At 47.2% G+C, this 71,325-nt stretch overlaps 5 protein-coding genes, 2 long non-coding RNA genes and 1 other non-coding gene across 11 annotated transcripts in view; 3 read left to right on the plus strand and 5 right to left on the minus strand.

Moving 5' to 3' along the window:
• Window positions 1-1,302: 1,302 nt before the first annotated feature.
• LOC135823794 (uncharacterized) lies at window positions 1,303-9,316 on the minus strand. Its single transcript, XM_065336635.1, has 3 exons — window positions 8,851-9,316; window positions 2,716-6,306; window positions 1,303-2,238 (listed from the first exon to the last, which is right to left on the minus strand). Exons 2-3 carry the CDS (start codon window positions 6,294-6,296, stop codon window positions 2,004-2,006), a joined length of 3,816 nt encoding a protein of 1,271 aa, XP_065192707.1. The 5' UTR covers window positions 6,297-6,306; window positions 8,851-9,316; the 3' UTR covers window positions 1,303-2,003.
• Window positions 9,317-11,223: 1,907 nt separating this feature from the next.
• Window positions 11,224-12,438, minus strand: LOC135823587 (E3 ubiquitin-protein ligase TRIM56-like). Its single transcript, XM_065336431.1, has one exon. The coding sequence runs from the start codon at window positions 12,436-12,438 to the stop codon at window positions 11,224-11,226; it is 1,215 nt and encodes a 404-aa protein (XP_065192503.1).
• Window positions 12,439-15,570: 3,132 nt separating this feature from the next.
• LOC135823085 (uncharacterized) lies at window positions 15,571-16,703 on the minus strand. The gene is made up of 2 exons (XR_010554605.1): window positions 16,455-16,703; window positions 15,571-16,377 (listed from the first exon to the last, which is right to left on the minus strand). It is a non-coding gene; the product is annotated as an uncharacterized LOC135823085 (long non-coding RNA).
• Window positions 16,704-17,606: 903 nt separating this feature from the next.
• Window positions 17,607-18,952, plus strand: LOC135823082 (uncharacterized). Its single transcript, XR_010554604.1, has 2 exons — window positions 17,607-17,920; window positions 18,115-18,952. It is a non-coding gene; the product is annotated as an uncharacterized LOC135823082 (long non-coding RNA).
• Window positions 18,953-20,888: 1,936 nt separating this feature from the next.
• Window positions 20,889-41,140, minus strand: LOC135823796 (uncharacterized). The gene is made up of 2 exons (XM_065336637.1): window positions 41,108-41,140; window positions 20,889-24,282 (listed from the first exon to the last, which is right to left on the minus strand). The coding sequence occupies exon 2, from the start codon at window positions 23,765-23,767 to the stop codon at window positions 22,418-22,420; it is 1,350 nt and encodes a 449-aa protein (XP_065192709.1). The 5' UTR covers window positions 23,768-24,282; window positions 41,108-41,140; the 3' UTR covers window positions 20,889-22,417.
• Window positions 41,141-42,073: 933 nt separating this feature from the next.
• Window positions 42,074-48,514, minus strand: LOC135823588 (uncharacterized). The gene has a single exon (XM_065336432.1). It carries the CDS (start codon window positions 48,512-48,514, stop codon window positions 42,074-42,076), a length of 6,441 nt encoding a protein of 2,146 aa, XP_065192504.1.
• A 10,845-nt stretch (window positions 48,515-59,359) lies between these two features.
• The window catches only part of LOC135823797 (uncharacterized), a 36,162-nt gene continuing 24,196 nt past the window's right edge, over window positions 59,360-71,325 (plus strand). The window contains exons 1-7 of one of the 4 annotated variants that reach the window (XM_065336638.1): window positions 59,360-59,595; window positions 62,014-62,204; window positions 65,382-65,478; window positions 68,942-69,055; window positions 69,930-69,976; window positions 70,171-70,335; window positions 70,793-71,155. In XM_065336638.1, coding sequence (XP_065192710.1) covers window positions 59,463-59,595; window positions 62,014-62,204; window positions 65,382-65,478; window positions 68,942-69,055; window positions 69,930-69,976; window positions 70,171-70,335; window positions 70,793-71,155 — 1,110 coding nt within the window. In that variant the 5' untranslated portion in view covers window positions 59,360-59,462. Of the gene's footprint in view, window positions 59,596-62,013; window positions 62,205-65,381; window positions 65,486-68,941; window positions 69,056-69,929; window positions 69,977-70,170; window positions 70,336-70,792; window positions 71,156-71,325 lie in introns of those variants that run through there. The other 3 variants (XM_065336640.1, XM_065336641.1, XM_065336639.1) reach the window with 3 other exon arrangements.
• Trnam-cau (transfer RNA methionine (anticodon CAU)) lies at window positions 67,230-67,301 on the plus strand. Its single transcript has one exon. It is a non-coding gene; the product is annotated as a tRNA-Met (tRNA).

A 71,325-nucleotide genomic window follows, 5' to 3' on the forward strand; every position in this document is an offset into this window, starting at 1 on the left:
GAGACGAAAACTCAAAATTTGACCCGTTTATGGCCAATAGCTAGGATATCATCTTTTTCTGAATGGACTGGAGCCTGTCACCACTGGTCACGTGCACGTCAGCGCCTCGCCCAGGAGTCGCCCTACTCGCCCCCCCCCCCCTCCCCCGGATCGCATGCAGCCCCGATCTGGTCCTTCAACGTGGAGGCATGGTCGGATGGTCCTCCTACCTGGACCAAGGGCGTGGTCATTATTCAATACAGTCGAGTTGCCACTGTGTCAATCAGGGAGTAGTATTGTACTACTCCCTGGTGTCAATCATGGTGGATTAGTTGGAAGGATAAATAGGATGGCCGCTGCTCCTCTTTCTTGTCCATCAGGGAGAATGACCACCCTTGGCAATTTCACCCTCGATAAAGCAAGAATGATTTTCTAGATTATACCTGTGCCATGATCAATCACATTCAAGGACTCTGTCTGGCATACTCTGTCTACGGTATTACTACATAGTATTTTAACCTTCTCTCAGCAGCATTGGTCAACCACACACATAATTATACCGGCACAGGATTAAAGCCCTTTCCTTTCCCCTCTTTCAATTAATTTTCACTCATGATTCGCAGACAGATAGATAGTCTTGATTTTTGAACTGTGACTCTCCACTCTGCCGTGGCGCCGCACCGTGGGAGTGCCTCACGAGCATAACGGCAAGCACGCAGAGCCTAGACGGAGAGACAGAGACAGAGACTCGGAGAGAGAGAGAGCACAGAGGGACCCATGCATACCGCTGAGTCCCCCCAGCTAGGCCGGTTGATCTTCTGTGACCTGCATGTACACCCCGTGACCGGTCCGAGGCAGTCAAATCATTCCCTTGCCTCAGAACTATACTCGCCAAAATAATCTGGCCAACCCTGCACATGGTAGTCAACTAGGATTGGCCGGAATTTGGGCGAGTAGAAAATAGGGAAGCTGGGGGGGGGGGGGGCATTGTGCACTCTATTCCAATCAGTTAGGTCACCGGCTTCCCGCAGTTCAGAAGACAGTTGTGCTGAGTTTGAACATAAATTCTGATAGAAACTTAGAGAAAATACTGTAATGTAGATTTGATTTTTGCAATATTCAATCTGTAGTATGAAGCTACTTAAAAAAAGGTAGGAAATTGATAAAATTTTCATAAAATTCAATTCAAGGAGAAGAATCAAGGATAGAATCAAGTAATTAGTTGCATGAAATACACGCAAGGCACAGCTGGTCTTCTGCGTCCACATACATATTATGTATGTGGACGCAGAAGACCAGCTAGCACACAGGAGACTGAAAACATCATTGTCTATAAGACAGTACACTCAACTCTCGGCGCAAGTGCCCGTCACATGGTGCCGAAAAACCTGAAACGTGCAGGGCATATAATTATAAATGGAGGCTACCAAGCCTGCGGTGAAACATGACTTTGTGGCTGGGCCGAGGAAACTAGATACATGTAGCTGAAGCCGCCCATTATACTAGATTCCAACCATTTACCATAAATCATCTCCAACTGGTTTCCCCGACCAGTTGCCGAGGGGACAGGATATGCGAGTGGATGTATTCGTATTAAAGCCAGCAATGAACAAATTTAGCAGGCGCATGGAATGGGTGATGTGAAGACATCCTAGTGTAAATCCATACATTCACCAATCAAGGTTTGTCAGTAGTCGGAGGCGGACCAGCAAAATAAGCTAAAGAACTGTGTGTATCGCTGGCCTACAAAGCAAACAAATGACTCGCCAAAAGTTAATGAAAGTGACCAGAACAATAATAATATTTTGTCCTAATCCACGCATACCTTTGCATTGCGAGAAGGATTCTCACCTGGCCAGGAGCGTGCTATTGGAAATGAAATCAACGACGGAAAAACCCTGTTTGCATGAGCTTGTATCCGCATGGGTCAATCCAGGGAGTAGTAAAATATCTGCTCCCTGGTTCTGTCCAACTTTGTACAGTATTGCCCAAAAAAGGTATTACAAGTACGTACATCAGCTGGTTTACCAGCTTGTCAACTGTTTATCAAGCTGACCGACGATCTCTTTGAAATCGGGACGGGTTGCCGCGTTGGCGCTCCAGCACCGACGCATCAGATCGTCATAATCGGAGGGGACGTCGGCCGGCACCGTGGGCCGTTCGCCGGAGAGAACGGCGTCACAGATCATGTAGCCAAACGTGTATCTGTCCTTGAACGGCGACTGGCGTGTATAGGCCTCCGAGAGCACGATGCCAAAACTACAGCGTTGCAGCAACAACAATACAGAAAGAGAACGTGATGTGATCAAGTAAAACTGAGGTCAAGTGACAAAATGACAAGTCATGATCACCGATCATTTTCTGCTTTTTATTGGGTAGAGATCGAAGCAAACCCCTCTAACCACAAAATTTGAGAAAATCAGATCTTCAGCTCAGTGTAATCAAAAGGCATAGGGGCACCACCAGGCCAAAAATCACATTAAAAAATCTGACTTGAACCATTTCAAACCTGGAAATCCAAAAAGGGATGTAGATACAAACCTGATATAATACGAATCCTTTTCGGCCTCGATAAGAAAAGTAGTGAAATGGTTTAAGCAGGTTTTGCATTCCGGCTATTCAAATCTACCAGGAAGTGCAGCATTCAAGCCACATGGCCTCAAGAAGGCTGGGACTGTAGCAGAGATACAAGTCAACACGCCTACAATAGAGTGCAGCAATGAAGGCCAGCAGTACCTGTAAACATCCGTGTCCGTGCCGTAGACTTGGCATTGAATCATCTCCGGTGATTGGTATGGCAACGTGCCAATCTGAAAAGTGACATCATCACAGTTTGCCAGCAGCGGACTGCCGGCGCTATACGTCGACATCTCCTTAGTGGTGCTGTCCTCACGCACCGACTCCTTGCGAGCTTTGTCCAGGTACGAGAGTAGCCGGGCAGTTCCGAAGTCTGCCACCTTCACAACCCACCGCTCGCTTACCAGCAGATTGGCACACTTCAGGTCACGGTGTATAATAGATGGTGAAGAGCCATGCAGGTAGGCCATGCCTTTGGCCGCATCCAACATGAAGCGAAGACGATCCATGTGGCTCACGGCCACCGAGCTGTCAGCAAGGATAGATTTCAACGAGCCCCGCTTGACGTATTCCATTGCCAGGAAAGGTTCGTCCTTCGGGTCCGTGCCCACGCCGAGGAAGAGCACAATGTTTGGATGTCGGTGGGTCTTCATCAGCTCCACTTCTCTCTGGAACTCCTTGATTGACGCTTCGTCATGCAGGAAGTGACTGTGCAGCTTCTTTATGACTATCAATGTATCGTTCAGCTCGGCCAGCCATACTTCACCGAAGCCACCGCGCCCGACTACGTGTCGAGGCTGTATTTGGCTCCACTCGATTCTCCAGGCAGCCATTAGGTCGGAGATGCGCTTGGTCGAGGCGCGCAGCTCGCGGCTCAATTCCTTTGCTCTGGTTTGCCTCTTTCGGAAAAGGTATAAAGACAAAACGATGACCAGCATGGACACGTGCACTGCAAGAACAGTGGCAACAATAATGTACGGCGCCCGGCAGTTGTCGCTTGGGTCGTATCCAAAGTCGCAGAAGCACGATGGCCGGCCGTCGAAGAGACGACAGGTTCCGTGATGGTGGCAGAAGTCATCCACGCACGGGTTGCAGTCATACAGCGAGGTGCTGGAGCGTTTCAGCGTTGTCGTGGCATTCGGGCACAGGTTGCACGTACGACCGTCGTTTCCCCATGTGCCTTGTGGGCAAGGAGTGCATACGTCGGTTTGCTTGTTTCGCAGAAAGCCGGAGCGACACAGCCCGCTTTCAAGAAACACAATTGGTGGCCGGCTGATTTGTTGCCCAAACTCCCAGCTCTCTGACTGGGCTGCCATGAGAATATACCCATTCTTGACTGGGACAATGTTGATGCCGCTGCTACTAGCATGCACGAAGAAATCTCCTATTTGCTCAATTAGGAACTGGCCACGAGAATCAATTCTGAAATCAATCAACTGCGCTTCCTGCGAACCACCAGAAGAATTATGGCCGCCAAACAGCAGGAGCGAATTGGCGCTGTACTGGAAAAGAACATGACCGATACGACCACTAACTTGATTCGTGGGTGTGTTCACTTCGTTCAACGTGTACGTGGCTGCTGCAGGGTTGACGGACATCGTGAAGAACGCGTTGGACAGGTCAAATACTACCAACACTGCCGAATGGGTACCGCCGAACACCAGGTGTCTGCCCTGCACCGTCGTGACGCTTGGCGAGGATAGAGGTGACATGCTGTGACCAGTACTGGCATTGAGCTGCTGCCAGGAACCTTGACATTGTCCAACACTGCCACTGAACGAGAATAGCCACACGTCCTTCAAGTTATGGAATTCAAAGAGACTGGCTCCGGGTGCTACTCCGCCAAATATCACAAATGAAGACGCGTTCACTGCAAAGCCTGCATGATTGAAGCGACCAGCAGGTACGTCCTTCCCCAGATACCAGCCTTTTCTCCATGTACGGTCGCAAGCGTTGAAACACCATAGCGTTGAGAGACCCTCCAGAGGCGGCTCGAGAGTGTCAAGAATTGAGCGGAACTTCATTCCCCCGTGCACAACTGTCATGCAGCTAGTGTCCGCGTCCGGTAGTGTAAGAGAGAACCTCCCGCCAAGCAGTCCACCCTCGCTATCCGTGGGACTCTTGGACATGAAATAACGCCTGTACGGCAGTCGGACACCAGGTGTTTCTCCGTCAAACACTGGCAGGCCATTGCCAGCCCCGTAGAATGGTATCTCGGTGACTGTAGAGAGGGAGTATGGGTCCAGGGTGGAATCCCAAACCGACCCACCAAGCAGGACACTCGATTGCGTGCTCCCCTGTGTGGTGGCCGTGATGAAGGGCGGCTGAAACATGATCTTGGTCCGCGCAAACACTATGGCAAGTGCGGGATAGAACTGGGCTGCGTTGTGTATGACGGGGTGGAATATACCTTCGGACAGTCCCCGCGACGTATTGAGATTTAGCACGAAGAGATAAGGCGATACATCAGTGACGAGCTGCACTACCCCGGTTCCGGCCACCAGGTGGGACGTGGTGACTGCAAGCTCGGTACCGTGGACGTTTCTGTACGTCCACTCGGCGCTGCTGCTGCTGCTGCCTGCAAATGGCCTCGTGTAGACGGAGTAGGAGATCACGGACGTCATGGTGTGCTGGGACTCCTGGATGACAACGGCCAGCGTGCTGTCACTGCGGTCAAACACCGACAGCGTTCCTGCAACAGTCCAGTTGCCGCAGTCCCTGGGAAACCTGCCTCCACTCCTCCACAGCCGCTCCGTCAGGCTGAACAGCATCACCTCGCATTCGGCCGTGCTTGGAAGTATGAGCGGCAGGTTGCTGACAACCTCCTGTCCGGCGAACCATATCAACTGCTCATTCAGTTCATCATAGTACAGACTTGCATACTGCCTGTTGGGCAATTCCGAATTTTCTGCAATTACTACTTCACTCCCCACTGCGGACGTCGCTCCATTCGAGAAGTCTACTTGCCACATGCTCTGAAGCCCGGTGATATTGCCAGTGAGTCCAAACAGACTGAACTCGACACCTTGTGAATCTTGTCCTGATCTGCTGGTGGGACGAACTGCTACAACGGATGCACTGCTCAGGGACAGGCCGGGATAAAACGACATGTCGGCATGAAACAACTCTCCATCTCGCCACACGTACACTGCTTCCGTACCATTGTCCTGCCACAGGCCCAGGATCACCAGCTCTCGGCCCAACGGCGAAACCACCGCGCTCTGAATAAGTCCGGCTTCGTCGGGCGGCAGAGCGCAAGGAGGCTTCACATCGGCACAGCTGACATTCCTCTGAATCCATGTCGTGAAGCCCACAAGTGAAGGGTCCGGCGCCGAAGGATATAATTGAATTGTCAAGTTGGTCTCGGTGTACGGCATGTTCTTCACGCGGCCAGAGACAGTGATTAGAGGTATTACGGTGGCCTCTCGCTCGAAGATGTCCAGCATGGGAAGACTTACGGTCATCATCCGCGATGGTTTAAGGTTCTTCCGCTCGAAACGCAACTGGTTGCTGTCGATGTCGATGTCGATGATTCCAGACAGGTCTGGCGGGAACGGTACAAGGTTGACTGGCCGCAGGGGGTTGTCGATGGTTCTGTCCTCTCTCACACTCACATGGCTGCTACCAGCTGAATACTCAGTTGACACAAGCAACAAACCAGCCGTCATCATAACAAACAGCCGGCATCGTGACTTGGTGTACCTCCTTGGCGAATAGCCCGGCATCATTTTAGCAGGCATTCCCAGCGATCTGTGGTGTTGCAAAGAGAAAACCAAGAGAAAAGAAAAAGAATAGAGGGGAGTTCCGACATTCCACTTCAACAACACTAGCTGGTCAAAGAAGAATGTGGAGTTTACAGGTGTTCCATCGATAGTGACTCTACTTTCTAGTGCCTGTTATGGAGAATTTCAATTTTAGACTGCAACAATTGCACGTGTTTGCATACAGGGCGGATCAAGAACCGCCTTTCCGCTTCTATGGGACGCCACCACCGCATGATCAGACGATAGATGTGGCTCATATGTTTCGTTTTGAGCAGGGAGTTGTAAAATACCGGTATTTTACGACTCCCCGGTTTTGAGTGCCCAACCACTGCTTTGTGGCGTCACCGCTTTTCCACTTCATACAACACTTTTCAAATGATGACGTAATCGCACAACCTCTATTGAATACACTTGTGGCTGGGAAAATTCACGGTTCTCGTGAAACTTGGCTAGAGACCGAGCTTTCTGTATCCGTGGGAACGTCACCACCCTTCACGGATCAAGGCGCAGATGCAGCTCCTAAAGGAGTGGGAGGTGAGTACCGTATTTCCCCGGATATAAGTCGCACCCGTTTTTACAGTTTTAAAACTCTTCAGGGCCAACAAAGGGGGTGCGACCTATAATCGAGCATGATCACTACTGAAGTGAATATATCAAAACGATAATGACACATGGACCTGGAAATGGGGATGCGACTTACAATCGAGTGCGACCTAAAATCGGGGAAATACGGTAGATCATTCACTGCATCCATGCACGAGGCCATGAGTACATCCCCCCCCCCCCCCTCTCCAGAGTGTGCAACTCCGACACACCCTGCTATCCCGGTGTTCAAGTTGACATCATTTTTATGATGCAATCATCTTCGAACGAGTGGTTTACGATCTTTTGTACGGGGTGTCAACACACCGGTGCTTCCTTGTACCTATACAAAATCAAACCGGAGTTTGTCCGCTACAGGTCCAGGATACGTCTCATGATACGCGTACAATAAGCATTGTGTCATAAAAAATGATGTCAACTTGATATTGTATCCGGACATCACCTATACTAGTGGAATTGCACCCTCTTGTGGGATTATGTACTCTTGATGTGGCTGAAAGTGAGCATGCAATCCGAAATGATTATAATTATTAGGCCACCCAGAATTAATTCGTTGTTTTTTTCACCCGACCGCAATTTTTTTATTTTTTTAGTGCATGCATATGAGCATGACTAGACTATGTACACACGTACACGCGACCCAAAATATTTTATAATAACAATTAGCAGTCCAGACATCGACCTCAGAAGCAGCCAATTGACAGGATGCAGCACTTGGTGACGACGTTGTCTTCTATCTCCGATTCGCAATCGGTCCTGAAACAGCATCACTCCATCAGCTCCGCCACTGCGTCGCTCATTGACAGACGTTTTCAAGGACTTCGGTGAGAGCTGCTCGTCAGACTCATTTGCCAGCGAGGCCAAGATCTGGTCCTCGAGGGGACCTGGATCTGATGGGACAATGGCTACGCTGGATCGACTACAGTCAGATTTGATCGACGAGCTTGACGGAGAAAAGCTATTCGATATGCACATTTGTACATGTATGCACATGCCCGCAACTAAAATAAAAAATAAAATAAAAAAATAAACCCGACCGACCGACCCTGGTACGGATGAGTGAAGTGACCCGAAATAACGAATTAATTCTAGGTGGCCTTATCTGAGTGCATTTTTGTGCTTAGCATTTCATTTTGAGAACTTGATAGTTTGCAAGTGTTGTATAGACAGGTGATGTGCTCGTATCCATGCTCTAAACAAACCCGATCATACAGAATCTGATGAATACTACAGAGGTGACAAGTCTGCACTGATCATCAGCTCTCAGCGGCTTCCATTATTCATTTCAACGGCCGTACGTTACATCTACAATGTACTTCATGTTTGTGGCAATTTAAAAAAAACTTCGTAGTCGAATTACTCGGTATAACTAGTGCCTAGTGTGAAACTGTGTGTAACCGGTTCATTTCAATGAATCTTCAAGATGAATCATTATTCATTTCTTTCTTGCCACAAAGGTTTGGCTGTGCTAGGCAGGGTTTATATTGCTCGGCCTGTCTCCTGATCAGTGCTGCCAGAGCCAGTTTATCAACGGGGTGGAGTGTTGAGGAGTATTGTTGGCTGTGCTGCCATCACATACCCAACAGTGCTGGCTACAAATTATTGACGGCATGTGCATAACAATCAGGCTTCCTCCGCAATAGGCGTTGGTTAGAAAAGAATATGAATTGAATTTCACAAATGGATCATTATTTTGTGTACATTTCAAGCCCCGAAGTACAATCAATCATGTCATGTCAGTGTTCATGTCCGTGGATTTTCGGATATTCATTCATTGCCGGCCATTAGTCTGGAACAACTCAGGAACTGTGGTGAGTGCGCTTTTCAAGTAAACTGAAAAAATCTTGCCTAAGCAGATTGTATCCGTGACGCATTGATTCAGTAATGACTGATGCTTCATCGTTCAGTAGGAGTGAGGTTGGCTTACCGTTTTCCTCAGAGGCAATGCCGATTCACCAATTTTATAGTGGTACAGTGCTGGATGACAAGAAGCTTGTTCATCAGTTACCGTCAGTGCTCGCTGAGCCAAGCTCATGTTCTCTCAGGACTTCAGCTGGGTAGCAACTCCTGTCAGGCACAGGTAGATCTACTACTACTAGGTCTACTAGGTAGCGGCGCGGGACTCTTGTTCTCGGACTCAGCGCTAGGTCACACTAGTGCTCCTGCGACAGGACGGTAGACCCTATCGAAGTGGTTTGGTAGACCTACGCTTTCTGGAAACCTACTACACGTAATTATACGTAGAATCTACCTACCTGGAGCAGACTGACAAAACACTGAGCTCCATTCTCTGCCACGACTGGCACGAGGCATACCACATGTAATATTGATACTAACCTAAAAATACGTGATAGTAGTGATAGATCTTACAGACTCAGGCTTTGTCTTGACTTCAGTCTGTCTAGTATAGGACTGAGTAGGAAACGAGTTACACGGCGCTGGGATGGGTCCGGGTCAAAAGTTCAAAATGCGAGATGAGATCGAACGTGTATAGCAGCGATGACAAGAAGAACTCTCGTTACTGCGAACTGTTTGAAATGCCACTGGTCCCTTGGCGTTCGTTCTAAAGAGGTTTGACCGTAATTATTTTGCTCATGAATGATGATCGTATATGAGAGCATACACATAGTCATTGAAATGTGCATGACGTCATTCATTCAACCACATTGCACTCATTTGCCCATCCAGTGTAAACTATTATTTTATCAGTGCTATATTCTCCCTATATTCGACTATTGCGATACCGCTTGGTGTGGCCTTTCTGACACAACTCTGAACCAATTAGAAGTCCACCATAGATTTATACTTAAAATTCTTTACAACAAGGATCGATGTTTTCCTTCGGATGCCCTTTATCGACTTGCACACACTTCTCCTCTCTCCGTTCGTCATAAGCACCATCTCTGTACACTGGTTCATAAAATATTTCTTCATAAAACCCCTTCACACATGATGAAGTACAATTGGTTTTCGACAAGCTCAACCCGTAACGCGCTCATCCTGCCTCTTGTTAAGTCAGCCCAGTATCTAAAGTCCCCTTTGTTTTCCGGCTACTCTCATTGGTTATCATTACCATACGGTCTGAAAACTTGTTCTTCTATTGGTCAGTTTAAAGATCTACTATCACAACTGAACTAGACGCAATAATTATCATCGAAGACCATTCTCGAATACCTGGGTGATGCACGAATTTTGATAGTGCTCACTTCCGCTAATCGTTTTTCTTTGTAATTTTCCATTCATTTTCTGCTCTAATTCATATTTGCTTTGTTTTCCTAGCTTACTATTGCCGTGGCTGGCTGAACGCCCTTGTCTCAGGGGATTCTGTCCCTGCATTAGCTATGCTTGTCACATGCTATGAGATTGTGTCTAATAATAATAATAATTCCGTTATTCAAGGAAGTCTGAGCGGCGAGTGAGCGCATTGTCCAGATGTACGTTATTGCAGTACAGCAATAAAACTCTAAAGAAACATCACACCCGGTACCATTGAGCTCGAGCACTGTAGAACCGTTGAGAAATTCCACTATGCTATGTGAACCAAGCTTGCAAGAACACCGCGACGATGGTCCAGTCCGGGAAACAGGGACACCGGAGGCCTGAAGTGACTTTTTGGGATCCCGACCTTATACTTGAAAATATACATGTAGCCCTAGTGTGATACATGTGGTCTCATGGATACTCCGGCCAGAAATAGCACATCGAAAGGCTAAGACTTGCTTGGTGTATGATAGAAGGTTTAGAAGGCGGCAGCAGGGAGGGGGAGAGGTGAAGAATGTCATGTTGCAAAAACACATTGTGCAGTACTTGAAAATCAATGCAGAACGTTCAAGAATCTGCAATTCTGCATTGTAGAACTCAACACACATGAAGATGCTTTTTGTCATTTTCAAAAGAAAAAAAACAGAAAATTAATTGGTGAACAGAAAAAGTACTTTGAGTCGTGTCATAATGCATCCTATAAACCTGTATATCCAGACTGAACAATACTGCACTAGAAGAACACAGGATTACAGTTCATTTCATAACGTAAATGCAATCTGCTACATACATGTATCAAAGGCCAAATACTTGCGTGGCCTCAATTTCATCGCACAGTAAAATGATTTAACGGCACGTATACAAAAGCACACATTTGTGGTTTGTGCAAAAGCACGCATCTGTGTGCTGGGTGAAGGTAGGAATTCTGCAAACCTTGGATGCATGTAGGTCTACATCGCCAGCATCAAACACACATCCAATATTACTTATATCTTCACCAGTCACTTGGTCTGTGAAGTTGATGCACGAAATCTCGCACCTATTGCTCATATTCATTATCTTCACTAGTGTCACTAGCGGTGGATGCCATCTCTTCAGCATGTAGCCTTAGTAGGTCTACATCGCCAGCATCAAACACAGATCCAATCTTACTTATATCTTCACCAGTCACTTGGTCTGTGAGGTTGATGCACGAAAGCTCGCACCAATTGCTCACATTCATTATATCTTCAGTAGTGTGAGTAGCGGTGGATGCCATCTCTTCAGCTTTGCGCATCACCCATGGTGCAACACGCACTGCATCATAGTCTCCATCACAACTGACAGCAATCGACAGAAGCTGATCTAGCACCGTTACGTATTCAGATAGAGCATATCTGTGCTCTTCAATGGGAAGACACATCTGCCATTGAAGCTGATCGACATCATCGAGCAGTTTGGCCTCCTGCTTCTTGAGCAGCTCGATCTTCCTTGCGATTTCGTCGGTTATTTGTTTTGAAAGCTCAGCTGCTTGATCCTTGATACCGTGCTTTGTGGCTTCCAGTGCTTCCAGGTTCTTCGTGACGATTGAACGGCAGTTTCCATGGATGGATTCACTGCACTGCTTCTGCATCTTCTCTCTGCTCTCCTTGCCTGCTTGTTGTATTGAGGTGAGCGCTTCGCTGTGTTCAGTGTGGGCAGAAAACATTAAGCACAAACTGCAGGCTACATCGTCACATTGCCCGCAGTAGTGTGTGACGTGTTGGGTCAGGTGCACTGGACAGTGGCTGCTCCGTACACTGCCAGAACCTGCTGTTGCTGCTGGTGCTGAAGCGACTTCACTGCTTTCATCTCCCCTGCTCGCAAACACAACACGATGAGTTGCATACTTTCTCTTCTTGATGTGGGAAGCAGCATGGTCCTCGCACAGGTCCTGAGAACAGTCTAAGCACACGCTAGTAGCTACGGTGTCTTCTATACAACAATCACACGTGGTTTGTTCATCTTCCACCAAATCTTGCTGCCCAGAATCATTTCCGCTAGCAGCTGCAGCTCCTGCTAACGAAGGTCTGCACGTGGGTAGAGTGTGGAAGTGGCTTTTCCCCTGGCCCGGCGAGGGAGTGATAACTTGGCACAGGGGACACTCGATGCTGTTGTCTTCTGCCCGAATAAGTTGCGACACACAGCCAGCGCAAACAGAATGCAAACACAGGAGGAGTTTGTAGTGCACATTCAATACTAAGCCGCACGAGGAGCACTCTAAACTCGACGCCATGACCGTCAACACCGCTTGGTCCGGCTAGATCCTGGCTTCCTCACGGTCCGAGAAACTACTAAAAAGTCTTTACTTTAATTGCATCAGAACAAGAGCACATCTATAGCTGCAGATCTACTAGTCTATGATTATAATGGTTCAGTGAGTCTTGATGAGAGACAGAGTGATAGCGCGCGAGGGCTTGGCGACATGACCATCAACACGTCTATGCTTGCTTTTTCGATCTTTCGCTCGGAAAGCCTTCGATCGCGTGTGGCATCCCGGGTGACTAAAGAAACTGGAGCACTGTGTCTATGGTGTGAGAGGCCAGGCTCTCCAGTGGCTCACCAACTACTTACTACCTTACTGATCGCCGGCAACGCGTTCGTATCGGCGGCACTGCCACCTCACCCTGGCTTTCAATTCCTGCCGGAGTACCGCAAGGGGTTCAGTCCTCGCGCCCTTGCTATTTCTAGCCTAGACCTGCCATCAGCATGCGCAACTCCGAACTCGAGTCGAGATGCAGCCTCTTTGCTGCTGACGACATCGCTGTCGTTGCCTCACACCTGTCATCCGTCGAGTCTGAAGCTCACCTCCAGGTCGCCGTGAGTCCAGCTGGAAACTGGCTATCCAAGTGGCACTTACTTGGGAATCCAACTAAAATCGTCGTCAACGCATTTGGCACTACCCTCCGCCAAGTCACAGAACACCAACACCTCGGCATCATCATAACAATACAGCACAACATGCGATGGGATCAACATTATCGAGTACGTTCAAACTTCAAACCAAGGCCTCCAAAGAAGTAATTCACCTCCTGGCTAGGGTCCAGCGGACAATGCCGGCATTATAATGGGACTATCCGAGCATTATGAAGAATTAGAAAGGAAAAACGAGCCTTTTTTGAGATTTGAGCGGCGTTTGGACTTTCATAGTGGATAATATCGGGAAATTCCAGCTTTTTGGCAACAATCGGCTTCATTATACACTCATGTCGTGAGGTAGACCTACGTGCAACCCTCCTCGTGTTTATACCCATGTACCCACCGGTAAACCATGGTAAACCAGGTTACTGCATCGTGGATCGCTTTGTGTAGACCACCATGTAGACACGTAACACTTTTTAGCACTTGATGTAGCAATGACTACAAGTACAGCCATGTACATGTCATGTACCCAATGCAGCCTGTAAGGCTGTAGACAGCAAGCTGTTCCGGCCATAAAGCATAAAGCTGAAACAGCTAGAGGCCTCATCAGTACAGCTACGGCCGAGCTACCAGCCATGGTGCAAGCTAAGGGAGGCACCACAGACATTAAGGTGGCTCCTACCCCTCGGGTCCAAATTTTTTTGTTTGAAACGTGGCTACAAACGATTGTACTTTGTACCGTTGGATATCTAGTGTACGGAGACAAATTTTTATCAAGTTCTACCGGCCGGTTTCACTCGAGGGAGGGGCCAAACATAGCATACTCACAATTGCCAATTTAGGCCAAAAAATACCGGAAAACCACTTTTTGGCCGTAGCACCGGTAGTTACCCCTTTTTCTTGATGTCCAACATCAGGACAGTAGTATACTTGCTAAATATCAGCATAAGGTGTAGAAGTGGGTAGAATTCTGCGAGAAGGTGACCTTTTTCTCTTTTCGGAATCATCCCATTTCAGCGCACACGTCCCACATATTAGCCCCGCCCACAGGTATTTGACACTGGACTTGCCCTGTATTCGATGGTTATGCTATCATAACCTAATAATGGTACTGTGTAACAAGTGTGAGCAGGTTCTACCGAAGGTAACTCGTGAAATAAAACTTTGAAGTTTCAAGTGATGCCATATTTCAAGAATCAGCACATTGCACTGGGACATTGTCCAACGCCTTAGAACCCCTGACTCCACCATATGACAGATACGTGTCTTACAATAATTGATTGCAACATCTTCCGAACATAGTAGTAGAGCTTTGGATCAAGTTTTAGCAGTTTCCACCGAAGCTAACTACCAAAATAGTACTTTGAAGTCGCCCACATACTAAATGCCATAGCTGAGCATGTGCATTGAGTGTATGGTCTAAAGGTTTTCACAACTGGCTCCAATGCGGCAGATACGTGTCTTACATTACTTGATTGCAACATCTTCAGAACATAGTAGTAGAGCTTTGGATCAAGTTTTAGCAGTTTCCACTGAAGCTAACTACCAAAATAGAACTTTGAAGTCGCCCACATACTAAATGCCATAGCTGAGCATGTGCATTGAGTGTATGGTCTAAAGGTTTTCACAACTAGCTCCAATGCGGCAGATACGTGTCTTACATTACTTGATTGCAACATCTTCAGAACATAGTAGTAGAGCTTTGGATCAAGTTTAGACAGTTTCTACCGAAGCAAACTACCAAAATAGAACTTTGAAGTCGCCCACATACTAAATGCCATACATGTAGCTGAGCATGTGTATTGAGTGTACATGTATGCTCTAGTGTTTTTCACAACTTTCTCCAACATGAAGCCGATAGTGATGTGGAATTTGTTGACTGCTTTGTCCAAAACATAGTGCTAAAGCAATGCACATTGGGCACTTTCTACTGGTAATGTAATTATTATAATACAGTGTTTGCTGCCAACATAGCAAGACATACTTCTATACTAATTGCGTATTCCACGGGGTATGGTCCAATGGCTTTTCACTTCACATCTAGCCACTGTTCTTCGTGCATTACTTGAATGCTTAGCCGGTCTCCGTGGTAATGAAGCTAAGAACCACACTGGAGAAGTTTCTACTGAAGCTAACTATCAAAAATATAAAATTTCCAAGATGCTACTATTACATCAAGTAGCTGTGTGCAATGCCACTCTGTTGAACACAGTAAGCAAAATCGAGTCACTAAAACCCTATTTGCCAGATACAAGCTGTTGAGACTGATAGCAGCTGTATGATCTGATATGGATGGCGGTTCCACACTGACCAGCACATGTACACGCGCACAGGCAGAAGAACACACAAGTAATACACCTAACGTTACTTCGAAGTACACTGTGTACAACATGTAAATACAAGCGTATATACAAGCATAACTCCTGTTCTCCACAACTGGCAGTCCTGGGCCACTCCAGCTGGTCAGAGTGCAGCAGGCTTGACTTGGAAAGCTACTCACAACTGCCATGGCTGCAACATAAGACTTAGTATTACCAGCGCTTTTACAGTGCTACTTGTATTATATTATTGTCAATCCATTGTGGTGCGGCATGGCACTCGTTTTCAACAACCGAGTTTATGTCATTAGTTGCATATCCAACACCAGCAGAAAAAAAGAGGGGGTGGGGGCAAATTACCACAGTTCAACACTAGTCATACTGAACGGCGTTATGCCATGCCAGGCGCGCACACAAAACGCCCGCGCGAGCGCGCATGCATGTACACACCCGGGTGACACACATTGATGCGACTTTACATAGCCTGCACTGTCGTTCTATGTCATAGGAGTGAGTGCACACACATATATGTACATATAGATTGCCTAATTTTGCATACGTAATAAAATTGTATATGTATACACACATGTGCGTGCACATATAGATAAACTCAACGGCATACGCATGAGTGTGTGCCAGTAGGGCCACATGCCAATTATCGGATTAGTCTGTGAAAGTTGCACGGCACGACAAACTTTCGGACAGTCTAAAGATATGACACAATGAATGTGGAATACCCTCCAGTGTGTAAGACCATTTCATATCTATTTCGCAGCGTTTGTGATTTTCGGAGCGTCCCTGTTGATATTTGATGTCCTCACTTGGTTGATGACACAGTCACAAATTATCAAATTCACCTCCAATGCCATCCAATCTGCGTTCCGCGATACATGTACAGTGAACGGTGTTGAGGAAAGCCATGCAGCAATAAAACAGTCGAGACTCCCAAGCAGAGGATACAATTCTCGCAACAGCGTATTGAAGTACGAATTGTTCTAAACAATTTTCAAGACACAATTACAAAAATTGAAGTGCGTCTTGAAACGTGTTTGAAGTGCTTCGATGTATTTACCTTCGATCTCCCTGAATCGATCCATCCACAGCTACCTGACGAATTTGCTAGTCAGTGCGGGAGATGATCGAGCAAGTTATAATTATTTGAAGGTCGCGAGATGTCAGTGGCACTGGCAGGAAATCTACACAAGCGTGTTCTGAAATAATTTTCTAATACTCAGGCATGATTCAAGAGCGGACTTTGATTTCTCCCTTCTTATGGTACGAGCACCAGTCGACATTGCATTCTTGGAAAACCTTCTTCTGCGAGTGCTGCCTTCCCCTTTCAGAGAAAGAACGAGTGAAGAGGGACACTAGCAGCAGGTTCTAGCTAGGTCGCCAGAATTGCAGAAAAGCGAGAAGACGTTTCCTACAACGATTGATCGCACAAAAATCATCGCTACCGAAAAATTTACTGAAAATCTACACTTTTCAAACGATGCGCGCGCAGAGGGTGTGAGCCACCTTAAAAGATAGCTCGTCGCTCTAGGCTAGCGCCAGAGTGCTCAAACTACAAAAGTAGCGGGCACTGCGTGATGCAGCAGCACTACAACAAGCGGTCACCTGACCTGGTCACCGTGCCTGCAGGGTACAACTTACTAGCCTGTTTGACCTTTTTTGGGTGCACTCCTGTCACTCGAGTTGAACCTTGGTGTGAAATTTGTCGCCTGCTGGCGTGGTGACCAGGTGATTTGGGCACCCAGGAGCACGTGACCGCATGTTCAACCATGTTCGATTGGGAATAAAGGAGGAACGCTGCATCGCAGCCTTTTCGGACCAAAACCAGTCGACTCAGCGGCCAAAAGACTACAACATATGGGCCAATCGCGGTCATCCGTGCTTTTATAAGAACGAAATGGCGCTTTTAGTGAGATTTTGCATACAAATCCCCATCTAGTAGGGCGCAGTCACCCAGTTTCGGTGGAAGTGCGCGAGTTCGATTGGGATTCAAGTAGGAAGGGAGCGTCTCAGCTTTCTCGGACCAAGACCATTCGACTCAGCACCCGGAAGACTACAACTGGTGAAATTTTAATTTTTGCCTTAAGGTGGCTCACACCCTCTGCGCGCGCATCGTTTGAAAAGTGTAGATTTTCAGTAAAATTTTCGGTAGCGATGATTTTTGTGCAATCAATCGTTGTAGGAAACGTCTTCTCGATTTTCTGCAATTCTGGCGACCTAGCTAGAACCTGCTGCTAGTGTCCCTCTTCACTCGTTCTTTCTATGAAAGGGGAAGGCAGCACTCGCAGAAGATTTTCCAAGAATGCAATATCGACTGGTGCTCGTACTATAAGAAGGGAGAAATCAAAGTCCGCTCTTGAATCACGCCTGAGTCTTGGAAAATTATTTCAGAATACGCTTGTGTAGATTTCCTGCCAGTGCCACTGACATCTCGCGACCTTCAAATATAACTTGCTCGATCATCTCCCGCACTGACTGGTAAATTCGTCGGGTAGCTGTGGATGGATCGATTCAGGGAGATCGAAGGTAAATACATCGAAGCACTTCAAACACGTTTCAAGACGCACTTCAAATTTTGTAATTGTGTCTTGAAAATTGTTTACAACAATTCGTACTTCAATACACTGTTGAATTGTATCCTCTGCTTGGGAGTCTCGACTGTTTTATTGCTGCATGGCTTTCCTCAACACCGTTCACTGTACATGTATCGCGGAACGCAGATTGGATGGCATTGGAGGTGAATTTGATAATTTGTGACTGTGTCATCAACCAAGTGAGGACATCAAATATCAACAGGGACGCTCCGAAAATCACAAACGCTGCGAAATAGGTATGAAATGGTCTTACACACTGGTGGGTATTCCACATTCATTGTGTCATATCTTTAGACTGTCCGAAAGTTTGTCGTGCCGTGCAACTTTCACAGACTAATCCGATAATTGGCATGTGGCCCGATCGGCACACACTCATGCGTATGCCGCTGAGTCTATCTCTATGTGCACGCACATGTGTGTATACTCACACAATTTTATTACGTATGCAAAATTAGGCAATCTACATGTACATATATATATGTGTGTGCACTCACTCCTATGACATAGAACGACAATGCAGGCTATGTAAAGTCGCACGAATGTGTGTTACCCGGGTGTGTACATGCATGCGCACTCGCGCGGCCGTTTTGTGTGCGCGCCTGGCATGGCATAACGCCGTTCAATATGACTAGTGTTGAACCGTGGTAATTTGCCCCACCCCTTCTTTTTTCTATTGGCGTTGGATATGCAACTAATGACATAAACTTGGTTGTTGAAAACGAGTGCCATGCACCACAATGGATTCACAATAATATAATACAAGTAGCGCTGTAAAAGCGCTGGTAATACTCATGTTGCAGCCATGGCAGTTGTGATTAGCTTTCCAAGTCAAGCCTGCTGCAGAAATTATTGCACTCTGACCAGCTGGAGTGGCCCAGGACTGCAGGTTGTGGAGAACAGGAGTGATGCTTGTATATACGCTTGTATTTACATGATGGACTTCGAAGTAACGTTAGGTGTATTACTTGTATGTTCTTCTGCCTGTGCACGTGTACATGTGCTGGTCAGTGTGGAACCGCCATCCATATCAGATCATACAGCTTAGCTGCTATCAGTCTCAACAGCTTATATCTGGCAAATAGGGTTTTAGTGACTCAATTTTGCTTCCTGTGTTCAACAGAGTGGCATTGCACACAGCTACTTTATGTAATAGTAGCATCTTGGAAATTTTATATTTTTGATAGTTAGCTTCAGTAGAAACTTCTCCAGTGTGGCTCTTAGCTTCATTACCACGGAGACTAAGCATTCAAGAAATGCACGAAGAACAGTGGCTAGATGCGAAGTGAAAAGCCATTGGACCGTACCCAATGGAATACGCATTTAGTATAGCAGTATTGCTTGCTATGTTGGCAGCAAACACTGTATAAAAATAATTGCATTACCAGTAGAAAGTGCCCAATGTGCATTGCCTCAGCACTGTGTTTTGGACAAAGCAGTCAAACAATTCCACATCAGTATTGGCTTCATGTTGGAGAAAGTTGTGAAAAACACTAGAGCATACATGTACACTCAATACACATGCTCAGCTACATGTATGGCATTTAGTATGTGGGCGACTTCAAAGTTCTATTTTGGTAGTTAGCTTCGGTAGAAACTGTCTAAACTTGATCCAAAGCTCTACTACTATGTTCTGAAGATGTTGCAATCAAGTAATGTAAGACACGTATCTGCCGCATTGGAGCTAGTTGTGAAAACCTTTAGACCATACACACAATGCACATGCTCAGCTATGGCATTTAGTATGTGGGCGACTTCAAAGTTTTATTTCGGCAGTTAGCTTCGGTGGAAACTGCTAAAACTTGATCCAAAGCTCTACTACTATGTTCTGAAGATGTTGCAATCAAGTAATGTAAGACACGTATCTGCCGAATTGGAGCTAGTTGTGAAAACCTTTAGACCATACACACAATGCACATGCTCAGCTATTGCATTTAGTATGTGGGCGACTTCAAAGTTCTATTTCGGTAGTTAGCTTCGGTGGAAACTGCTAAAACTTGATCCAAAGCTCTACTACTATGTTCTGAAGATGTTGCAATCAAGTTATGTAAGACACGTATCTGCCGCATTGGAGCTAGTTGTGAAAACCTTTAGACCATACACACAATGCACATGCTCAGCTATGGCATTTAGTATGTGGGCGACTTCAAAGTTCTATTTCGGTAGTTAGCTTCGGTGGAAACTGCTAAAACTTTATCCAAAGCTCTACTACTATGTTCTGAAGATGTTACAATCAATTATTGCAAGATACGTATCTGTCATATGGTGGAGTCAGGGGTTCTAAGGCGTTGGACAATGTCCCAGTGCAATGTGCTGATTCTTGAAAGTATGGCATCACTTGACACTTCAACGTTTTATTTCAAGAGTTACCTTCGGTAGAACCTGCTCAGACTTGCTACACAGTGCCATTATTAGGTTATGATAGCATAACCATCGAATACAGGGCAAGTCCAGTGTCAAATACTTGTGGGCGGGGCTAATATGTGGGACGTGTGCGCTGAAATGGGATGATTCCGAAAAGAGAAAAAGGTCACCTTCTAGCAGAATTCTACCCACTTCTAAAGCTTATGCTGGTATTTAGCAAGTATACTACTGTCCTGATGTTGGACATCAAGAAAAATGGGGTAACTACGAGTGCTACGGCCAAAAAAGTGATTTTCCGGTGTTTTTTGGCCTAAATTGGCAATTGTGAGTATGCTATGTTTGGCCCCTCCCCCGAGTGAAACCGGCCGGTAGAACTTGATAAAATGTTGTCTCCGTACACTAGATATCCTGCGGAACAAAGTACAATCGTTTGTAGCCACGTTTCAAACAAAACAAAATTGGACCCGAGGGGTAGGAGCCACCTTAACTCCCCCTTTAACAAGGTAGCCATCAACTCTTGAACTATCAGTATCATCAAAATTATTTTCAACTGATGTTACCTCATAGTCTCATATAATCACCATTATTAATTGCATCTCTCTTATTGGCCAACGGCCACCATGAGAAATAATGATAACAATAAGGTTGAGAAGGCGGCAGCGGGGGGTTAGAGGTGAAGAATGTCATGTTGCTAAAACACAATGTGCAGTACTTAAAAATCAATGCAGAAAGCTCAAGAATCTGCAATTCTGCATTGTAGAACTCAACACACATGTAGATGCTTTTTGTCATTTTCAAAAGAAGAAAAAACAGAAAATTAATTGGTGAACAGAAAAAAGTACTTTGAGTCGTGTCATAATGCGTCCTATAAACTTGTATATCCAGACTGAACAATACTGCACTAGAAGAACACAGGATTACAGTTCATTTCAGAACGGTAAATGCAATCTGCTACATACATGTATCACAGGCAAAATACTTGCGTGCCTTCAAAACACAGTAAAATAATTCAGCACGTATTTAAAAGCACACATTTGTGGTTTGTGTAAAAGCATGCATATGTGTGCTGGGTGAAGGTGGGAACCCGCAATGTTGACATTACGTTCCGTACGTGAAGTTGAGGAATCTGACCTTCACATCTTCACCACACGTAGCATTAGGCTGACACAATCAGAAAGAGTCCGCTTAGTCTATACTCGCATTCAAGCTGGGAGTAGAGTGAATGATGTGTTGGCATAGTACAGGCCAGCTTGGATTCTGACCTTCTCCGGTATGCCCGTCCATCGAAGTTCCCACGATTCTCCAGCTTGTTTGCACTGAATTGTGAAGACGCGCGCATCGCAATCGATTATCATGGTGAATTCCACTTCGTTCTTCCACGATGGTCCAGTCCGAAATAGCCCTAGTGTGATACACTGATGTAGTCTCATTGATACTCGGGGGACGCAAATTAACACTCCAGAAATAGCACATCGAAAGGCTAAGACTTGCTCAGTGTATGATAGAAGGTTGAGAAGGCGACAGCAGGGGGGGGGGGTAGAGGTGAAGAACGTCATGTTGCAAAAACACAATGTGCAGTACTTAAAAATCAATGCAGAAAGCTCAAGAATCTGCAATTCTGCATTGTAGAACTCAACACACATGTACAGTTGATGCTTTCTGTCATTTTCAAAAGAAAAAAAAATAGAAAACTTAATTGGTGAATAGAACAAAAGTACTTTAAGCCGTGTCGTAATGCGTCCTATAAACCTGTATATCCAGACTGAACAATACTGCACTAGAAGAACACAGGATTACAGTTCATTTCATAACGTAAATGCAATCTGCTACATACATGTATCACAGCATGGCTTCAAAACACAGTAAAATAATTTAACAGCACGTATTTAAAAGCACACAGTTGTGGTTTGTGTAAAAGCACGCATATGTGTGCTGGGTGAAGGTGGGAACCCGCAATGTTGACATTACGTTCCTTGCGTGAAGTTGAGGAATCTGACCTTCAGATCTTCACTACACGTAGCAATATGTTGACACAATCAGAAAGAGTCCGCTCAGTCTATACTCGCATTCAAGCTGGGAGTAGAGTGAATGATGTATTGGCATAGTACAGGCCAGCTTGGATTCTCACCTTGTCCGGTATTCCCGTCCATCGATGTTGCCACGATTCTCCAGCTTGTTTGCACTGCATTGTGAACACACGCGCATCGCAATCAATTACCATGTTGAATTCCACTTCGTTTTTCCAATTCCTGGCCTTGGCATTGGCCGCAGAGCCGTAGAGATTTCCATTGGAGCCTACTCCATGGAGACTTTTAACCTTCCCCACCAGTTGATCAGTGTCACTGTTTGCAATGATGCCACATAGCGGAAACACACCCGTGTGGAACCCTGCTCGTTCACTCTTAAACGCGAGTCGTGCCTGGAAAACTCCTGACTGCAGCAGGGTAGAGTATGCGCTCCTTTGCGTTTTGGTTTCCTTTGGACATGTGAGCACCGTGTGGTTGGCAGTGAGCTGTAGACTGGGTTCGCATTTCTGTTGATCGAATCGAATGGCAGGATGAACTGATAGAGGTTTTCTCTGATCTAGACCGAACTCATCAAACTTTGCGCTGACAGAGTACACTCCTGGTGTTTCCACTTGGCACTGCCACACACCTGGACCAGTTGGCTCAGCTGATATGGCTGCTGAGGCAGGTACAGATTGACCACAGGCAGAGATAGGCGCAGCAGCGGCATCTAGGTCCTCCGGCCCAGCAAGGTCGATGGATACCCTCTGGTAGAGTGACGATGAATCTGCAGCAATGTCTCCCTTGCTCCTGTCGACAAGTATCACTGATACTGGGAATTGTAGCCCAGCACTAACAGCTTCTGGACTGTAAACCTTGGATGCATGTAGGTCTACTCCACCAGCATCAAACACAGATCCAATCTTACTTATTTCCTCATCAGTCACGTGGTCTGTGAGGTTGATGCACATAAGCTCACACCTATTACTCGCATTCGTGACAACTTCAGTAGCAGTCGATTCGATTTCTGCAGTCTTGCGCATCACCCATGGTGCAACACGGACTGCATCGTAATCTCCATCACAACTGACAGCAATCAACTGAAGCCGATCTAGTATCATCAAGTATTCAGACAGAGCAGATCTGTGCTTTTCGATGGGAAGACACTTCTGCCATTGGAGTCGATCGACATCCTCGAGCAGGTTGGCCTCCTGTTGCTTGAGCAGCTCGATTTTCCTTGCGATTTCGTCAGTTATTTGTTTTGAAAGTTCAGCTGCTTGATCTTTGATGCCATTTGCTGTGGCTTCCAGTGCTTCCAGGTTCTTTGTGACGATTGCACGGCAGTTTCCATGGATGGATTCACTGCACTGCTTCTGCATCTTCTCTCTGCTCTCCTTGCCTGCTTGTTGCATTGAGGTGAGCACTTCGCTGTGTTCAGTGTGTGCAGACAACTTCAAGCACAAACTGCAGGCTACATCGTCACATTGCCGGCAGTAGTGTGTGACGTGTTGGGTCAGGTGCACTGGACAGTGGCTGCTCCGTACACCAGGTACACTGCCAGAACCTGCTGTAGCTGCTGGTGCTGAAACGACTTCACCGCTTTCATCTCTCCTGCTCGCAAGCACAACACGATGAGTTGCATACTTTCTCTTCTTGATGTGGGAAGCAGCATGGTCCTCACACAGGTCTTGCGAACAGTCTAAGCACACGCTACTAGCTACGGTGTCTTCTGTACAACAATCACACGTGGTTTGCTCACCTTCCACCAAATCTTGCTGCCCAGAATCATTTCGGCCGGCAGCAGCAGCAGCAGCTCCTGCTATCGAAGGTCTGCACGTGGGTAGAGTGTGGAGGTGGCTTCTTCCCGGCCCCGGTGAGGGAGTGATAACTTGGCACTGGACATCGGGGCACTTGATGCTGTTGTCTCCTGGCCGAATAAGTTGCGACACACAGCCAGCGCAAACAGAATGCAAACACAGGAGGAGTTTGTAGCGCTCATTCAATACTGAGTGACACGAGGAGCACTCTGAACTCGACGCCATGAGTGCCAACACTGCAACAGCTTGGTCCAAGACTTTAGTGCATCAGAATTCAGAGCAAGAGACGAGTAGATGATCTACTCGTACTACTAACTACTTATTTTTAAAGGGGAAGTATACCCTAAAATCAAATTTTCACCAGTTGTAGTCTTCGGGGTGCTGAGTCGAATGGTCTTGGTCCGAGGAAGCTGAGACGCTCCCTTCCTACTTGAATCCCAATCGAACTCGCGCACTTCCACCGAAACTGGGTGACTGCGCCCTACTAGATGGGGATTTGTATGCAAAATGTCACTAAAAGCGCCATTTCGTTCTTATAAAAGCACGGATGACCGCGATTGGCCCATATGTTGTAGTCTTTTGGACGCTGAGTCGACTGGTTTTGGTCCGAAAAGGCTGCGATGCAGCGTTCCTCCTTTATTCCCAATCGAACATGGTTGAAGAAGCGGTCACGTGCTCCTGCGTACACCAGTCACCTGGTCACCGTGCCTGCAGGGTACAACTTACTAGCGTGTTTGACCTTTTTTGGGTGCAGTCCTGTCACTCGAGTTGAACTCGAGTTGAACCTTGGTGTGAAAGTTGTCGCCTGCTGGCGCGGTGACCAGGTGATTTGGGCACCCAGGAGCACGTGACCACTTGTTCAACCATGTTCGATTGGGAATAAAGGAGGAACGCCGCATCGCAGCCTTTTCGGACCAAAACCAGTCGACTCAGCATCCAAAAGACTACAACATATGGGCCAATCGCGGTCATCCGTGAGTAGTAAGTGCGGGGCAGGTTCTGGCACACTTTTTGACCTTTGACCTTTGGGCCAAATAAGGCACAGTGTGTCGGTCGTGCTGGGTCTGGCCCCGGGACCCCCAGAGTTTGACCTTTGACCCCTGGCATGCCATAAATGTCATCCTTAAGGTTCTTTTCGCCATAGGTGGCGAACGTGACTTGTGCACGCTCGGTGCATTCGCACCGGGGAGTAGTAAAATACGTACTATTCCCTGATTTGCACATCGTAGATGTGCATTGCATGCAGTGAATGACATATTGCGCATGCGTGCATACGCACGCGGAGCGTGTGACCTTCAGAGGTCCTATGCGTGTGGAAAAGACGCAGTGCAACACGAGGTGTACTAGTACACGTGTCATTATACTACTCCATGATTCGCACTTCGTAGATGTGCAGCAAACAAGTTCACGTTCCGTGCATTCGTTTTATTTGCACATCGTAGATGTGCACTGATTGACAAGTTGCCCATACAGAGCATACCTAATCGGCTTTTCGATCGAGAATGTTCAAATTCGGCCATATTATGAGCTCCAAGATCAGAATTCGGCTCAACATAGTACTTGAAGTCACCGCTCCCATTACGTCAAGTACATTTACATACACCCTGTTGAAGCACTGAAGCATCGGTTTTCGGGGAATTCAACATGCGAATTTTTGAAAATTCGGCGAAAAGATGGGTAATTTCTTCAAAACCACTGTTTTCCGGCGAATTTTTCGCCCGGCCGATTAGGGAAATGCCTACTGTCCATGCAGGTCCATTAGATGCAAATTTCTATTTTGATCAGGATACAGTTAGAATCAACCGGCTACGCCCGGAGTATCATGCATTAAAACAATTATTGAAGGGGTGTCACAGTGAAGCAGTGTTGCTACGCACCACAAATCCCCTCTGCACTGCATCGAATCTATACTGGAGAATCCAGAGTGACCAGCAAAGAGTCACAACCCGCGGGTATCCAGTCACACTAAGGCATATCCACCATTCCCCACATATTCACTGTAACAAACACAATACTGTTTACTATAATGCACTTTTATTTAAATGGACTTGGATGAGTCTGTAGAAGAGAACACAATGCACGCACACGCACGCATGCGCGGGCACACACACACACACACACACACACACACACACACATCTAGGTTATAGTGCTATACACGTATCTAGGGTTTAGGAAGCACGAGAATATGTCGAAGCACCCACGCATACCCCTTCATGCAGTGTACTTCAGTAGCCCAACACATTACGGCTGCTCAGGACCATCACAAAACACATTACGACCGCTCAGGACCATCACAAAACACTACACACTGTTACTACACTGCATACACAGTTACTACACTACGCCTGTTACAAGTACTTACAAATAATTTTGAAAACAAATGGCACATCCCGAAGACGGCAGCTAGCTCCAGACCTTCATACATACATCATCATCATCTGTAAAACCAAGCATGAGCGCACACAAACACTATTAGTATCACGAATACGGAAGCAGGGTAAGACAAGAGGATACGAAACAAGTAAGTATCGCTATAACGAGGGGGATAAGTATACATGTAGACAGAGCAGTGCTTACTTACAGGGTCCGGATACGCTCCATGGCGTCCCGGTAGTCGGACTGCAACAGCAGCCCGACTTGCCGGCCCTCCCAGTAACGGGCTCGATGGGCCGCACCCGCCAGGTGTGCGGCCACGGCCTGGCCTCCCACCAGCCTTTCTCCACTGTAAAAACGAAAGAAACCGCAGAAAGCACAGTGTCATAGAGCTCTTTTGTTGGGGGAGAGAGCTAGGAGCACTGCACACTTACCATTTGTCACAATATATTATAAGAAAGAGGCGGCGCTTGACGCACCGCCTCAGGTGCTGAAACAAGGGTATAACTCCTGTCAGTTCCACACCGCAGTGGCAAGTGAACGCCATACTGTAAATGTAATGATACTGAAGTGAAGGTGTGAACCGCAAAGCAAGGCCTTTACCTTCTTCCTGTCGAATTCGCTCCCCAGCTGCATACCGACATCACCCGCTAAAATCCAATCATACCAAGTAATGCAAAGGTCATCAGTTGACCTTTTGGACTTTTCAACTCCTATCCAAAACCACCAAGAGGAAAAAAACCAGGATAATAATAATAATCTTTATTTCAGGATTACCCAAAGGCTAACGCCTATCTGGGGATGAAGAAGACGTCAGTTGTAGAAGCGTTTGTGGAGGAGTTGTTACATTATTCTCAGTAAATAGATATGGCTGATACATTCGGTGTAGACGTGGACGACCGGTCGTGGTCTCTCACCACGGGTCCTTTACTAATAGAAAGGCGGACGCCAATAAGAACTGTTGTGGAGTTGGCAGATCAAAACGCGCAGCAAGAAATTTGGCACGTCGATGGTAGACTCCATCGGGAGGACGGACCAGCTCTTGTTGATAGTAGGGGAGAGTCCGCCTGGTGCTATGGAGGTCGCCTTCATCGCGTTAATGAACCTGCTTGGATAGGACGGGGTAGCATCGAGTACTACCTCAACGGCGTCTAGAGCCGGCGGTCCTGCAGTTATTGTGACGCCACATGCTGTATTCTACGGTGGTTACACCACGGAAGGCTCCACAGGGAGAATGCGCCAGCGGTGATACGCAGGGAAGGTAACAATCGTGTACGGGAGTGGTACCGATACAACCTTCGGCATAGGGAAGATGGACCTGCTTTCATCTCTCAGGAGGAGGAGGGTGTCTATCAGTGGTACCTCAACGGGGTGTATTACGATGACCACCATCAAGACCAGGCAATACACCCCATGGAGCTGCAGTACATCAATGTAGTGCCTACTAAGGTAGACTCGTCAGCAATAAGTCATGAGTCCATTTGTGTGATTTGTCAGGATACCCTGGACCGTCCTCTATCCAAGTTGGAGTGCGGTCATGAATTTCACTTCCACTGCATCAAGGAGTGGATCAGTTCTGCCCCCAGCCCTACTTGCCTAACCTGCCGCTACTCCATGACTGCTGAGGACTTGGTTGAGTTCTTGTAGTAATACATGACACAGCTGCATGTAGGCGACTACGAATGACCAGTCATGTGCTACAGACGGACACGGACACGCCACCCTAAGTAGCCATGAGCGGCTCTTTGGACAAGGGCAACAAAGCACCCCGTGGGCGGCCAAGGTTGACACTAGCCACAAGTCTGCTCGCTCAGTTGAATAAGCTGGGTGTGCCCATGAAGACCATGGAAGACCTTTCCAGGTGCCGGCAACAAGCAGAGGACAAGACAGACTGGAAGAAACTGTGCAGCTCGACACTCGAGGACAAATCAGTATCAGCAGCTACTACACCTTGCTGATGATGCTCACAAGACAGAAGTGGGAAAAACACTGAATTTCTTTATTTAGTGCTCAACTACGCGAAATGTGTTATTATTATTATACATGTTCAACTGTACTCAGTCTGGCTGACTGCCATTCTCTACCACACATTACCGGACACTGTTGTGGTTGTCGTCGTTATCGTCGTCGTCATTGTTGATGTTGTTGTCGTCGTTATCGTCGTTGTTGTTGATTTTGTTGGTGGCTGTTGCTGTCGGTTGTTGTCGGTTGTTGTCGTTTGCTGTTGGTTGTTGTTGGTTGTTGTTGATGTTGTTGTCGGTTGGTGTCGTCGTTATCGTCGTCGTTGTTGATGTTGTTATTAGTTGTTGCTGTCGGTTGTTGGTTGTTATTGGTTGTTGCTGTCGGTTGTTGGTTGTTATTGTTGATTGCTGTGGGTTGTTGTTGGCTGTTGGATGTTGTTGTCGGCTGTTGTCGGTTGTTGTTGGTTATTGTTGGTTGTTGTTGGTTGTTGTTGGGCGTTGTTGGTTGTTGTCGGTTGTTGTCAGGTGTTGTTGGTTGTTGTTGGTTGTTGTTGTCGGTTGTTGTCGGTTGTTGGGTGTTGTTGTCGGTTGTTGGGTGTTGTTGTCGGTTGTTGGGTGTTGTTGTTGGTTGGTGTTGGTTGGTGTTGGTTGTTGTTGGTTGTTGTCGGTTGTTGTCCGTTGTTGTTGGTTGTTGTTGGTTGTTGTTGGCTGTTGTTGGTTGTTGTTTTTGTATGTTTGTTGTTGTCGGTTGTTGGTTGTTGTTGTGTGTTGTTGTTGGTTGTAGTTGGTTGTTGTCAGTTGTTGTTGGTTGTTGGATGTTGTTGTCGGTTGTTGTCGGTTCTTGTTGGTTGTTGTTGGTTGTTGTTGGCTGTTGTTGGTTGTTGTTGGTTGTTGTTGGTTGTTGTTGGTTGTTGTTGTCGGTTGTTGGTTGTTGTCGTTTGTTGTTGTTGTTGTTGTTGTTGGTTGTAGTTGGTTGTTGTCAGTTGTTGTTGGTTGTTGGATGTTGTTGTTGGTTGTTGTCGGTTGTTGTCGGTTGTTGTCGGTTGTTGTTGGTTGTTGTTGGCTGTTGTTGGCTGTTTTTGGTTGTTGTTGGTTGTTGTCGGTTGTTGTCGGTTGTTGTGTTTTAATCGTTATTATGTTCATTATCCAGGAGGATGTTGCTATGATCCAGTACCATTTTTTCGCATATATGAGACAAGTTTGTGTAACGTTAGTGTGACGCGGGGTATGCTGATTGGATGTGAGGTGGTGAGAGTATGCTGATTGGCCGATAACAATTAGTGGAAGGGATAAAGTAATGCGCTGCTTGTGCAGCGTAACCAAACACATGGTCTGAGGGAAACACCCTAGTAAAATAAATAAAATAATAATAACATGAATTGCCACCGGCACTTGAGAGACTCGAGCCCCGCCACCTTGTTCAAATCGGACTTGGTAGCTTCATACTGGAACTTAATCTTCTTCTTTTTGAGGTATGACCGTACAAAACGCGCTTGGATTTTTTCATTTTATTTTTTTATTTTTTATTTTTTTTGTTTTTTATTTTTTTCATTGCAACTTTTTTAGCAGATAGCAACTTTTTTTAGCAGACTCGTGAAACAACGGTGAATCTGGAACGAATAAATGGTCCATGTCAAAGGCATGACGAGTCTCGAAGTCTTCACATTCATGATGGAACCTTGTCATGATTGACGCATTCCTTGATGGTGCGCACATGAAATCACCCTGGCTCATCTTTTCCAACTCCATTCTTTTCACATCCTGCAACCCATACCCTACTAGTATCAGTGGGGATGCTAGAATCAGAAGAGGCAAGGCAGCACTCTTCCGTGGATGTATTACTCGACACAACACCACCCATACTTGTTTTCTAGAAGTTTTGACTATAATGATATATTGCAGCAGGAAGTAGTATACAGTCAAATAGGATAGGATAAGAATGAATGATCAACTGTCTGATAAAGAATGCAGTTCATTAAAGACTTATTGGAAGGTCTCTACCAGCTGATCGTCATGTTGGACGGCGACACTGCATAATGATATGAAGCTCTCAGTTAGCTGTTTCAGTTCCGTGGTAGAAAGTGTCATGTGTGCGTCCAGAGAACGATGAAAACATCTAGGGTCCACGTTGATGCAGACGATTGGAGCAACAGCAAGACGTACCTTCAACGCTTGCTCGTCAATGTCGAGGGAGACTGCCCCGGGGTAGATGAAAACATCTTGTTCCACATCCAGTTCGAACCAGCTGGTCGGGACTAGCTTGCTTTCACCGTTGATGTACACCCGACATTGACCGTAGGACGAACGTGATGGGTAGAAGTTGGTCTTGATCTTCTCCACACGTCCTCTTCGGAGAGTGTCACGGAGCGATGGACAAGTCTTGATCAAGTTCGTAATGATGAACTCAGTGGACTCATTCAGTTCGATGTAAACCTGTCCTTGAGCATCTTTGCGAGCTGTTGCCGTACTACCACAGGCTGGTAGAGCTCCTGAAGGGAAGAACATCTTATAACCAGGCTTGTAGAAGGATCTACCTGATGACTTGTAGGACAGTTGCATGTCCTCCTGAAACCCATCTACCACAATCTCTTTGTGGAGCTTGGTAGGAGCAGGTGACACATAGCGACGCTTAGCCGGTACTGCCTTCGAAGAGAGCACAACTTGAGGAGGGTCAGCAGGAAGAGCGGAATTCTTCCTCACCCGCCGCTCGTATAGGTTATCCATCTTCCAGGAAGCGAAGGGAGAACAACTCATCAGCACTGTATTCGATGAACGAATGACTCGACTACAGGACAACCACCCGTATTTATACAAGGCAGAGACGGAGGCGGGTTGAAGTGATAAAATATGTGTCAGCTAGGTCAACCAATCACCATCAAGCCCGCCAAAAACATTTGACCACTCAGCATTGAGCCCACCAAAAACATTTGACCAACCAGCATCAAACCCGCCAAAAGCATTTTGTCCAATCAGCGGCATGCCCACCAAAATCATATCTCATCTTAAAGATTCCTTACATGATACCGCCACTTTAGTGAACTGATACAGTATGGAAATAAGATCAGAGTCAAACGTGTGCAAGTTCTGAATCACGTGATCAAGTGAATAGGTTTCCCAACAATAGGCATCAATCAATGATACCATAAGAGATGTATCAGATGGAGATAAAATCAGCAAATTCGTACGCAACGTGGACAGTTGAGAAGAAGACACCATCCTGGTCGACTCCATGAGACGCAGTACATATAGGAGTGGAAAATGCTGAGGAAGAGGTTTCATGATTCGACTGAACCTCAACCATGATACATTGCTACGAGGTAAGTAGGAACGCAGTTTACGTAGTACATCCACATTCGTATCGTATACTATGCAGGATAATGCTATAGCATAGTTTATACTCTTGTACAAACAGGATTTTTTCATCGCAAGTATCTGCTCCCGAAGAGTGTGTACGCAAAGCTGATCGGATAAGAGTTCAGTTTTCGAAAGAAAATGCAAAAGATGACGATCCACACCGCTTAACCGCTCATGTACCGCGTAAGGCTTCTTCATCAAACTACATCTCCTATGCACATCATCTTCAGTGAAGTAAATCACCGCCATGACAAGTCCACACGAAGAACACACGTATCTTCCTTCATGTAAAACATGATCAAGATGTTGACACTGTTTTTCCTCCCCGTATTGCTCTTCTTTTTCTTCTTCTTCTTCTTCTTCTTCTTCTTCATCTTCATCCTTCTCATGAAGTCTCCTTTCACGTACATAAGCAGGTAAGATCTTAAATTCAGAATCCATCTTCACTCATCACCAACATCCTCATTATGACACTATATCCAGCATGATATCTACTTTATATAACCAATCCTATCCAGGGTAATTATCAGGTACAACCATGGGGGTAGAGGACCTCATACCCTCTCCGACACGTCGGAGAGGGTATGAGGTCCTCTACCCCCATGGTTGTACCTGATAATTACCCTGGATAGGATTGGTTATATAAAGTAGATATCATGCTGGATATAGTGTCATAATGAGGATGTTGGTGATGAGTGAAGATGGATTCTGAATTTAAGATCTTACCTGCTTATGTACGTGAAAGGAGACTTCATGAGAAGGATGAAGATGAAGAAGAAGAAGAAGAAGAAGAAGAAGAAAAAGAAGAGCAATACGGGGAGGAAAAACAGTGTCAACATCTTGATCATGTTTTACATGAAGGAAGATACGTGTGTTCTTCGTGTGGACTTGTCATGGCGGTGATTTACTTCACTGAAGATGATGTGCATAGGAGATGTAGTTTGATGAAGAAGCCTTACGCGGTACATGAGCGGTTAAGCGGTGTGGATCGTCATCTTTTGCATTTTCTTTCGAAAACTGAACTCTTGTCCGATCAGCTTTGCGTACACACTCTTCGGGAGCAGATACTTGCGATGAAAAAATCCTGTTTGTACAAGAGTATAAACTATGCTATAGCATTATCCTGCATAGTATACGATACGAATGTGGATGTACTACGTAAACTGCGTTCCTACTTACCTCGTAGCAATGTATCATGGTTGAGGTTCAGTCGAATCATGAAACCTCTTCCTCAGCATTTTCCACTCCTATATGTACTGCGTCTCATGGAGTCGACCAGGATGGTGTCTTCTTCTCAACTGTCCACGTTGCGTACGAATTTGCTGATTTTATCTCCATCTGATACATCTCTTATGGTATCATTGATTGATGCCTATTGTTGGGAAACCTATTCACTTGATCACGTGATTCAGAACTTGCACACGTTTGACTCTGATCTTATTTCCATACTGTATCAGTTCACTAAAGTGGCGGTATCATGTAAGGAATCTTTAAGATGAGATATGATTTTGGTGGGCATGCCGCTGATTGGACAAAATGCTTTTGGCGGGTTTGATGCTGGTTGGTCAAATGTTTTTGGTGGGCTCAATGCTGAGTGGTCAAATGTTTTTGGCGGGCTTGATGGTGATTGGTTGACCTAGCTGACACATATTTTATCACTTCAACCCGCCTCCGTCTCTGCCTTGTATAAATACGGGTGGTTGTCCTGTAGTCGAGTCATTCGTTCATCGAATACAGTGCTGATGAGTTGTTCTCCCTTCGCTTCCTGGAAGATGGATAACCTATACGAGCGGCGGGTGAGGAAGAATTCCGCTCTTCCTGCTGACCCTCCTCAAGTTGTGCTCTCTTCGAAGGCAGTACCGGCTAAGCGTCGCTATGTGTCACCTGCTCCTACCAAGCTCCACAAAGAGATTGTGGTAGATGGGTTTCAGGAGGACATGCAACTGTCCTACAAGTCATCAGGTAGATCCTTCTACAAGCCTGGTTATAAGATGTTCTTCCCTTCAGGAGCTCTACCAGCCTGTGGTAGTACGGCAACAGCTCGCAAAGATGCTCAAGGACAGGTTTACATCGAACTGAATGAGTCCACTGAGTTCATCATTACGAACTTGATCAAGACTTGTCCATCGCTCCGTGACACTCTCCGAAGAGGACGTGTGGAGAAGATCAAGACCAACTTCTACCCATCACGTTCGTCCTACGGTCAATGTCGGGTGTACATCAACGGTGAAAGCAAGCTAGTCCCGACCAGCTGGTTCGAACTGGATGTGGAACAAGATGTTTTCATCTACCCCGGGGCAGTCTCCCTCGACATTGACGAGCAAGCGTTGAAGGTACGTCTTGCTGTTGCTCCAATCGTCTGCATCAACGTGGACCCTAGATGTTTTCATCGTTCTCTGGACGCACACATGACACTTTCTACCACGGAACTGAAACAGCTAACTGAGAGCTTCATATCATTATGCAGTGTCGCCGTCCAACATGACGATCAGCTGGTAGAGACCTTCCAATAAGTCTTTAATGAACTGCATTCTTTATCAGACAGTTGATCATTCATTCTTATCCTATCCTATTTGACTGTATACTACTTCCTGCTGCAATATATCATTATAGTCAAAACTTCTAGAAAACAAGTATGGGTGGTGTTGTGTCGAGTAATACATCCACGGAAGAGTGCTGCCTTGCCTCTTCTGATTCTAGCATCCCCACTGATACTAGTAGGGTATGGGTTGCAGGATGTGAAAAGAATGGAGTTGGAAAAGATGAGCCAGGGTGATTTCATGTGCGCACCATCAAGGAATGCGTCAATCATGACAAGGTTCCATCATGAATGTGAAGACTTCGAGACTCGTCATGCCTTTGACATGGACCATTTATTCGTTCCAGATTCACCGTTGTTTCACGAGTCTGCTAAAAAAAGTTGCTATCTGCTAAAAAAGTTGCAATGAAAAAAATAAAAAACAAAAAAAATAAAAAATAAAAAAATAAAATGAAAAAATCCAAGCGCGTTTTGTACGGTCATACCTCAAAAAGAAGAAGATTAAGTTCCAGTATGAAGCTACCAAGTCCGATTTGAACAAGGTGGCGGGGCTCGAGTCTCTCAAGTGCCGGTGGCAATTCATGTTATTATTATTTTATTTATTTTACTAGGGTGTTTCCCTCAGACCATGTGTTTGGTTACGCTGCACAAGCAGCGCATTACTTTATCCCTTCCACTAATTGTTATCGGCCAATCAGCATACTCTCACCACCTCACATCCAATCAGCATACCCCGCGTCACACTAACGTTACACAAACTTGTCTCATATATGCGAAAAAATGGTACTGGATCATAGCAACATCCTCCTGGATAATGAACATAATAACGATTAAAACACAACAACCGACAACAACCGACAACAACCAACAACAACCAAAAACAGCCAACAACAGCCAACAACAACCAACAACAACCGACAACAACCGACAACAACCGACAACAACCAACAACAACATCCAACAACCAACAACAACTGACAACAACCAACTACAACCAACAACAACAACAACAACAACAAACGACAACAACCAACAACCGACAACAACAACCAACAACAACCAACAACAACCAACAACAACCAACAACAGCCAACAACAACCAACAACAACCAACAAGAACCGACAACAACCGACAACAACATCCAACAACCAACAACAACTGACAACAACCAACTACAACCAACAACAACACACAACAACAACCAACAACCGACAACAACAAACATACAAAAACAACAACCAACAACAGCCAACAACAACCAACAACAACCAACAACAACGGACAACAACCGACAACAACCAACAACAACCAACACCAACCAACACCAACCAACAACAACACCCAACAACCGACAACAACACCCAACAACCGACAACAACACCCAACAACCGACAACAACCGACAACAACAACCAACAACAACCAACAACACCTGACAACAACCGACAACAACCAACAACGCCCAACAACAACCAACAACAACCAACAATAACCAACAACAACCGACAACAGCCGACAACAACATCCAACAGCCAACAACAACCCACAGCAATCAACAATAACAACCAACAACCGACAGCAACAACCAATAACAACCAACAACCGACAGCAACAACTAATAACAACATCAACAACGACGACGATAACGACGACACCAACCGACAACAACATCAACAACAACCAACAACAACCAACAGCAAACGACAACAACCGACAACAACCGACAGCAACAGCCACCAACAAAATCAACAACAACGACGATAACGACGACAACAACATCAACAATGACGACGACGATAACGACGACAACCACAACAGTGTCCGGTAATGTGTGGTAGAGAATGGCAGTCAGCCAGACTGAGTACAGTTGAACATGTATAATAATAATAACACATTTCGCGTAGTTGAGCACTAAATAAAGAAATTCAGTGTTTTTCCCACTTCTGTCTTGTGAGCATCATCAGCAAGGTGTAGTAGCTGCTGATACTGATTTGTCCTCGAGTGTCGAGCTGCACAGTTTCTTCCAGTCTGTCTTGTCCTCTGCTTGTTGCCGGCACCTGGAAAGGTCTTCCATGGTCTTCATGGGCACACCCAGCTTATTCAACTGAGCGAGCAGACTTGTGGCTAGTGTCAACCTTGGCCGCCCACGGGGTGCTTTGTTGCCCTTGTCCAAAGAGCCGCTCATGGCTACTTAGGGTGGCGTGTCCGTGTCCGTCTGTAGCACATGACTGGTCATTCGTAGTCGCCTACATGCAGCTGTGTCATGTATTACTACAAGAACTCAACCAAGTCCTCAGCAGTCATGGAGTAGCGGCAGGTTAGGCAAGTAGGGCTGGGGGCAGAACTGATCCACTCCTTGATGCAGTGGAAGTGAAATTCATGACCGCACTCCAACTTGGATAGAGGACGGTCCAGGGTATCCTGACAAATCACACAAATGGACTCATGACTTATTGCTGACGAGTCTACCTTAGTAGGCACTACATTGATGTACTGCAGCTCCATGGGGTGTATTGCCTGGTCTTGATGGTGGTCATCGTAATACACCCCGTTGAGGTACCACTGATAGACACCCTCCTCCTCCTGAGAGATGAAAGCAGGTCCATCTTCCCTATGCCGAAGGTTGTATCGGTACCACTCCCGTACACGATTGTTACCTTCCCTGCGTATCACCGCTGGCGCATTCTCCCTGTGGAGCCTTCCGTGGTGTAACCACCGTAGAATACAGCATGTGGCGTCACAATAACTGCAGGACCGCCGGCTCTAGACGCCGTTGAGGTAGTACTCGATGCTACCCCGTCCTATCCAAGCAGGTTCATTAACGCGATGAAGGCGACCTCCATAGCACCAGGCGGACTCTCCCCTACTATCAACAAGAGCTGGTCCGTCCTCCCGATGGAGTCTACCATCGACGTGCCAAATTTCTTGCTGCGCGTTTTGATCTGCCAACTCCACAACAGTTCTTATTGGCGTCCGCCTTTCTATTAGTAAAGGACCCGTGGTGAGAGACCACGACCGGTCGTCCACGTCTACACCGAATGTATCAGCCATATCTATTTACTGAGAATAATGTAACAACTCCTCCACAAACGCTTCTACAACTGACGTCTTCTTCATCCCCAGATAGGCGTTAGCCTTTGGGTAATCCTGAAATAAAGATTATTATTATTATCCTGGTTTTTTTCCTCTTGGTGGTTTTGGATAGGAGTTGAAAAGTCCAAAAGGTCAACTGATGACCTTTGCATTACTTGGTATGATTGGATTTTAGCGGGTGATGTCGGTATGCAGCTGGGGAGCGAATTCGACAGGAAGAAGGTAAAGGCCTTGCTTTGCGGTTCACACCTTCACTTCAGTATCATTACATTTACAGTATGGCGTTCACTTGCCACTGCGGTGTGGAACTGACAGGAGTTATACCCTTGTTTCAGCACCTGAGGCGGTGCGTCAAGCGCCGCCTCTTTCTTATAATATATTGTGACAAATGGTAAGTGTGCAGTGCTCCTAGCTCTCTCCCCCAACAAAAGAGCTCTATGACACTGTGCTTTCTGCGGTTTCTTTCGTTTTTACAGTGGAGAAAGGCTGGTGGGAGGCCAGGCCGTGGCCGCACACCTGGCGGGTGCGGCCCATCGAGCCCGTTACTGGGAGGGCCGGCAAGTCGGGCTGCTGTTGCAGTCCGACTACCGGGACGCCATGGAGCGTATCCGGACCCTGTAAGTAAGCACTGCTCTGTCTACATGTATACTTATCCCCCTCGTTATAGCGATACTTACTTGTTTCGTATCCTCTTGTCTTACCCTGCTTCCGTATTCGTGATACTAATAGTGTTTGTGTGCGCTCATGCTTGGTTTTACAGATGATGATGATGTATGTATGAAGGTCTGGAGCTAGCTGCCGTCTTCGGGATGTGCCATTTGTTTTCAAAATTATTTGTAAGTACTTGTAACAGGCGTAGTGTAGTAACTGTGTATGCAGTGTAGTAACAGTGTGTAGTGTTTTGTGATGGTCCTGAGCGGTCGTAATGTGTTTTGTGATGGTCCTGAGCAGCCGTAATGTGTTGGGCTACTGAAGTACACTGCATGAAGGGGTATGCGTGGGTGCTTCGACATATTCTCGTGCTTCCTAAACCCTAGATACGTGTATAGCACTATAACCTAGATGTGTGTGTGTGTGTGTGTGTGTGTGTGTGTGTGTGCCCGCGCATGCGTGCGTGTGCGTGCATTGTGTTCTCTTCTACAGACTCATCCAAGTCCATTTAAATAAAAGTGCATTATAGTAAACAGTATTGTGTTTGTTACAGTGAATATGTGGGGAATGGTGGATATGCCTTAGTGTGACTGGATACCCGCGGGTTGTGACTCTTTGCTGGTCACTCTGGATTCTCCAGTATAGATTCGATGCAGTGCAGAGGGGATTTGTGGTGCGTAGCAACACTGCTTCACTGTGACACCCCTTCAATAATTGTTTTAATGCATGATACTCCGGGCGTAGCCGGTTGATTCTAACTGTATCCTGATCAAAATAGAAATTTGCATCTAATGGACCTGCATGGACAGTAGGCATTTCCCTAATCGGCCGGGCGAAAAATTCGCCGGAAAACAGTGGTTTTGAAGAAATTACCCATCTTTTCGCCGAATTTTCAAAAATTCGCATGTTGAATTCCCCGAAAACCGATGCTTCAGTGCTTCAACAGGGTGTATGTAAATGTACTTGACGTAATGGGAGCGGTGACTTCAAGTACTATGTTGAGCCGAATTCTGATCTTGGAGCTCATAATATGGCCGAATTTGAACATTCTCGATCGAAAAGCCGATTAGGTATGCTCTGTATGGGCAACTTGTCAATCAGTGCACATCTACGATGTGCAAATAAAACGAATGCACGGAACGTGAACTTGTTTGCTGCACATCTACGAAGTGCGAATCATGGAGTAGTATAATGACACGTGTACTAGTACACCTCGTGTTGCACTGCGTCTTTTCCACACGCATAGGACCTCTGAAGGTCACACGCTCCGCGTGCGTATGCACGCATGCGCAATATGTCATTCACTGCATGCAATGCACATCTACGATGTGCAAATCAGGGAATAGTACGTATTTTACTACTCCCCGGTGCGAATGCACCGAGCGTGCACAAGTCACGTTCGCCACCTATGGCGAAAAGAACCTTAAGGATGACATTTATGGCATGCCAGGGGTCAAAGGTCAAACTCTGGGGGTCCCGGGGCCAGACCCAGCACGACCGACACACTGTGCCTTATTTGGCCCAAAGGTCAAAGGTCAAAAAGTGTGCCAGAACCTGCCCCGCACTTACTACTTCCGTGCTTTTATAAGAACGAAATGGCGCTTTTAGTGACATTTTGCATACAAATCCCCATCTAGTAGGGCGCAGTCACCCAGTTTCGGTGGAAGTGCGCGAGTTCGATTGGGATTCAAGTAGGAAGGGAGCGTCGCAGCTTCCTCGGACCAAGACCATTCGACTCAGCACCCAGAAGACTACAACTGGTGAAAATTTGATTTTAGGGTATACTTCCCCTTTAAAATGCATTTTATGGTTCAATTCATCATCAATCAAGTCAGGGAGTCGTAAAATACCACTCCCTGGTTCAAGTAACTTTTAAAAATCTTTACTTCAACTAAGTTCAAGAGTCCATATTTATAAACCCAAGAGGAGGGAGTTCAATTCCGGTCACTGAAAAGCGAAAACTGCAGTCACAGCTCGCCTGTACAAAGTGAATGGGCGCCTCGTGACTGCTGTTATTTCGAGATGCAGTTCGAGGCCCGAGTATCTTCTCCCGATCCCTGGATCCCGCGGCCTTTTCGGCCTTGTCGATGCTATTTTTAGGTAGTTGAGGTCATTCATTACATTAGGGAGGTTTAGTCCCACGTAATCCGTGGGTACTTTACGTGTGTGTACCACGTGATACTCAGTGACCCACGTACAGACGTTTTCTGATTCACGACATGCCGTGTATGGAGGCTCACCCACGCAAGTTCTGCCAGAACGTGGGTGAAAATCAGAATGGAGCGCATTGTGCAAGCTGTGAGAGTGCTCAGCTGAAGAAGTTTCCGAAGCACGAAATCAAAATATTGGATGAGCTTCTTAGGCCCGGGTAGCTTCGTCTTTGACCAGGTTTGGGCCTTTCGCTTTATGCTTTTGTTTGTTCCGTGTGACTAAACACAACATTGCAACGTGGGTGCCCTTCATCCACTTTACGTGGATCACCCACGTACGCGTTCCGTTACGTGGGAACTAAACCTCCCTAATAGAATGTTAGGGAGGTTCCGGAGTACGATTTTTCGTGCCAAAATCCGTGGAGGCTCTACGGATTTTTTATACGTCGTTTTCGAGCAGTGAAAAGTTCCGGGGTACGAGTGACTCGTACGGAACTTATGTGTTTGCCGTCATTGCCTAGGTTACGATCGCAAACACGTCACATTCCCGCGCTATGTCTTTTTATTTTGAAAATTTGTACCGAAATCAAAACTTCCCGCGAAAAATCGATGTTTCTCGTACCAAATTTGTACGCGAAAAATCTTTCTGCACCCGATGACGCAAAATCTCCATACGAAACATGGTTCATATGAAAGCCAGTCCACACGGATTCTCCGTGCCGAAAAATCGTATGGAGCACGCCTGGAAAAAATCCGTAGCGCCCATACGGATTTTGGCACGGAAAATCGTACCCCGGAACCTCTCTATTACCTTTCCAATGGTGCCACACATGTAGGCTTGTCCACAATTTAATGTTTTCAATTATTTCTGAATTTTGGTTGGATTTTCGCACTGTGATTTTTTTTTGAATTTTGGCCTCATCAGGATTGAATTTTGGCCGTTTTTGGAGAACGACAGTTGATGATGACGAACCCGGAGCCCAGTTTGCTCTCGATAAAAACTCACACGACAACGTTGATCATTTCTTATTGTCAACTAACTTTGATAACTCATCGCGAAAGCAAAGAAAATGCAAACCTCTCACGGCTGAGGTAAAGAGAACAAGACCCTCTTTCTCTCACGACAACTCCTCCAAGCAGGGAGCAACAGCAATATCAAAAGCAAAGAAAGCGCCGCGCGTACGGCACATGCAGGGCCATATGCGCAACCTACGACAAATTAGCAGCAGCGCTGGTACAACGGAAATGTACAGACGCCGGAAACGTAAAGGTCATGAACCCATGCCGCATGCGACCCCCTGCCGGCGTGGACAGGGTGGCTACAGCTATAAACGGACTCATATCGAGCCAAGAAAGATACGCGACAGATACAACTCAAGCATATAGAAACAAGAAATAATTAGTGCAGCGTAATCTGGCATAATGGCAAATATTGCATAGTAGTGAAGGTGAGTCCTGAACAAGCAGCGTACAAAGCTTGCAACACGGACATGCAATTGTTGCATAGTAGAACAATGCCCGTCACGCACCAAAAGAAGCAGAACTCAGAGCTAAATAGAGGCTCTTCTTATCAATTCTCCCCTTCCTCGATATCTCATATCGAAAGTGTGCCATAACGGAGATCTATGCAATACAAATGGAATCATAGTAGAACTACTACAAATTGTAGTATCACACAGATAACTAAGAATCTAACTCGTGATACACTGAATGGCAATAATGTGTCACTGCGATGACTTCACTTGCATGTGTCGCATACTACAGTTCACAATGTTACTCACTCTGGTGTGGCTTCCAATGGGCACAACCTTGCAATAGGTCGCACAAAGGTCTTCTCACCAACCTTCACCTTCGCTACTCGTACGTGACCGTCTCGGCCTGGATACGTTTCCAGCACTCGTGCCAATGGCCAGTGCCCTCGTGGTGTATCGGGTGACAGAAGTAGCATGACATCACCGACTTGAACTTCACTTTGAGGCTTCTTCCACTTCTGTCTGGCGCTCAGGCTTGGTAGCCACTCCTTGATCCATCTCTCCCAGAAGTGGCGCACCAGTTCTTGTACTCGTCGCCACCGTCGTTGAGGATTGAAGCTCGTGTGGTCGACTGTTGATGGAGCAAACACACCTCCCATCTGGCCGAACAGGAAATGATTGGGTGTGAGTGGCGTCTCATCGAGCGGATGGCTTGACTGATAGGTCAGGGGCCTCGAGTTGATTAGGCTTTCTGCACCAACCAATGCACTTGTCAATTCTTCGTCTGTTGTCTCAGCATTTCCAAGTATGGCGTAGATAGCACGTTTGGCAGCTCGGACCATCACCTCGAACGATCCTCCAAAGTGTGGAGCGGCTGGTGGATTGAACTGCCAATGAATGCCCTGATCGGCGGTCGTCCGTACTATGCAGTCTTGATCCAAAGCATCGTGTAACTCCTGAAGCTCTCTCTGCGCGCCGACAAAGTTGGTTCCATTGTCTGATAACATATGCTGTGGTAGACCACGGCGTCCGACGAATCTGTAGAAGGCATTGAGGAATGAGCTTGTGTCGAGTCCATAGGCAAGCTCCAAATGCACTGCGCGTGTAGCGAGACACGTAAACAGACATAGATAGCGCTTCTGCCTCTTTCTGCCACGCCCTTGGACCGTGGTAAATGGACCGGCAAAATCTACTCCGGTTCTTGCGAAAGCTCGGAAGGATGGTGTGATCCTGGTGCGTGGAAGTGGAGCCATTATCTGATGTGCAGGCTTGGCCTTCAGCAGCTTGCATCTCGGACACTTCCGTTCCATCTCACGAATTGCTTCCCTGGCGGCATTGATCCAGAATCGCGCACTGATATTAGCGAGGATGTGGTTAGTGCCTCCCACATGCTGAGCTAACTCATGATAGTGCCGAATGATGAGCTGGGTGACGGGATGATGACGCGGTAAGATGATTGGGTGCACTGTATCCTCTGGCAGGTACTCTGCATATGCCAGTCTTCCTTGACAGCGCAGTACACCGTTGTCGTCGATCATTGGGTTCATGGGGCTTAATTCGCTTCTTGCCGACACCACTTTTCTCTGGCCGAGCACCTTGATCTCGTCCGAGAAGGCATCATGTTGGGCCATCTTCAAAACCTCGGTCTCTGCATCACTGATCTCTGCTGATGAGAGCGGACCTGTCATTCTGTCGGACTTGATTGTACGACAATTGGTCACGAAGCGTCTCACTAACGCCCTTGCGCGGAGTAGTCGGCTCCATGATCCGAAACGCTCGGGGTCAAGCCGCCATTGCTGCTGTTGCTGGTTGCTAGGACCTGTCGTCTTGTCATTGTCGGCCGCTGTCTGAAACAGGCTTGTAATTGCGTTGGTCTGCTGTTGTTCTTTCTTCTCTTCCTTGCGCATCGTCTCGACATTGACCTTGGTCTCCACCCGCTGTGGCCAAGTTGTAGCATCCTGTAGTAGATATGATGGACCATTCCACCACATGCTGTCATCTACTTGTTGCACTGAACACCCTCGTGATATCTTGTTGGCTGGGTTTTGCTCGGTTGGTACATGATGCCATTGCGCTGGTTCCGAGAACCCTTGTATTTCGCTGACTCGGTTGGCCACGAACGTTTTATACCTCTTGCTTTGGCCACGGATCCAATACAGGACGTTCATGCTATCCGTCCAGAACACCAGGGCTGACTTCAGTAGTGCCAATGCGTTGGCGATCTGCCTAGCCAGCTGTGTCGCAATCACTGCTGCTTGTAACTCCAGGCGCGGGATGCTAGTTGTTGACAGAGGGGCTACTCTCGATTTCGCTGCAATCAATCGTGACGTTACTTCTTCTGTACTGCCCTGCACTCGGTAGTAGGCAACTGCTCCATACGCCTTTTCTGAAGCGTCAGCGAAGATGTGGCATTGGACGTTTGAAGCTACTGGCTGATCCGGTGGCTGGAGACACCGCGGAATGGCGACTGATGCAAGCAGTGGGAGTTCTTCAAACCACTGCCGGACAGCTTGGCACAGCTGCGGGTCCAATGGATCATCCCAAGCGACACCGTCTGCCCACATATCTTGCAGCAACATCTTGGCTCGGATTGTCAGAGGAGCCAGAAGACCCAAGGGATCGAATATTGTCGCCACTCGTTTCAGCACATTCCGCTTTGTGAACTGAAATGTTTCCGGTAGCGGTGAGAGCTTGAATGAGAAGGCGTCACTAGTTGCATCGTATTGCACTCCTAGCGTCTTCACTGAGGGCAAATCACTTTTACTGAGGTCGACTTGCAGTGCTCGGTCTGTTGCTGGTATCTGCTCTAGTACTTCCTTTGAATTGGAGATCCACTTGCGAGCAACCATTCCAGTGTCACTCCACAGATCTGAAAGTTGTCGATAGAGGCTGATTGCATCTGCAACTGATGGTGCTGAATCCAGACTGTCATCCATGTATGTCGACTGAAGGACGGTCTCAGCTGCTTGCGGCCATTTGCTACTGTTTGCCTTAGCGTGCTCCTGGGTGACCAGCTGTGCGAGGAATGGTGAGCAATTGACACCGAACACGACTCTGGTGAATTCATACTCGTCTGGTTCATTGTCCCGCCCTGGGTCACTGCGCCACAGAAATCGGTGGTACGGACGATCCTCTTCAGCAAGATGAATTTGGAGATACATCTCACTGATATCACAGGCCACTGCGATCGGATTCTTGCGGAAGCGAAGTAGTACTTTCGCTAGATCCTGTTGCAGCTTAGGACCCTGATGTATCGTATCGTTCAGCGAGACTCCATTAAGGCGAGCAGATGCATCAAACACGATACGCACCTTGGTAGTACTCTTGTCCGGTCTGAGTACTGGGAAGTGTGGTAGCAGCCATTTGGATGGTGGAGGGGGCTCGCCTGGTAAGACTAGTCGAACGTACCCTTTTTCCACATACTGTTGAATGATTTTGTCGTATGATGCTGCTACATCTGGTTGCTTTGCTAAACGCCGTTCGGTACTACGGAGTCGCTGCATTGCCATCTCTTGGTTGTTGGGCAGTTGTGGGCCGTCTTTACGCCACGGCACACTTACTTGATGTCTCTGGTCGTTCTTCACCATTGATTTGACAGTTGCATCCACGATGGTCTGATCATCTGGACTGAATGCGGTTTCCAAATCCGAGTCGGTCTTTTCGAGCTCCCAGAACCGTCGGAGGAGAGTGTCGGCTTCCATTTCGTGCCTGTCACCTGCGTACAGAGTGATGGCGGTATGTGCATGTGACGTTGTTGCCGTTGGTCCGACACAAGTCCAGCCCAGTGGTGTTAGACGGGCAATCGGCTCACCTGGTTGCCCACGAATGTCCCTCAGCGATTCGTGCAGGTTAGCATGATCATTTCCAATGAGGAGATCCACGCCTCGATTGTCATTAATGGCTGGAAACTGGATGCCCTTCAAGTGTTTCCATTTTGGACCATGTTGACGCCAGTCAATTGCGGGGAGGTCTCCCACAACTCGTCGCGTTGTTCTTGCTTCTATTCGAGCTGTCTCACGTCCGTCCAGGCCAGAGATGTTCACAGAGACAGGAGTAGTGGAGAATGTTTCCTGCCGTCCATTGAGCGTGCTGATTGTCACCTTCTCAGTATGACCCTGTAACCCTAATTCAGCGGCTACATCAGCATTTATATATGACATCGTACTCCCGTCGTCGAGAATAGCATTCACAACCACTTGTCTGTTGGCGTTGCGTAGTATCACTGGAACAGTTCTCAAGGACACTGGTGTAGTTGTGGTACTTGGTTTGTTGCACTCCCCTTCCCTGACAGACAATGCCGTTCCATGCACCTTGTTGTCTGCCTTGCTAGAGGCCTTGTCGCTGCTCGGTGAGGACTTGCTGGTGTGGTTACTACGTGGCTTGCTGCTATCTGCTAGAGCAGCTGTCTGATTGACACTAACAGCATTACAAGAGCCTTGTCTGTTGGAGTCGTGCAAGGTCCGATGATGGGTGTCCTTGCAACCGTCAATGCCGCAGGTGTACGTCTTTGAGCATTCCTTGCCAGTGTGGCCATATGACAAGCATCTGAAACAGACATTGGCTTGCTTTGCTACTTGCCACCGTTTTCCGACACTGTAGAACTTGAACTCCGCACACTTCCACAGTGGATGCAGTCCATTACATGCCGGGCAATCTCGGTTGGCTGGTATACCAGCATTCGCGAATGTACGCGCCGTATTCTTGAACATTGGTGGTGTCCGGCTGGTGAACTGTCGTCTATGCACACTGGCTGATTGAGCTGGCTGTGACTGAGCTGCCGCGTTGCCACTGAATCCGCTCACGGTTTCTGACGCTACTACCAAGAACTCTGCCTCCAGGTTCACCCACTCGAGAAGTACTTCAACTGTCTCTGGCTGAGATTTATCATGTCGCCACCGGTGGTATTGGGCGAGGTTACGTTCGTCTAGCTTCCTCAACAGACTGAGGTAGAATGTGCCATGGCCCAATTCCATGGCTCGACCTGAATCTTTCATGTTGACTACGGCCACGGCAAGCAGCTCGGCAAAGTGCTCCATCTCTTTCGGTCGGTTGGCTCTCACTACGGACATACTATCGATCTGTTCAATATGTAGAGCCACACGGCGACGCTCACCGCCATACTTGCGCTCTAGCAACTTCTTAGCTGCGTCATAGGCTGATGGTGAGTAGCCAAATCGCTCGATGGCTGTCAGTGCGTCTCCTGCCAAATACTGCCTCAATTGCAACAGCTTGTACTGAGGGGTGGCGGGTGCACTATCTACACATGCCATGAAAGCTTCTCGGAATGACTCATACGTACGTTTGTCACCGCTGAATATTGGTATGCCAACTCGTTGTAGCTGCTTCCATGGCTCTGCACGAGCCTGGTTTTGTTGCATTTGAGGTAGCCCTGTTGCATACATTTGATTTCCAATATTGGATGGTGTTGCATAAACCATTGGCTGTTGCATGTACCCGGAAGACATCTGTGGTTGGTGAGTATGCCCATATACATTAGTTCCCGTAGAAGCCATTGACATTGTGCTCACAGGCGGTGCCTGCCACTGGATACCTGACTGGGGCATCTGTGGTTGGTGAGTAGGTCCATATACATTAGTACCTGTAGACATTGGATGCTTTCTGAAAGAGTGTGGATTAGCCTGTGTACCAACACTGTACTTAGTATTCATTGCAGTATTCACACTATGCGTACTGGTTGAGGATACAGAATTGCTTGGCAGAACATTGCTACTGCCCAAGGGTAATGTAGGACCAGTAACCTTACAACTACTACTAGATGTACTGCCTGAGGTAGTTGTGTTTGCAGTAGCAGGCCTAGCAAGAACACTCACACCATCATTGACACTTACTGTGGTACTTGTCATGGTCACTGTTGCAGAACCATCTGTATACTGGCCAATGTTAGACTGGACAGCGCTGGTGACCTCTGGCCTGTCTGGGATGGTACCACCAGTAGTACCAGTAGCTGTTGAAATTGAGTGCCCTGTTACTGCTGCGCGGTCATCAGTGTCAAAAGGTAGTTGTTGATCAGTTGCATTTGTTGCATCTCCCCTGGCGGACCTGTTCACGTCTCGTTGTTGTAGCGATCTGGCCAGCAATCCCGGTTGTGACTCAAACCCAAGTGGTCCTGCGGACAGTTCATTGCCGTAAACATGTCCTGGCCACCAACCACCGACTTCTCTGGCTTCATCGCGGCACTGTTGATCCGAATTACCGGTATACTGCTGCGTTTCAGCTGAGGCGACTGGCACGCCGTGAGTTGTTCTTACAATTTCAAACGCCAAGTCCGTCGCTTCGTCAAATTGCCTCTGGAGTACTTCTAGCTCACTAATCATCTTATCCTTCTCTCTCGCATTACTCTCTGCTTCGTATAAACCAGCTAGATCTGTGATCGTCCCTTCCGCTCTCTCATATGCTCTTTCGAGCTCGTTCATTTCTCTTTCGGCATCGAAGTAGCTCTCATCGTCCGTACATCGCATCTGCACTCGCTGGGCTTTTACAATCAGCCCTCGTCGGATGTTCGTGAATTGCTTCTTGTCCTGCGTTTTCCTGGCTCGGAGTGCACAGATGCTCGATCCTGCTTCACCGGCATCACCCGACCCACCTTGCGTTGGTGGCGCATCGGATGTCTGCTCAGCGTCTTGATCTCGGCAGCTCCCTGTGCTTGCAGTATCGTCTGCAACTACCTCCGACGGTTGAGCCTCGCTCCTGGAGTCCTGCGGTTCGTTGGAGCCTTGTTGCTCCATCTCAACTAATCGTGAATCACTCTAGTAAAAACCATCCTCTGCTACCAATTTGATGATGACGAACCCGGAGCCCAGTTTGCTCTCGATAAAAACTCACACGACAACGTTGATCATTTCTTATTGTCAACTAACTTTGATAACTCATCGCGAAAGCAAAGAAAATGCAAACCTCTCACGGCTGAGGTAAAGAGAACAAGACCCTCTTTCTCTCACGACAACTCCTCCAAGCAGGGAGCAACAGCAATATCAAAAGCAAAGAAAGCGCCGCGCGTACGGCACATGCAGGGCCATATGCGCAACCTACGACAAATTAGCAGCAGCGCTGGTACAACGGAAATGTACAGACGCCGGAAACGTAAAGGTCATGAACCCATGCCGCATGCGACCCCCTGCCGGCGTGGACAGGGTGGCTACAGCTATAAACGGACTCATATCGAGCCAAGAAAGATACGCGACAGATACAACCAAGACTACATGAAAACCAGAGTGTGCAGCTCGGATGGGTTGCTGTCACGGCGAAATTCCGTGATTACATCATTTTAGTGATGTAGTGCGTACAAGCAGGATTCAAGCAGGTCTCTTTCTGCACAACTGCAGCTCAGTTGTACGCACTACGCCATTTCCCGCCTCAGATCTGGGCCAAATATGATGTAATCACGGAATTTCGCCGTGACAGACACCCATAGCAGAAAAGGCCCCAAGCTGCACACTCTGGTTTTCATGTACTCTTGATACAACTCAAGCATATAGAAACAAGAAATAATTAGTGCACTGCAAGTGCCAGCGTAATCTGGCATAATGGCAAATATTGCATAGTAGTGAAGGTGAGTCCTGAACAAGCAGCGTACAAAGCTTGCAACACGGACATGCAATTGTTGCATAGTAGAACAATGCCCGTCACGCACCAAAAGAAGCAGAACTCAGAGCTAAATAGAGGCTCTTCTTATCAACAGTGCTTTAAGCGGGATTCACAGAAGCTTTTTTGCGATGCGACACGCGATGCGACGCGATCTGCGATGGATGCGTGTGATGCGAACTCGCGAAATACCATTCACAGAAGAAGTCAGCGATGCGACAAAGTTTTGCTGATTTGGGTACGTCACCATGATATTCGCGCGGTTTGACACAACTTGTAAAAATTTATTATTATTATTATTATTGATACGAGTTAAGAGTAACTCTCCATCACTGTAACATGATACTTTATACAGTCAGAAAGTGCAATAACTAGGCACAAAACTGACAGAGTACTGAAACATTCGACGTCCTGACACCTAGCTTCAACACATCTCCGTAGCGCTAACCGACAGCCTTCCAACTTGGAAGGTTCAGAGTTATGGAAAGACCAAAGAGGGGAAGGCAAGCGCAACGAAAACGAGCAAAAGCTACAGTCCCAACGGAACAACGAATGTCGATTGTTACTGGACGATGACGAGACCAGTACGATATTTGACAAAGCGGTCTAACTACAATTCGAAGCAGCAAAGCAGCACACCACCCAACTTGGGTGGGTCATAAATATCAAAGATAAGTAAAGAAAGGGAAGCTTTGCGAAAACGAATTGTACAAGCCGAAAGCCAAACTCCTACAGTACTCCTCATGCATGACATTGTGATGGACTAGTTGACTACAAAACAAGTTGTTTCACACGACGTACGTTTCGCCGTATGGTTCGTGACGGCTCATCAGGTGTGCAATATGAAACTCGGATGTTGAGCCATAAATAAATGTAGAAGAGAAAAGGACATATGGATACGAGTTAAGAGTAACTCTCCATCACTGTAACATGATACTTTATACAGTCAGAAAGTGCAATAACTAGGCACAAAACTGACAGAGTACTGAAACATTCGACGTCCTGACACCTAGCTTCAACACATCTCCGTAGCGCTAACCGACAGCCTTCCAACTTGGAAGGTTCAGAGTTATGGAAAGACCAAAGAGGGGAAGGCAAGCGCAACGAAAACGAGCAAAAGCTACAGTCCCAACGGAACAACGAATGTCGATTGTTACTGGACGATGACGAGACCAGTACGATATTTGACAAAGCGGTCTAACTACAATTCGAAGCAGCAAAGCAGCACACCACCCAACTTGGGTGGTGTGCTGCTTTGCTGCTTCGAATTGTAGTTAGACCGCTTTGTCAAATATCGTACTGGTCTCGTCATCGTCCAGTAACAATCGACATTCGTTGTTCCGTTGGGACTGTAGCTTTTGCTCGTTTTCGTTGCGCTTGCCTTCCCCTCTTTGGTCTTTCCATAACTCTGAACCTTCCAAGTTGGAAGGCTGTCGGTTAGCGCTACGGAGATGTGTTGAAGCTAGGTGTCAGGACGTCGAATGTTTCAGTACTCTGTCAGTTTTGTGCCTAGTTATTGCACTTTCTGACTGTATAAAGTATCATGTTACAGTGATGGAGAGTTACTCTTAACTCGTATCCATATGTCCTTTTCTCTTCTACATTTATTTATGGCTCAACATCCGAGTTTCATATTGCACACCTGATGAGCCGTCACGAACCATACGGCGAAACGTACGTCGTGTGAAACAACTTGTTTTGTAGTCAACTAGTCCATCACAATGTCATGCATGAGGAGTACTGTAGGAGTTTGGCTTTCGGCTTGTACAATTCGTTTTCGCAAAGCTTCCCTTTCTTTACTTATCTTTGATATTTATGACCCACCCAAGTTGGGTGGTGTGCTGCTTTGCTGCTTCGAATTGTAGTTAGACCGCTTTGTCAAATATCGTACTGGTCTCGTCATCGTCCAGTAACAATCGACATTCGTTGTTCCGTTGGGACTGTAGCTTTTGCTCGTTTTCGTTGCGCTTGCCTTCCCCTCTTTGGTCTTTCCATAACTCTGAACCTTCCAAGTTGGAAGGCTGTCGGTTAGCGCTACGGAGATGTGTTGAAGCTAGGTGTCAGGACGTCGAATGTTTCAGTACTCTGTCAGTTTTGTGCCTAGTTATTGCACTTTCTGACTGTATAAAGTATCATGTTACAGTGATGGAGAGTTACTCTTAACTCGTATCCATATGTCCTTTTCTCTTCTACATTTATTTATGGCTCAACATCCGAGTTTCATATTGCACACCTGATGAGCCGTCACGAACCATACGGCGAAACGTACGTCGTGTGAAACAACTTGTTTTGTAGTCAACTAGTCCATCATTATTATTATTATTATTTATTAAATTTTTAATAGGGCATTCCCACAGGCCTAAGGCCTTCTTACGGGGTACCCTATATGTTTTTGTATAGATGAGCGGAAGTCTGATAGCGTGGAGCAAATACGAACAGAAGCAGGGAGCGAATTCCAGCGATCTGCACCTAAGAAGCTTAATGCGTACAAGCCATAGCGGTTATTAGCCGGGGGAAGAGCAAGAGACAGAGTAACCTGCGAGCGGGTGATTGACGCTGTGTGTGTGGCATTGACTCTAGTCACAAAACAGTCTGTTAAGAGCGGGCTGCACACCTTATGTAATGATCTGTAAATAAGTACGAACAATTTGAATCTCAAACGTAAGGAGATAGAAGCTAGGTGGTATCTGGCTAGAATAGTAGAAATGTCACAGAACCTTGGATAACCAAAAACAGTTCTAACTGCACGGTTGCTGAGGCAAGTCAAGCGATCTTGTTGCCCAGCCTGCAGACTGTGATAAAAAGCATTGGAACCGTACTCCAGTTGAGCCTGTATGAACGCGCAGTAGAAGGTTCTCTTTGCATCAATTGTTAGACGGTCACGGATTCTACGAAACACAGCTAGCTTGTCGCCTACCTTTCGCTCAAGGGCACTGATGTGGTCAGCGAATGTCAGGTGCTGGTCAAAGGTCATACCAAGGTACTTGACGGTGGTCGCTGGTGGAATTAAGACATTGTCAATGGTTAGTCGGAGGGAGGAGCATACTTTTTTCGATCTGGAGTGGAACACAATGAACTGGGTCTTGCTGGCATTCAGGATTAGTCCTCGTTCACTGAGGAAGTCCCTGATACGACACACATCTCGGGCCAGTTCTTCGGTAGTTTGTTGTAGGTTGCGGCCTGCTAGGTACAGGGCGACATCGTCAGCGTACTGGCGCACCATGCTGGAAGATGCTGCCGAGGGCAATTTGCGTACAGATAGGTTAAAGAGCACAGGTCCGAGGGTGGATCCCTGAGGAACTCCCCTGTGAGCTTCGTACAGTTCACCTCTGGACGTACGTGTTACCACTCGCTGCCGCCTGCCTCGTAGGTAGCTCGCAAACCATTGCAGGGCGCTATCTCCGACGCCGATCTCAAAAAGCTCCTGCAGGAGCATGTTGTGATTGACCGTGTCAAATGCTTTCGACATATCAAGAAACGCTGCCACCACAAATTTACCGGCATCCAGACTTTGCTGCCAGTCATTCGCCACCAAGGCTAGCAAGTCATCGCAGGAGTGTTGTCTTCTGTAGGCGAACTGTTCAGGCGGCAGTGCTTGGTTTGCTTGTGGAGCGTCACGCACGAATTCCATTAGCTGGTCAAGGGCGCAGCGTTCTAACAGCTTTGACATTTGCGGAAGGAGCGATATTGGCCTGTAATTAGTAGGATCGCTGTGATCACCTCGCTTATGTATTGGCCGAACGTTAGCCTGTTTGTACGGAGTTGGGAAAGTTCCAGATTGTAGTGAGTCTGAAAATAGCGGAGCGAGAACAGGGGCAATCCCGTCAGCTGCAGACTTGTAGATTGCTGCGGGTACGTTGTCGGGGCCGCACGCTTTACGGCAGTCCAACCGCTTTAGGTAGAATTCTACGAGGCTTGTCGGGATGCGGTCAAAAGTGCAAAAGTTGTGTTCAGGCATCGGACCTAGTGGCAGTGTAGTGTGCGTTGTAGCGGTTGGTGTAGTTGGCGAACCCGGTGATACTATTTCGGAGAATGTAGCTGTGATGGCTTTGACCTCTGCACCTGGTTCACGGTGGATCTTGATTCGACCAAGCAGAGTGTTTAGAACATTCCATTGGCCTCTGGGGTTCTTCCTATTGTAAATAAATTCATTCTGAAAGAATGTGGCTTGCTTGCGACGCGTGAGAAGTTTGCATTGCCGCCGCAGTGTCCGGAAGTTCTGGACTAGTTGCGGGTCAGCTGGGTTCTTTCTCATTTTCCTGTGCGAACGCTTCCTCCTGAACAACAATTTCCGGAGCTCGTCATCTACCCAAGGGGCAGGTTTGTATTTGCCACGTAGTTTGACGGTTGTCATTGGACAGTGCTTGTCCAGGACCTCAGATACGTTGTGTTGGAATAGTTGAATTCGTTGGCATGTAGTAGTTGTGGTGTCAGTGGATGTGTCGAGCAATGCGGATGCCAGTTGGTCTCTAAAGGTACTCATATCAATCGATCTAATGGGCGGCTTTCTTGTCTGGACCCACTGCTCCTTTGGGAGGGAACGTAGGGTTACTGTCATGTCAACTAGGACAAGCTGGTGGTCCGATGCATCGCATGGCTCGACTGTGCAGCTGTTCACGGTGAAGTGTCTACCTTGTGTGGCCTGAGATAGGTGGGTGTTGTCGAATGTCTTGGGTACTAGTACTAGGTCTAAGATGGATTCAGTAGGAAGTCTAGTCGGCGATATCACTATGTTATGGAGACTGGTTGTGTGGCAGAATGTCTGCAGGTGCTTGTGGTGAGGATGCTGAGTGTCTCGTATGTTCACATTGAAGTCACCAAGAACAATGGTGTGGGACGATTTTGGTGTCTGTGCTGCGATGTCATCAACAGTGTTGGTGAGTTGTTGCCAAAACGACACTGGTGTTGAGGGTGGTCGATATGTACAGATGATATTCAGTGGATTTCCATCCAACCGCAGGTGAATTGCTGCAGTTTCAATGTCAAATATTGTTCTTAGTTGACGGTACTTAAACTTATTTCTGATGTACAAGCAAACGCCGCCTCCTTTTTTGCTTGTCCTGTCAAATCTGTGGACGTCGTAGCCTGGTAGAAAGATGGCACTGTTTGTCGAGGTGGCTGTCAGCCATGTCTCCGTAACAGCAAGGATATCAATGTTGTGTTTGTGCAGAAGATAGTGAATGTCCCTAAGCTTATTCAATAGGCTGCAGATATTAATATGTGCTATAGTAAGATTAAAGAGTAATAATGTATTGCATGCATTTGAATGAGTGATACTTATCTGTGGCGTAGAGGTAGAGATGCTCTGGGGAGTGCTGCATGCGTTGGTGACAATAGTATTCTGTTGTGCGGGGACTCGTCATTGTGCAGGCTTGTCCTGAAGTAACCTCGCCAATTCAGCGTCATCCAGTGGTTTCCCTTGTACCAATATTTTGTCGTAGGGAAGGGAACAAGCAGTGCCAAGCCCTCGCAATTGTTTAAATGTGGGAAGTACCTGTCTCCTTCGTGCCTGTTGACAGGGAGTTAGGTCGTGGCTAACGTAAACCGGTTGACCATTGTGGCGGAGCGTCATTTTATTTCTTAGGAGAGAGGCTTTTCCAGATTTGTTTGTTTTAATGAGGACCGGTCTGGGGCGTACGTTTGTGTCCTCTCTTGGCCTTCCAATACGTAGCACCTCTTGGATCAGAGTGTTTGACGGGACAAGGGTTCGTGCGAGTGAGGGGAGGTCCTCTCCCTGACACTCCGCCACGCCGTGCAATAGTACGTTGTTTTCCCTTCCCTTCTGGTTCAGGAGTTCCTCGACCAGATCTTGAGTAGTGCCATTCACGGTCTCTCGGTTCAGGCCGGGTTCGGTTTGGTTGTGAGGCTGGTTCCGCATGTGTACCTCCAATCGGGACATCCTGTCAAGAATGGCTGGTTTACCACCGTCTTGGCGCCACTCGCTGACCTCTCTGCGTAGGCCAGTGTTCTCCCGTTCCAGGCTGTCCACTCTCTTCATGAGTATGTCTATGTCACGGGCCTGCTTTCGCAACAAATTTGTCATGTTTTGCAAATTCTCATGGACTGGCGCCAGTCCGTCTGCCACAACATTACTGAGGTCGGAACGCAGGTCCGACCTCAGGCCATTTATTAGGCTCACCATGTCCATATTGAGTTCTCCGGATGCGGGTAGAGACGGGGCCGAAGGCGATGGTAGGTTTCCAGTTGTCTGGCGCTTGGGGGCCGGAATTTCGGTGGGGCTGTCGGACCGATCCTGCACCTTGGATTTTTCTCCGACTTTCCTCACTGGTGTAGGTGGCACAATGTCGGGATCCTCTAAAAGCTCTGGAGTGTTACCTTCCCCACGACCAGCGTGAGGAGGGGAGGTAACACGACTAAGTAAATTCCGAACTACTCGCGACATCTTGGAATCCGCGGAATCATAAAGAGAGCATTGCACGGTGCGCCCGTTTGCTCTTAAAGGGGAAGTTAAGGCAAAAATCAAAATTTTTAGGCAACTCTTGCACCTTTGTACAACTAACTTTGCTGTAGAAAAGGTCAAAATCGTACACCAAATCGCTTGTCGCATCGCATCGCATCGCAAAAGTTGAGCCAAGCTCAACACCACACTTCTGCGATGGCCTGCGATGGCCTAGTTGCGGCAGTGTCGTGGGGTGCGACATGGCTGCGATTTGGGGTTTTCCCGGTTTCGCGTCTGTCGCATCGCGTGTCGCATCGCAAAAAAGCTTCTGTGAATCCCGCTAGATTGCCTTGGAATTTTGGGTTCAAATTTTCACAGATTGTTTCTCACATCTTCCCGGTTTAGAAAAACTAGCGTTTTATGCGAAACTCGCGAATTTGGTTTTTCGATTGAAGTCCCTACCAAGACGGCAAGAGTATGCAACTGTGATCTCTTTTCTATGGACTCTTGCTTGTACATGTACTTGTACTTGTACAATGTAGTTGTAGTGCACTCCGATCCGATCAGTGAAGTACGTGTTGCGGCGAGTGGTGTTTGGGGAGGTCGGTTTGAGAGAGTCTTTCTCGATATTCGGGTTTTCAACCCCTTTGCTCCCTCAAATCGATCCTCTTCCATCACCGCTTGCTACCAGCGTCATGAACGTGAAAAACGGAGGCGATACGAACAGCGCGTCAAGGAGGTCGAGCGTGGAACCTTCATCCCTGTGGTTTTCGCTGCAACTGGTGGTACTGGTCGAGCTGCTGCCGCTCTCCTCAAGAGAATAGCTGCAATGGTCTCCGACAAATCTGGTGAGCCATACCCTGCAGTGATGGCATGGATCCGCTGCAGGTTCAGCTTCGCCCTTCTCCGTGCAGGCGTGGCTTGCCTGCGTGGTGCACGACGGCTATATTCGCACCCGGAGGTGGCTGAGTCATCCGCTCGACTCGCTGTCTCGGAAGCTGCCATACAGCACTAGACACTTGTTTATGCCTCGTCATCATTGCTTTTTCTCGTATGGTCCATATACATGTATGTAACTACTGGTACTTGTTTTTATTAAACGAAAGCAGAACGGTAAAAAAAAAAAAAAAATGAAAAACAAAAAAAAAATCAGTGAAGTACGATCTAGCGGTGAAAAATATTTTTTATTGGAAAATTATTTTTTTTTACGGGGTAACGGCTTAGGGCCTGGTCAGACTGCGGCAAAATCGAAATAATCCTAGGATTATAATCCGAATCTCCATAGTAACTTGCCGCCAGAGCGGCAAAAGCGAGAGTTGACGCTCCAAAAAAAAAGCAAGAACGGACCACGCTTTTCCGCTCCAAACAGGATTTGACGCTGATACGCCATTGACGCTGATATAATCACTGATTTTTTCATCTCGATATCGAGGAGCTAATTGGCCACGGACAACAACAAAACTCATAAGGATGGTTGCAAGGATTGCACTGAAGGTGTTGGCGATCCCCAAGGTGAAGGAATTTGACGTCGTTCGTGGAGATTACCACTTGACGCTCGAAAGGAAGTTTGAATTTTCACTCTCCCCACATGTGTAGTGTGATCGCGATTCAAATTCTGGACGCTGTTCTGTTTTCGTCAGGCAACCAAAATTTGCCGCAGTCTGACCAGGCCCTTACTAGGGATTTCAGGCGGTTTTTTCTGAGCAGCGCTTTGCTCCAACTAACAAGTTTTTCTGAAGCATCTATGTGTAAGGACTGTCCACAGAAAATTTGAACGGAATCCAAGCAGTATTTCCAAAGTTATGAGCATTCAAACATAGCGCACCAACCTTGATGAACACACATACAAATTGGATCTGCAGGATGGCACAAAATGGAATTCCCATACTCCCTAGCAACACCATAGCAACAAATAAACTTCATCCGATCGTGGCCAAACTTGGATCAAGGATGGCCCTGGCTGTGACGGAACGGAAGATAAAAGTTTTTTTCAAAATTCCAAATGACCGCAACAATGGCGTCCTTAGCAACGGCCCTAGCAACAGTATATTTCACGCATAATTCAACATGGTAATAGGTGGAATATGACAGAAATACGGCAAACACAACATTTAAGTTATATAGTATGCATGTGGGAAACTAGAGGAGCAGACAGCAAGCTCTGATGTCACACAGTGCCCGTTTTCGGCTGCAACGAGTCAGAGACGCACATTACTAGCCGCACAACGACCATACTAGAGGCTTTTGAGTATTGTACACAGAAGCCAGCCAGCGGTGAGTATTTATAAGAGATAAGTTCAGTAAAAAACCAGCCTGGAACAACCACGCACCTGTATGACACGCGGAAGATCAAGTCTGGTGCCACACACAGGGTCAAGACCTGCTATGCCGGGTGCGGGCTCCAAAGCGCCATCATTTGCTGCGCCGGCATCAACATCAACTGTTGCTTCAGCACTGACATCAACGGCTGGTCCAGCATGGACATGAACTGTTGCAAATGTCCACACCTCAGCACGTACGACTGCTCAGGTGTGGAAATTTGATAACACTGATATAATTTTCCAAACTTATACAATTCATGCAATTTGCAATCCCTGCAGCCTACAATTTTCCTTGCAGTTCAATGTTTCTTTCTTGGACAAGAATCAGACACAATAATAATATATGATTTTTCGTTCAGTGTGTGGTTATCTGCTTTACAATTTGATTGAGAGGCAGTTCAAAAGGATGACTTAGTAATTCACTGAGGTCGTCACTTGCCTTGTTCTTCAGCAAATTTTTTCTCCACTCTCTGATACGCCCGATTTTGTTCCTGGCAATTTTCACATCGTCTCGAAATCCTTTCCATCCACGACTGCAACTAGCAAAATCAAATTATGCTAACTCTACTTGGTATCATTTTTGCTTCTCGCCCTCAACGAGAGTTCAACTACTACTAGGCCATTCCTCAACTGCCTGGGACAACACCATGAACACAGAGGAAGACGGAAGTTAATCGTCTTTCTTCTCCACCTCCATACTGTGTCATGGCGTTCAACTTCAAAACAATTTCCGCGACCGAGCGCGACCCTTCATGCCGTCTGAAGGAACCTACCTAGACTAAATCGATGCCGTAAAATCTGATTCTGACTGCCGCTTGAGCGTGGAACCAAGGCAAACACCTCAAAAGCGACTTTGAAATCTACAAGAATCTATCGAGATGCGTAATATCGGCACGAATTCGCCGTGTGAGGCACCAAACGAAAGCTTGAAACCTACTCTTCAACGGTGCGCCAATAAAAATAGCGATAAACTCACTTTCCCTACCTAAAATCTACGCCGAAGACCCCGCGCTGAGCTGTGCCATGCCTGGCATTCAAAAAGCATGCATGCGTGTCAAGGTACTTTTGCCCCCGCAGATCACGTGACTGAAATCCCTACCCTTACCATTGCTTACGGGCAAAATAAAGTCATGTAGACGTGAAAAAAAATGGAAAATAAAATAGGTACATGTATACAGTACAATCATAATAATTATTATGTACGAGAAAATGCCAAAATAAATGGTCAAGTGCGCATTTACAGCCACTATGATAATGCAAATGGGACATATCATGATTACTAGTATGTCTTGTTTATCCAATGTCAATGAACACATCTTTGCCGTTCAATAACAAGACACTTGAACTGGATTACAGGAGCGCTTATTTCTCATGCAGATTGGTATTGCTGACCCGGCGAACTTCCGTTCTTGCCATCGCACTCGTGTTTTTGACGTGGACACCAATGAGAATGCAACCAGTGTCAGATGTGCATTGCCCGTGTGCACTGTCCACAAAGCACCAGGTACGGTTACTATCCTTTCACGCTGACTGTGAATATGGTTATAGGAACTAACTGATGGTTCCACACTGGAATTCTCTTAGTAGATGTAAACAACTTCTAGAATTTTTGAATATTTAAAATTATGAAACTATGAAGAAATGGTGTAGGGAAAAAATATGGATTCAAACAAGTTTTCGTACAACACTCATCAGGAATCGTCGTTGTACTAAAGGACACTGAAACAAAAATTGAACTATTATAGAAAATCTAAGTTAGAGAAATAACACTAAGAGCAACAACAGTGAAATTTACAAGTGTGAATTTTAACAATCAAAGCGAGAAATGAACAAAGGAGAAAGGAAGGAAAGACAACGTGATAACACATAACAGCAGTAGTCGGAGAGCAGTGATGGGAGTGATGGTGAGAATGCCGGTGAGAGTGTTAGTGTTGTGCGTAGGTTTCGTGGTAGCAAGTCTTCAGTGTACAATCATTTGCTAGCTAGTCCTGATTGTTGCAATTCGTATTCCGACTCTTCGTTCACTGTATTGTGCCGTGGTCGTCATGGTTATGGACTACAGTTAAAAGTGTTGGAAGCTATCTATCAGCATCTGTACAAGCCTAATTTGTGTGTACAGAAAAATAGTATAATTGGGTTGAAATTGTTCAAGTAACGTGTCGTGTTTAGTGCGGCCAAGCTTGGCCGTTAATGTTCTAGGTGTAATGTACTGCTGTTATGTGTTATCACGTTGTCTTTCCTTCCTTTCTCCTTTGTTCATTTCTCGCTTTGATTGTTAAAATTCACACTTGTAAATTTCACTGTTGTTGCTCTTAGTGTTATTTCTCTAACTTAGATTTTCTATAATAGTTCAATTTTTGTTTCAGTGTCCTTTAGTACAACGACGATTCCTGATGAGTGTTGTACGAAAACTTGTTTGAATCCATATTTTTTCCCTACACCATTTCTTCATAGTTTCGTTTTATTGCACATCGTCTCCACCGTTTTTTACATTGCGTATTTAAAATTAATAAAAATATTATTTCGAAATGCTCAAACAAAATACAAATCTGTCATGCGTGTATATTACATGGGGGCCTTGGTTGGATTAAACAGGCGACAGCCTTTGAATACTACTAGTACACTGATCATAGTCCTCCGCTCTCGTACACGTGGTTCAGGCCAGGCTGAATGTATGCTCGGACATGATTGATCAAAGCTTGAGTAAGCGGACTATCGCTGGCTTGTCCCAAGGCCAATTGCTTCACGGTGATGATATTCACGTTCAGCATGTTACTGTGAAAAACCATTATTCTAACGGGGCGCATATATAACGATTTCCTGAAATTGACAGGTTTACGATTCTCACTCATTCTCAACGCTCAATAGCAACAGAATTGTATTGATTTCTGGATAACGATTTCTATTTTAACGACAGATTTCTCCCCGTTAACTCGTTAGAATTAGCACTTCGTTATAAATATGGCTTTTACAGTACCTGCTGCGATTGCTGCCCCGGCCGTCATGAACTCTGCACGTGCGGTGACGTCAAGAGGTCATCGCACGCCAGCCGGTAGCATGCCGTCACTAAGCATTGGCGTCAGAACCTATTTTCGATAGGTCTGACTTCGCCCGAAAGCATACTAGTAGTAGAGGGTCCACGGGACCTCCCCCTGGGAAATGTTTGGAGAAAAACCCAATGTCGTTGCTTTTGAGGGTATTTCCCACCCTTGCATCATAACATATACAAACTCAGTAAGTCTGTATGGGTGGCTGATGAGAAAAAAAAAGAAAAGAAAAAAGTGAATACTGTAAACATGCAATTTTCGGTGTAACTTTAATTTCGGTGATTTCGGTAGAGAACCATGCACCTAAATTTACATTACACCTAAAAGGCACTAGAGTATGCACTGTATGTGAAGGGAACGCTGGTCACCTAATTCTACATCACACCTCAAACCTGGCAGGTCCGTGGCACCGAAATTTTAATGCACCTAAAATTACATGTTTTTAATACAGTAGTAGTCGACGTGGAGATAATAACCGTAAAATAGCTTCTTTTTTCTTCTTCAGACTTTTCCCGTTTGTGTCTTTCCCTCAAACCAGTGAAAATAGCTATGAACAAAATTAAACTGGCGCTCATGTCAAACAACAAAGCAGCAAAGGCTTAGGTTTAGGTTTAATTTATCAATGGAATCTCGATAAATGTGACAAGAAAACGTTCTGGAACTAAACCTTTGCTGCTTTGTTGTGTGACATGAGCGCCAGTTTAATTTCGTTCATAGCTATTTTAAAGAAAAAAGTGCTTGTGTTTGTGTGTACGTGTGTGTGTGTGTGTGTGTGTGTGTGTGTGTGTGTGTGGTGTGTGTGTGTGTGTGTATGTGTGTGCACGTGCATGTGTGTGTGTGTGGGTGCGTGTGCGTGTGCGTGTATCCCTTGGTAGCGGAGCACGACTGGTTGCCAAACACCGATGACAATGTGCGCAAACTGGAGGATCATGTCGGCGAGGAAATCGAAGCATGGCTGGAGAAGCTCAGTCGGAACGTGCAAACACCACGGCCTATCAACAAGTTCAAGCAACAGGTCGTCGTAGACTGGTTCTTTGGAGATCCGAATACTGCCAGTAAATGCTTTGTGAGTCGTGTTTGCTGTTGTTAGTAAAGTAGAGTTTGTACATCCGCGTTACCACCGGCTTACGATTGTGTTGAGAAACACAACCAGCTTAGGGGCCGTCCATAATTATCGATCTTTTACACGAAGAGAGAAAGTTTCGTTTTGGGTGGGTCAAGGGGAGTTTAGCTGCATCCATGTACCCCTTGTGCCTGGCCACAAGTTCCCAGTTGACTGTGGGTAGCAGCACGGCTGGAAAAACCGCTCCCAGGCAGGACTTGAACCAGGTGCCTCTCGTGTCTCAATCATGCCAGTAGTTGTGAGACTTACCCACTCACTCCCACCGTTAGGCGCTGCATCTGCCGCTAGGGTTTATCGGGTGTTAGCGGCCGTCGTGAGTTTCCTTCGGGAACGGTTACGATAATTTACTTTACTTTTTAAGGGGAGTTTCGTTTGGAAAAATATTGATATGGGAGACATCAAGGTATTCTTACATCAAGGTATTCTTGCTGTCATGTCAATCAATTTTTCGTTCAGGGGATGGGTAGGTGGGTGAGGGTCCTAACTAAACTTTTTCGTTTCGCGAAAATTATTGATAATGCCGGATAGCCCCTTAGAGAAGTTTTGCTCGTGCCAGGCCCCCACCATGCCTGATTATACCAGTGTGGCAGATGCAGGGCCATAAACGGCAGATGCAGGGCCATAAAGGGTGAAGTGGTAACTCTCACAACCAATGCCCGACAAGGGGGCGAACCTCGTTAGCTGCATCTATGTTACCCTCACTCCGCTGCTCACTCCGCTGTTCACTCCGCTGTTCACTCCGCTGTTCACTCCGCTGTTCACTCCGCTGTTGTGCGAGTGTATTAAAGTACCGCAGAGATACGCCAAATGTTGGTGCGTCTTTGCAGTCCTCTCTCACAACAACCACACACCTCTCTCTCTCTCTCTCTCTCTCTCTCTCTCTCTCTCTCTCTCTCTCTCTCTCTCTCTCTCTCTCTCTCTCTCTCTCTCTCTCTCTCTCTCTCTCTCTCTCTCTCTCTCTCTCTCTCTCTCTCTCTCTCTCTCTCTCTCTCTCACACACACACACACACACACACACACACACACACACACACACACACACACACACACACACACCTTCCTTCCTTCTTCCACTGCCATGACTGGCTATGTGGCCCCATAAGGGGCAGACCAGGAGACGTGTTGTACACCGGGCGGGGAACGCCAGACTCAGCGCGCGCGGGCTGCGCGAACAGCATTACATTTGTGCCTCGCAATATCCCGTGGCGGACGAAAACTGCGCGCACAAGTACCACAGATGAGGGGCTTCGCCACAGGCTCCATGCGGGACTGGACAATAGCGTCGACAGCGTAATGGCAGGTGACCCGCCATCCCTGTCGATCTTGGACGATGTCACCAAGCTGCTTCGGAGGAACGCCAACAGCCATCAAGTCGCACTTCGTGGAGTCCTTCCAGCGCTTACGGGGTCCATGCGATGGACGTTCGGACGGTGACGCGCCGTACAGCAGCTGACGACACACACACACACTCACACACACATACACAGACACAGACACTACTACTACTTCTACTACTACTATAGCATGACTGCCCATTGGGCAATGTCACCCCCGGAGGGGGCCAGAGTTTGGAGGGCATCGTCATTGGCAGGACTCCTGGTGCCTCATCAAGTCTTGCTGTCGTCGGAAACGCTTTGGGCAATGCATGCAGATCAGCGGCAGTGAATCCCTATCGGCTGCAGCAAGACGTTTCCACGGTTGCAGTTATGGCGGTTAAAACCAACCCGGGACTTGAAGCAGCGATTGCAGCATTGACAATGTTGAAAGCAGCAACTAGCGAGAGACGCCGTCAATGCCGTATCTGCATGTTCAGATAGTGCTGGCTAGCAGCGATGAACTGCAAGCCCACCCTTACTTCAAAAGCCATCGGCAGCAACTGATGCACTGTACTGAACCACGCTGTTGGTGGACGGGAAGTTGGCGCTCAGCCAAACACTTGTGCCATGCCTTGTCTTGAGGACAAGAGAAAGCCTGGTTGCAAGATGAGCAGAGTACGGATTTCTCTACTGCTCGAGGCTGAAAAACCAGAACCTGCTCTCGCCAAGCTGATCGGTCTTCGGCACAACCAAACCAGTCTGGAATGGACTTCGTGTCAGTAGCCACAAAACACACACACACACACACGCAGAAGTCTCTGCCGTGAGCGCGGTAGGTCGTCGATGACGACATATACAGAGCCATAAAGTACACCAAGAGTACATATGACACCCCGAGTGTGCCGCTCTGATGGATTGCTGTCACGGCGAAATTCCGTGATTACATCATTTTAGCGATGTGCGCACAAACATTCAAGCGGGTCTCTTTCTGAACAACTTCAGCTCAGTTGCACTCACTACGCCACTTCCCGCCTCAGATCTGGAATCACGGAATCTCGCCGTGACAGACACCCATGCAGAAAAAGTCATGAGCTGCACACTCTGGGGTTCATGTACTCTTGAGTACCGGTACACGTGCAGTGGGTCTCACCTACTACGTACTCCGACACAGCGTACACTTTCTTAGTACGGACATTGTCTGATGTATGGGTACCGGGTGTATTGCCCAACAATGCCACGTGTTTGGTTAACAAGTTCCTCAGCTACTAAGTTCATTTTCCTGCTGCCCATTGGGGGTACGTTTTACATGACATCAGGACCGCCGGAAGCAGTTTTTGATTGGTCCGGTAGTATCATGGCCGTTCATACAGTTTGTGTGTGGTATGGCGGGTACGCAGTCATGCCCTCCACAGTGGGAAACATGTGTTGGTGGCCGAGAAGTTGGTCCGGTAATAACCTGACCAACCCGTACCGGACCGGTTCCGGCGCGCCTGCATGTATCTGATCTCTACTGTGATCTCTACTGTAGTTCCTCTTGCCAACCTAAGTCAGTATAGAGTGGCTTCGCATGTCATCTATCACATGACCATACAGGACGGCCATGTTGGTCCCATCTCCACTCCACTCAGCCATGCATCCCTATGGGTCCCATGGCGTCGGTTCCACTATCCACATGCCATGATCACTTTCCACACAAATTTAGTCACATGACAAGATTGTCGAACCACATGTCACTATCACTGCATACTTCCAATGGACTTACAGACATAATGTTCTTTCGCTTTTTCGCGTATTCTTTGTTTAGGTTATTGCCATTTTGGAGCTGAATGATGAGCACGCTGTTCTCGGCAAATGGGTAGGAGAATTCCTGCGAGCGGCATTGGCCCTGGACTCATTCTGTGGTGAGTTGTAAGTAAATTATTATGCCGTGTAACAGGGTGCGTGTGCTTGCCTGTGTGTGTGTGTGTTGAGGGGGGGGGGGGGGGGGCATGTGAGTGTTGTTTTTGTTGATTTTTATTTTACTTCGCAAGGCCAAACGGGCAATGGTGCCCAATTCTATGGAAGCGAATTTCAAAGCGAGAGAGAGAGAGAGAGAGAGAGAGAGAGAGAGAGAGAGAGAGAGAGAGAGAGAGAGAGAGAGAGAGAGCAACAGGGTGCGTGTGCTTGCTTGTGTGTGTGGGGGCATGTGTGTGTGTGTGTGTGTGTGTGTGTGTTGTTGATTTTTATTTTACTTTGCAAGGCCAAACGGGCAATGGTGCCCAATTCTATAGAAGCGAATTTCACAGCGGGAGGGGGGAGGGGGAGAGAGAGAGAGAGAGAGAGAGAGAGAGAGAGAGAGAGAGAGAGAGAGAGAGAGAGAGAGAGAGAGAGAGAGAGAGAGAGAGAGAGAGAGAGAGAGAGAGAGAGAGATACAGAGAAGCAGTGAGTTTAGGGGCATCTGGGAGATGGATCATTGGTGCGTGGTGGGCGCATCAACATGTGGTTGGGGGGGGGGGGGGGGGGGGGGGGGGTAGCAGCGAAGAACAAATTGCTATGTGATTTAGTGCTGGAGATATGATAAACGATTTTGCAGCATCAACAGAGGGAACACAAAGAGTTCATAAGTGGACAAGCGTGCAGAGAGGAATATATGACGGAGTGTGTGGACGGGCAAAGTCAGCCAGAGCATTCATTGCAAGGTGTAGGGGAGGGAGGCAAGCTTAACTTGCTGAGCAACGTCGATCTCCCTTAAAGTCCTTGGGAGTGCATTCCAGGCCAAGGCTGCCTGAAAGGCCAGGCGAGATCTGCCGACTTCTGATTGTGCCGAGGGGACAGCGAGGCTCCTGGGAACCTGTTGCCGGGCGGTGCTACCAGCTGATGGTGAGAATAGATCCTGGAGGACACTGCTGGCTTTCCCATTGACACAGCGCCACACCAGGGCGAGTTGCTTCTGGACGTTATACTCGTGAACTCTGGGACATCCATTTGAGCAGAGGCTGGGTAGAGGTGTGAGGTGGCAAACCGTATACCGCTCTCGCTGCTCGGTTCTGCCGAGCCTGAAGGCGATCAAGCTGCGAAGCCTTGAGGGAGGAGGAGAAGGCGTAAGATCCGTATAGGAGGTCAGGCATGATGACTGACCTCACATACTGGGTGCGACTAGCGAGGCAGAGGCATCTGCGGGACTGCCATAGTGCTCCGATCTTCTGCACAACTTTCTTCGCAATCGCGTCGACATGGGGGTCCCACTTCACAGCGGCATCAAGGGTCATGCGGAGGTACATTGTCGTTGGGCTGGGGGGAAGCTCTGTCTGGTTGCAATGGAGAGCGACATGCTGACCCGCACCACGTGGTGGTACGATTGACCGGACCTGGATCTTCTTATCATTAAGATTAGTACTCATCTGGTGTACCTCAGGGTTCTGTCCTTGGACCGATCCTGTTTTGCATTTACACCTGTGATGTCCCTGCCATAGACCATCCTGCTCCACCTCTGCAACTTGCCGACGACATTGCCGTGCACTGCCCCAAGAAACCAGTGCTAGCCACATCAGCCTGCCTATCTGGGGCGCCCAGTCACCAACATCGCTGACTGGCTCAAGCATTGATATCTGCTTCTTAATGATCTGACAAAAAGTGATTTTGGAGAGAAAGTGTCCCGAACTACCAGTGTGGAAGCAGAGTGGCGCAGCGGAAGCGTGCTGGGCCCATAACCCAGAGGTCGATGGATCGAAACCATCCTCTGCTAACTAAGTTTTTTTTTCTTCCGTTGCTTATTCGGGCATGTTCCTTTTGCGCTGAAGAGTGGTTGTGGGTGGATGCTGTCAGGCTCCGTACTTCTTGCTCTCTCTTTTTGTTTTTCTTCTCTTGTTGGTCCAATGTTTTTTAGAGTGCCTGTATTGATTGTGTATTACAGGCCTTCAAAATTTTGTCGCTTCTGTGCACTCTTTGCATGTGTATGTGTGTGTGTGTGTCTGTGTGTCTGTCTGTCTGTCTGGCTGGTGCGTGCTTTGGCCGTGCTGGGGGCGGCTGGATACCTGGGGTGATTTGGTGGCCATCCGCCAGGCAACTTCTACACTGCAATTTGCAACCAATCACTCATCTTAGTCTCCACCACTGGTAGCACTATCTATATCCACTTGCTTTATTTTTTTTTTCCTTGTACCATTGACCCTACGCACAGGTCTGTTCTCAGTACCGCTGTCCGGTCTTGATTCCCGATTTAGTCACCTCTTGACTACTCGTACACTGCACTAGGGCCAAATGCAGCCTCTATTTGTTGCACCTGCCCCAGCACCGCACACCTCACTGGCACCTTTTGCTGCTGTTGATGTTGCTGCTGCTACCTTGTATGCTTCAGTTCCTCGCTAGCACCTTCACCACCATGTACGAGGCTATTCGCGGGCAGCGCTTATCTTCGCACTCCTTCTCCTCATTTTAACTGTGCCTCCTTGCCATCAACAAGTCTTTCTTTCTGAAGAAGACCTCCAGCATGGTCGATACACTAATTCGCTCCTGATCAGTTCTGTCTCTGTGTGTGTGAAGTGACCCAGTTGCTCTCCTAGTATGTATGTATGTCTGTCTGACAGAAGCTTGATTATCCATACGATGACATAGCAGATTAGGTGCAGCTTGACGTTAAAAGTAACTCACCCCATTTGCAGATAGCCTAACCACACGACAGGAGCACCTTGATACTGATGAATAGAGATTATAGTAGTGTTACGATACATCCTCGTCTTGCTCGTCTTCTTTGTTGATGTATTCGTGTTTGTCAGTGCCAAGTCTTGTTCCTGCTGTATGGTTTTGCTATCTGAATTTGTCTGTCTGTGTACGGGCTGTCTATCTGCCTCGTACTCAATCTGCGGACAGAACTGTTTCGTCCTGTGTGGACTCATCAGCGCAGCACAGAGGAAATGAGGCCGAACCTGATAGCAATGAAAAATAAATTTTCCAAAGCGGCTTAAGCCAGATTTAAACCAAGCCCGAACGTACCTTGCCAGAGTGCTCAAACTGCCTCATACATTTGTACAACAGTAGATGTCCTGGATTTTGAGCTGGACCTTTGCTGGTGGGTCATCTTGTGGAGAATCAAGCTCTTGCTTGATATCTGTCTGTCCGTCCGTCCGTCCGCTTGTCTATCTGTCTGTCTGCCTGCCTGTCCTTTTATCTGTGTATATGTGTATCCGTTTATCCACCTGTCTACTACCGGTATGGCATGACTGGAGTAGCCACTGTGTTACCGTGGGCAACGGTAAAAATCGCTCGACTCAAATTACTGCTGCCAACCCAGCCGCAATCCTTGTGCGTTTGTTTCCGTCTGTCCGTCTGTCTGTGCACGTGTATCTGGGTGTGCATTTCCTGTCCTGATTCCTTGTCTGATTGCAGAATCTGGCCATGCCCAATCCTGGGCGGTGGGTACATTTACAGTACCGTTCGCTTCTCGTCGTCAGATTCTCGCTACTGTGTGCTCACTGAAGCAACTGCTTGCTCGTGACCAAGGTCAGCTAGCCCATTGGGAAAGAGGCCAGTGACAGCTGCGTTCATGTTTGGCCAGGCTGCAGCTAGCAGCCGTTCTGTGTGTGTGTGTGTGTGTTTGTGTGAATGTGTGTGCACGTGTGTGTGCGTGTGTGTGTGTGCACGTGTACACGTGTGTGTGTGTGTGTGTGTGTGTGTGTGTGTGTGTGTGTGTGCCCATGTGTGTTTGTGTATGTGTGTGTGTGTGTGTGTGTGTGTGTGTGTGTGTGTGTGTGTGTCATCAGGTATCTCCTTGGCTAGTGTGCCATTTAAGAACTGTTCCGTATTGCTTTTACTGTGACTGTTCTCAGCTACTCTTTCAATTTACTGTAGTACACTATACCGTCAAGTCGTGTATAAAAGCCGCGGCATTATTATGACTTTTTGGGGGAAACTTTGCAGGTTACTATATGGCACGGGCATCTGTACAAGACAGGTGTTTCTATGTATGTCAACACTAAAACCAGGCTTATGTGCCGACTGTGTATCTTGAAATCCGGTTTCTGTTCAAAACAGGCTTCTATATGAGACTGTTACTCAGACAGGCTTTAGTACAAGACACTACGTAGATTATGTCGATAAGCAGCCTCTTGTCTGTAACTTCTAAATCTGAAGTAGCGTTCGTCATGAACTCCCTGATGCTTGCTTTGTGTACTTTGTTGTATGGAGTAAATGAAGAATGCCAGAGACGATGAGTGTGTTTTGCTTTTTTCTTCTTCTGGTGTGTGCGCGTATGTGCGTGCGTGCGTGCATGCATGTGTGTGTGTGTGTGTATGCTTGTGTGTGTGTGTGTGTGTGTGTGTGTGTGTGTGTGTTTGTGCGTGTGTGCGTGTATGTGTTTGTGTATGTGCACGTGCAGTTCATGTGATGGTTCTGGTCAGCACACACGCCAGCTCGCAGGGACAGGTGCGTACCTGTCCGTCCGTCCATCCATTGACGCCGTGCGTTGATGAAACGATTAGTCCCTATGCTTGTTTTTTCTTTCCTGTATGTCACATTCTGTACTCATTGCTTCTCCTCACTATGCGTCGTCCGATTCGTCTTGTACCTTGTCCTTATCTTACCCTCTGTTCTTTCTCTAAATAATCGTCTTTCTGTAGGTGTTTGCGTGCACACCATCTCACCTATCAGCCAGTCACGGTGGGTTTGAGGAGTTTTGCTCGTTGGATAATCTGGTGCTGACAGCACAGGACAGTCTAGGTTGTTCGCTTGTCGGTGTACATTGCAGTGCATGCTTCCTGATGAGGTTGGACAGCTCTCATAAGGTGAGGCGACGGGACTCTACTTTGAATAGCCCCGGGGGGTTAGGTTTCTCCGCCGTGTGTGTGTGTGTGTGTGTGTGTGCGTGTGCGTGTGTGTGTGCGAGTGCGCGTACGGGCGTGTGTGTTTGGTGGTGGTGGTGGTGGTGGTGTGTGTGGGGTGTGCGTGTGAGTGGGGGCATGTGTGTTAGGTTGTGCGTGCCTGTACTTCCAGTACACTTGCAGATTTGCTTGCTTCGCTTGCAACGGGCATACACTTTTATATCGATGTTTTGTGTTTGTGCAAATGCACATACCCTTGCATGAGAATGTCTACATGCGTGCGTGTGCGAAATCACCTTTCTACTACATGTTTATGTACTGTCATGTGGCATGCTGTCCACACACTTTTATACTACAGTACATTTTCAGCTAACGAGGTGTGATTGCAATGCTTTCTTCACCTGTTCTCGTTGCTTATCAGGACTGGCCTTGTAGCGTATCTTGGGTCCAGCGTTTGTTGCAGTGCACTGTGACTGGTAGCAGAGGCGAGATCTTCGAGACCGGATCACAGGTCGCCGATCTGCTGGTGCTGCTGCTGACGACTCGAGGCCTGTTTGAGGCGCCGCCGAGTCCGATGGTCCAAACATCGGCTGCAGCCGGTGCAGCGAAGAAGAGAAAGACGCAAGTCCGCTCTCGCTGCAGCCCGTACAGCCGCGTTCTGGCCGAGTCTGTACGCCTCATGCGGTCCCAGCTCAGTCAAAACCTGGCTCATGAGATGCGTTTGGTGCAGCTCGAGCCTTCGTACGTGCGCCAGCGGATTTCCATCGACGAAGACGAGGCAGAGGTGAGTAACAGGTTGCGCTGATCGAACCGATACATCCGAGTGCATTGGAACGTTGGCTGCATTCTTGTTTCTGCTGTTGTAAAACGTCTTGCATTTTTTTGCTGTCGTGTCTTTTGCACTGTGGGTTCAGCTGTCATGTACAAGTACATGACTTGTGTTGTTTGCCTGGC

This window comes from Sycon ciliatum, chromosome 8 (genome assembly GCF_964019385.1).
Source record: "Sycon ciliatum chromosome 8, ocSycCili1.1, whole genome shotgun sequence".
In the NCBI taxonomy this organism is placed as follows: Eukaryota; Metazoa; Porifera; class Calcarea; order Leucosolenida; family Sycettidae; genus Sycon; species Sycon ciliatum.

Excerpts from the sequence above, each read along its gene's own strand:
- LOC135823794 (XM_065336635.1), bottom strand. The coding sequence starts at position 6,296 with ATGCCTGCTAAAATGATGCCGGGCTATTCGCCAAGGAGGTACACCAAG. Across the intron at positions 2,239-2,715 it reads ACGGACACGGATGTTTACAG|TTTTGGCATCGTGCTCTCGG; the intron begins GTACTGCTGGCC and ends GCAACGCTGTAG.
- LOC135823587 (XM_065336431.1), bottom strand. The coding sequence starts at position 12,438 with ATGGCGTCGAGTTTAGAGTGCTCCTCGTGCGGCTTAGTATTGAATGTG.
- LOC135823796 (XM_065336637.1), bottom strand. The coding sequence starts at position 23,767 with ATGCAACAAGCAGGCAAGGAGAGCAGAGAGAAGATGCAGAAGCAGTGC.
- LOC135823588 (XM_065336432.1), bottom strand. The coding sequence starts at position 48,514 with ATGGAGCAACAAGGCTCCAACGAACCGCAGGACTCCAGGAGCGAGGCT.